The following is a 72,089-nucleotide window of genomic DNA, read 5'->3' as shown; positions in this document are numbered from 1 at the left end:
CCATGGTCTCAAACTTCCCCATGACAGGGTTGGCAGGAGACGATATTAAAGTTGCAGTGCTTCCTCAGGGCTAAGGGGGACAGTAAGTTGAAGGGCTGCATTTGCTGAAAAGACCAAGAATTCTCAGAATTGGATAGCCATTGGAAAAGCTTTTGACACTCTTCCTGATTCCTTCAATTGGGCATTTCAGAACCAGTCTATTCTCCCTTTGAGCCTCCATGACCCTATTCTGTCTGGGAAAGGATGACCTGGGAAATTATTCTCTGGTGGGCCCTCCCAGAACTTTCCTTCTAGGTAAAAAAAGAGACAATGAAATGAGTGCAAGACACAACAGAGGCAGATAATCCAGGGCAAAGGCCTGAAGGCTTCAACCATCCAGGAGAGAAAAGTCAACTCCAGGTAATCTGAGAGAACAACCAAACTCCATTAAATAGCAGAACTCCAAAGCAACTAACAAGAAAAAGCCCAAGATAAGACAGTCCTAGAAAAACAAGGTAAAATTTGCACTATGTTATTGACTTGGACAGTCCTCCTTGATAGAAGGTTGAAATTCTGAATAATTTTCTTTTATCACTAACTAGATAAAACATCAAGAAACAGATATCTCTGGAAATAAATACTAGAGTTATTTTTACTTTATTTATTGAAGTGTATCATTCATACATGAACATGCATAAACACTACAAGTGTATAGTAAAGATTGTAAACTTATAAACTAAACATACATAATATCACACAGGAGTCTCATATAACAGCACTCCACCAACACTTTGCATTGTTACAAACAATTCAAGAGCATTGTCAAAATATTTTGATATATTAAAATGTAATTGGACAATGAACAGCAAAAGAACACAAGATAAATAAAGAAACAGGAAATAGCAGCCCATTGAAGGAAGTGGATAAAATCCAGAAAACACACATGAAGAAGAAAAGGATGTGAACACAGTGAACCAAGCCCTTAAAAACATTCTTAAAAATGCTTAAGGAGAGGAAGCAAAATACAGAGAAAAAGTTAAAGGACATCATGTCCACAAAACATGTCTTTATAAATACAAAAATTTTGTAACTATGCAATTTCTATTCTCTGACCAAAAAGGAAAATTCACAAATATGTGGAAATTAAACAACATATTCTTAAACAGCTAATGAGTAAAGAAGGAAAGAGAAGAATTATCAGGAAATATTTTGAGGCAAATCAAAATGAAACACAGTATACAAAAAATTATGAAACAGTGAAAATTTCTGTGCTAACAGATAAATTTATATCTCTAAATGCTTATGTTCAATAAAAAGGCAAAAAGAGGACATAACCTCAAAACTGGAAGAACTAGAGAAAGAAGAAGGAACTCACCTCAAGTGTGAAAAAGGAAGGAATAAACAAATATTAGAGCAAATAAAATGAAATTTTAAAAACCAACAGAAAACATCAACAAAAGTAAAAGTTGATCTTTGAAAAAATTAAAAAATGACAGAACTTTAGATAAATTGAAAAATAATAAAGAAGATACAAATATAAAAAATCAGAAATGAATAGAGAGGCATTTCTACTAAACTCACTGAAATAAAAATGACAAAAAAGGATAATATGGACAACTGTACAGCTATAAATTAGACAACATAGATGAAATGGACAAATGCTTAGAAACACAGAAACTGTCTAAACTGAATCAAGAAAAACTAGAAGATCTCAGCAAGTTAATTACTAATAAGGAGATTGAGTCAGTAATCAAACATTACCCAATGAAGAAAAGCCCAATTCTAACAAACATCCAAAGAAAATGCAATTCCAATTCTGCGCAAACTCTTCTAAAAATGAATACAAGAGAACACACCCTATTTCATTCTAAAAAGCCAAAATGTCCCTCCTATCAATGCTAGAAAAGATATCACAAGAAAACAAAAACCTACAAACCAATATCTCTTATAAATACAGATGCAAAAATTCTGAACAAAATATGAATAAACAGAATAAACAATATATTAAAGTAATTATGCATTGTCATCAAATGGGGTTCATTCCTGGTACACAACATTGGTTCAACAAAAGAATCCATTAATGGAATATACTAGATTAACACAAGAATAACAAACACATGACCATATGAACTTATGCAGAAAATACATTTGAGAAAACCCAGCACCCATTCTTGATAAAAACACTTCAAACTCTAGAAATAAAAGGAAATTTCCATAGCATGATAATGGGCACATATGAAAATCTCACTGTTACCCTACCTAAGGTGGAAAGATATTATATTTTCCCTCTAAAATCAGAAACAAGACAAGGATAGGCACAATCCTCAGTCTTTTTCAACAATGTCCTCAAGGTCCTTGACAGAAGAATTAAGCAAGATAAAGAATTAAAAGGCACACTAAACGAAAATGAAAATGTAAACTTTTTCCTACTTGCAGAAGACATGATCCTATATAGAGAAAATCCTGGAAAAATCACAACATAGATCATGAAACTAATACATTAATTCAGCTATCCAGGGGCTAAATGATCAATACCCAAAACCTAAAGATTTCTATACACAATCAATAACAATGGGATAAGGAAATCAGGAAATATATCCCATACAGAATAGCGACTAAAAGTATTTCATATCTAGAAATAAATCTATCCAAGGATGTCAAAGCCTTGTACACAGAAAACTATGAAATTTTGATTAAAATAATCAAGGAAAACCTAAAGAAATGGAAGAACATTCTGTGTTCATATTCTGGAAGACTAAATATTGTTATGATGCTGACTCTTTCCAAAGGTATAAAGATTCAATGCAGTCCAAAGTAAAATTTGAACAGCTTTCTTTGCAGAAATGGAAAATTGATCATACAATTTATTTGAAAAGGTAGGTGATTCTGAATAGCTAAAGCCATTCTGAAAAAGAAGAATGAAGTCAGAGGACTCATATTTCTTTATCTTAAAAATTATTACAAAACCCACAGTAATCAAAACAGCATGGTACTGACACAATGACAGTTATGTAAACCAATGGAATTGAATTTGTTCATAAATCAAACCTCGCATTTATCATCAATTGATTTTTAACAAAGGGCCAAAAACAAATCAATTGGGAAGAATAATGTCATCAGCAAATGGAGTTTACAGAACTGGAGAAATCAGAAAGAGGGCCCCTACCTCATACCATATATAAAAATCAAGTCAATATTGATCAAATACATAATTGTAAATCCTAGAGCTATCAAACTTTCAGAAAAAAAAATAAGGAAGAATTCTAAGGAATTTGACTTAGTAATGTTTTCTTAGATATTATACACAAAACTAAAGCAAGAAAAGAAAAAAAATAGATAAATGGAATGTAATCAGAACAAACAAATTTTTTTTGTGTCTCAAAGAAATTTATCAGGAAAGTTAAAGGACAATCTATCCAAAGGGAGAAAATATTTGGAAACTACATATCTGATAAAGATTTTGTATCAGGAATTTATAAAGAAATTCTTCTACTTAAAAAGAAAAAGAAAAAACAAAAATGGGCAAAAGGTTTGAATAGACATCTCTCTAAAATATGTATACAAAAGGCCTGAAAGCACATGAAAAAACAATAAACTTCCCTAGCCACCAGAGAACTGTGAAACTAAACCCCAATGACATACAATTTTACACCCAATATAATGGTTGCCATTAATAAAATGGAAAACAACAAGCGGAGAGGATGTAGATAAATGAAACACTCATTCATTCTTGCTGACACTGTACAAAACAATGGAGCAGCCACTGTGCAAGACAGTGCTGTGGATTCTCAGAAAACTAAGTGTAGAAATACCATTAAGCCTGGCAATCCCATTACTCAGTATATACCCAAAGATTTGAAAGCAGGGACTCAGATATTAGCACTCCAATGATCTTCAGTGGTATTATTTATAATTGTCAAAACTTGGATATAAATCAAGTGTTCATCAACCAAGTAATAGATACATAAAATGTAATATATAAGTGTAATGGGATATTATACAGCAAAAAATAATAAATTCCTATACATACAACATGGATGAACTTAGAAGATATCACATTGAGTGAAAAAAGCCAAATCCAAAAGGAAAAAGATTGTATGATCACACTGATTTGAAACAAAGAGTAAGCAAAATCATAGTATCAGAACCTAGAATAAAAGTGAGGGAGTAGGGTATGAGAAGTTAAGTCTTTAAAGGCACAGACTTCTTATTTTAATGGTTGAAATGTTTGCTACTGGACTGTGGCAATGATAGCACATTGTGAACGCAATTAATAGCATTAAAATTATATTCCAATGTGATTAAGAGAGGAATTATTAGACTTGTTATAGGGTAAAAGAATACATTTTTAAAAACATCTATGGAATTTACTATACCATAAGTGAATCCTAAACTTAACCATGAATTTTAGTTAATAGAAAAATTATAAATTATGCTAACATCAATTGTAACAAAAGTTACAAACCAATACAAGATTTTAGTGGTCAGGTGGCATACAGAAATACTGCATTTTATGCATGATTTTTTGGTTCCCACAAGTTTTCTAATCAAAGAAAATGAATAAAGAACACAAGGAGTAGATTCTGGTCCAGCTGCTGTCCCCTCCCCTGGCCCCCACCAGTGCAGTGTGGCACCAGCATGTTTACTCATTGTAGAAATCTGTCACTGTGCTAGGAGAGAGGTGTAACCTGAACACACTCAAGTGTAACTATATGTCATTGCCAGTCAATCAGGTGGCACATTAAAGAATGGACCAGGAAACTCTTTTCTAGATCACCCTCTCAGATTTTACCCTGCAGACAGAAAGATCTTACATTTAAAACACTATTGGAAAGAATTAAATTAATTTGGACAGAGACAAAGAAATTCCGTCCTTAGGACTTTACCACAGTAAATTACCATAGAGGTTGAGGTTATATATATATATATATATATATATATATATATATATATATATATATATATATAAAACTCTTATTGGAAAAAGATTGTCAAATATTTTCTCTCATTGAGTCTGCTGCCTTTTCACCCATTTGACAAAGTCCTTTGAGGTGCAATAGTGTTTAATTTTGAGGAGGTCCCATTTATCTATTTTCTTTTTCTTCTTTTGTTGCTCATCCTTTGGAAGTAAATTTTTAAAAACTTCTGCCAATCACAAAATCTTGAAGATGTTTTCTGACATTTTGTCCTAAGAATTTTATGGTTGTCACTTTAATATTTAGGTCCTTGATCCATTTTGATTTAATATTTGTATAAGTTGTGAGGTACAGGTCTTCTTTATTTCTTTTGCATATAAATATCCAGTTCTTCCATCACCATTTGTTAAATAGACTGCTCTGGCTGAGCTGGGAGGGCATGACAGCTTTGTCAAAAATCACTTGAGTGTGATAGGTGTTACCCTGTGTGTACAGAGGGAAGGCGATCTCTTCCATTTCTTTCTCAGTGTCTACATACTTTTTTAATGTTTATCTTCAAAAATGTTTAGGCCAAAGTCAAGTCACATATGGAATATAGGAAACTCCCATATACTCAACATCAAACCGTTTTCACCCTTACTCAACAATTATCTTTTTACATGTGGATGTTACATTTGCTGCAACTGATTATAGATGTTGAAACATAGCTACTAACCATGGTTCCATTAGGGTTTACATCTTAGACTGTACATTTTAGAAATGTTACATTATGGTTTTACATTTTAGACTATATACCTTTATAAATTTTTGGTAATATTTAACATGGCCTGTATCCATAATTGCAGGATCATGTAGAACACTTCCATTACTCCCCAGTGACTCCCTCTTCCAACTATTATATTCCTCTTTCCCCAAACCTCGGCGCCTACAGTGACAACCAATCTTCACTGCTTAAAGGACAAGATTCATAGATAATTGCAACAATGCTGAGCGCTTGCCACACTGGTCTGTCCTCTCCCATTTGTGTGCCACCCATGATCTCCAAAGACACCATCCCTTCTGTCTGAGAACTTCAGGCTTCCCCAGGATGGAAACATAACACCTTCTTCCTCATTGTATGGGTCTCCACCCACTGATATAACACACCATGATGTGATGAGCACTTACACAGTCCCTAAAAGCCTGTCCCATGTGCACCCTGTGCCAGATGCCCCCTGCAAACACCTTAAACCCATTACCCTTCCTTATTATATTTTCAAAAGAGTTTTCTCAACATTATAGCTTGAACCACATACCTGAAAACCTCCTGTGTTCATTTGCTTCTCCCAAAACCTCTCTCCAATTTCTTGGACCATCTGACCCATTCTCTCAACCTTACCCTCCTCAAGCTTGCAAAGGCCAACCCAATAGTATCTCCATGCCCTCATCTTATCCCTTCACTGTAGATGTGAGGGTCTATGTCTGAGTTCTTGACACAGTTCCACTAGTCAATATGTTTGCATTTATGCCAGTATCACGCTTGTTTTTATCACTGTGACTAAGTAATATGATTTCAAGTCTGGAAGTGAGAGTTCTCCAAATTTTTTTTTTTTTTACTTTTTTTTAATTGACTTTGTAATAATATTACATTAAAAATATATATGTGAGGTCCCATTCAACCCCACCCCCCCACCCCCCCTTTCCCCCCCAAAAAACACTCGTTCCCATCATCATGACACATCCATTGGATTTGGTAAGTACATCTTTGGGCACCTCTGCACCTCATAGACAATGGTCCACATCATGGCCCATACTCTCCTCCATTCCATCCAGTGGGCCCTGTGAGGATTTACAATGTCCGGTGATTACCTCTGAAGCACCATCCAGGGCAGCTCCATGTCCCAAAGACGCCTCCACCTCTCATCTCTTCCTGCCTTTCCCCATACCCATCAGCCACCATGTCCACTTTTCCCAATCCAATGCCACCTCTTCTATGTGGACATTGGATTGGTTGTGTCCATTGCACCTCTATGTCAAGAGGAGGCTCAGATTCCACATGGATGCTGGATGCAATCCTCCCATTTTCATTTGTAATCACTCTAGGCTCCATGGTGTGGTGGTTGTCCTTCTTCAACTCCATCTTAGCTGAGTGTGGTAAGTCCAATAAATCAGATTGTAGGTGCTGGAGTCTGTTGAGGCTCAGGACCTGGCTATCACATTGTCAGTCCAGAGATTCAAATCCCCTAAATATATCTTAAACCCCAACATTAACTGCACCTCCAGCACATTAGCATGAAAGTCTTATGAGGGGAGATCCCATCTGAGTCCAGATTCATCACACATAAACACCATTTCCAAAGAGGGGCCATCTGCCCTGGTAGTTAACCCCATCGGCCATGACCATAACTCCCATGGGTCTCTTTAGCCCTCAAAGGAACCAATATCTGGGGGTTGTATCTGCTTTATCTGTCTCTCTGACTCTGCTCAGTTGTGCATGAGGGCAATCCTTCTGCCAGCCTCCAGACTCTTTTTTAGAAATTCGTAGTCATATAAACTCATTTCTCCTTTCCATTTCCCCCTTACTTTAGGTCAAACAGCATTTTAAAGTCATGTTATTTTATGTAGACAGGGATATTCTGCTGATCCGCATTGAACCTTCCATATAAGGTCATTTTCCAGTTGCATCATCAGTTGGTAGTTGATAATGGTCCCTTGTTGCCAGGGAGGCTCATCCCCGGGTGTCATGTCCCACGCTGGGGGGAAGGCATTGCATTTACATGCTGAGTTTAGCTTCGAGACTGGCCACATTTGAGTAACATGAAGGCTGACAGGAGGAATCCAAATTGTTTTTTAAAAGTTCTTCCGTGATTTCTGATGAGAAATTCAGTCTTAGTAGGCATGCTTTGTATGGGAAGGTTTGCTTTTCTCTTTGCTGCTTTCAGAATTTTCTCATTATCTTTGATGTGTGACATTCTGAGTAGCATGTGTCTTGGAGTAGGTATATTCAGATTTATTCTCATTGCTGTATGCTGTGCTTCTGGGACATATAGTTCATTTCTTTTATGAAAGTTGGGAAATTTTCTGCTATTATTTCCTCAAATATTTTTCCTGCCCCTTTTCCCTTATTTTCTCCTGTAACTCCTATGGCACATAGCTGTTGTGCTTTGTGTTATCTTTCAAATCTCTGAGACCCTGCTCAATTTTTTCCATTCTTGTTTTCCTATGTCATTTTCTTTCTTCAATTTCAGCTGTTTTGTCTCTGACATCACTTATTCTTCTTCTATCATTTCAAATCTGCTGTTGTATGCTTCTAAAGTGTTATTTTTTAAGATTTATTTTTATTTATTTCTCTCCCCTCCCCCCACCCTGCCCCAGTTGTCTGTTCTCTGTGTCAATTTGCTGTGTATTCTTCTGTGTCCACTTCTATTCTTGTCAGTGGCACCAGGAATCTGTGTCTCTTTTTGTTACATCATATTACTGCATCAGCTCTCTACATATGTGACACCACTCCTGGGCAGGCTGAACTTTCTTTCACACTGGGCAGTTCTCTTTATGGGGCACACTTCTTGGGCATGGAGCTGCCCTTTGCGGGGGACACCCCTGCATGGCATGGCACTCCTTGGTGCATCAGCACTGCACGTGGGCCAGCTCCACACAGGTCAAGGAGACCCTGGGTTTGAAATGTGGACCTCCCATGTGGTAGGTGAACACTCTAACCATTGAGCCAAGTCTGCTTCCCTAATGTGCTTTCAATCTCGCCTATCATATCTTTCATTCCCATGAGCTCTGTTACTTTTCAAGTTTTCAAATTCTTCTTTGTGCTTGCCCAATGTCTTCTTAATGTTGTTTATCTGTTTAGCCATATTATCCTTCAACTCATTAATTTGATTTTGGAAATTTGTGTTCATCTCATTGATTACTTACCTCAAACCCTCCGTCTCTTTTGCGAATTTGATATATTCCTTTTCTTGGGCCATGCCTTTCATTTTCTTAGCATGGCCTGTAATTTTGTCTTATGTCTAGGCATTTCATTAGAATGGTGAGTTTACTCAGATTCTCAATTTCTCTCTTTTAAAAGGGATTTAGTGGTGCGTGTATGTTACTGTTTTTTTTTTGTTTGTTTGTTTGTTTGTTGCTGTTTTCTTTTGATTCTCAGTTTGCCCTGCTCTGGTTATTTAGGATTGCCCCTGATAGTTGCTCAAAACTGGGACCTGAACCTACTAATGTATTGCAGTCTTGCTTCCTTGCACCTTGGGGAAGGATGCTGCAAAAGGAAAGGCTTATACACTGTACTTACAGTATTACCTATTCTTTTTTAAATTTTTATTTTTTTATTAAATTGTCTTTTTTTAAAAGATACATAGATCATAAAAAGCCAGGCATTGAAGGACAAATATTACATGAACTCTCTGATATGAAAGAAGCCAACCAAGCTCTCTCAGCGAGCTAGAGACTGGATGATAGGTTTACGGGGGTATGTGGGAACCTCTTATTTACTTTTAATTACTTCATGTGCACTTCCTTCATAAGTGGAAGAAACTCTTTGTTTGACAGTCCTCTCAGTTCAATGCATAGTCGTAATGTGTTTGCTGCCACGTGGGCCAGATCAATGTAATAGAGATTTCTTCCTACAGCCTAAGAACCTTGTATTAAAAACTTTCTCAGAGGCAGTTCTCCAAACTTTTCTGGCAGCCCCCTCCCTTTTGGTGGGTAGCAAATAATTCTATTCCCTTCTGCATCCTCAACAACCAGCTCCAGTCTGTAGAGAGGGAGACTGAGAGGGTGAGATCTTTATTTTGAGTAGTGTTCATCATTACTATCATCAATATCAAGAGCCTGATGCAATGGTCCATCCTTCTTCACTAAGCACTGCCCCTGTACTCAGAGACTGAATGTAGGTGAAATCACCAGGATGGGAATTTGATGTTCTTTCAGTTATTGCATGGATCACCACCTAGTGTGACAATGCCTCATGAACACTTGAACACATTCATATGCCTTAGAGTCATTCGCCAGTTGAACCCCCTCCCATAAATCCCTCCCCAACACCAACACCCTAAAAGTTCTTAATAGTTTTCATTGCAAAGGAAATGTTGAGGCATGTTATGTTTCCCACAAATTCTCAGTGATTTTGAGATTATCATAGTAGTTACATGTGCAATATTGTGATTTTACTTGCATCCTTAATTTCCCTGTCACTATCTCACTCCTTCCTGGCATGTCCTGAGTTGATCATCTAAATAAACTACTTGTAGTAGGGTAGTTTATGAAGAAAGTCAACCTATGGTAATTTGTACAGAAGTGGTCCTAGGAATCTGACCCTCTAGATATGAATTTATAATTGTACCTTTTGCTGGGCAGCAAAAAGTGAGGAGTATGGGAGCTCTTGTTGTGCTGCAGCATCACAATTATTGAGACTCTCATGTAGTGTAAACAGTGAACTGATCTGAAACAATGGCAATTATATGGGCTGTATAATATTTTGACCCTAACTGCAAGTAGTACTTTGAAAGAAGAGAGGTCCATCAGTACCATGAATTTGGTACCTTTAACTACTGCAAGGAAAGGACAGTCTCCTGATATATTCAGGCACAAATATTGACTGTAAGAGTACTGCAATTGCAAATGAGTCTGGATTCACAGCATCAGCAAGTATCCTATAATTAGCTTAGGGCCATAATAGAGTGCAACACTGATTGAAATCTCTTGGCTAGCAGAAGAATTCAATCACCTCACAGAAGGAAATTTTCCTTAAATCTGGAATTAGCTTCCAGTCAAGGACTTCTGGAGGTGGTTCTAATATGATACTGGGGTGGCTTTTTGAAGTCTTGAGAAAATGACAGCCTTCAGTATATAAGATAGCAATGCCTGATGAGTCATGGAACACCATTCAATGTGATGTTAGAAAGCTAAGAGTAAAGGGTGAGTTGGAGCTGATTTAATGTGCAAGGTGAGCTAACCACAATCCAAGGAGAGCCAAGAGTGTAATGGAAAACACCATCAAGAAAATTCCTCACATCGCTGAGATGTTCATACATGATTGCACATTTTGGATTAGAGTGGATTTACTGGTATTCTGCTGGGGAACTATTGTGATTAGTAAGGGAAGAAATTGTAGTATTGATGTGGAGAAAGTGGCCATGGTAGCTGCTGATGGTAGGGAGAGGGAAGAAGAGATAAGATGTGGGGACATTTTCAGGACTTGGATTTGTCCTGGGTCGTACTGCAGGGGCAGATGCTGGACATTGTGTGTCCCATCATGGCCCACTGGGTGGACTGGGGGAGAGTGTAGACTACAATGTAGACCACTGTCCATGTGGTGCAGCAGTGTTCCAAAATGTATTCACCAGGTTCAGTGAATGTGCCACGATGATGGAAGGGGCTGTTGATGTGGGAGGAGTGGGGTAAGTGGGGTGGGGGGTATATGGGGACCTCATATATTTTTAATGTAACATTCAAAAAGAAAATAAAGACCAAAAAAATGCTGCTCTGTAACCAGAGCTCCATATATAAGTGTGGGTAAAAATATTCCATAATAACAGGTAATACGCAGTGTCAATGCACTTCAAAGGCAAGGTGAACATATTTTTAAATGATCAGTGTTTTTTTTTTTAATATTGTCTCTTCTCTGTGTCTTTTTTAAAATTTTTATTGCATCATCTAGCTGTGTCAGCTCTCTGTGTGGGTGGCACCACTCTTTGGCATGCTGCACTCCTGTGAAGGGCTACACTCCTTGTGTGGGGGGTACCCCTTGTGTGGAATAGCACCCCTTGCATGTGGCAGCACTCCACATGGGCCAGCTCACCACAGGCCAGGAGGCCCTGAGTATCAGACCCTAGACCTCCTTTATGGTAGGTAGAAGCTCTATCCAATGAGCCACATCTGCTTCCCATGATCAGTGGGGTTTTAACCAATAGGAACAGAGCTAGTGTATACTGGAACTCCAAGGGTAAGGTACACACACACACTCTCACATATATATAGATATAGATATAGATATAGATATATAGATATATAGGGATTTGTGCATTACATCACAACTTAAATCTATTTTGATTGAGTTCTGGGTTTTTATTTCGGGTAAATGGTTGTATGGGAACATAGTAAGCATTCCTTTAAACAAAGTCTAGGGCTGCTACCAACCATGTTGAGCTAGTCATGCCAACTTTATCTTTGTGAACAACTTCTGAAAAACCTTGCACATTTCTATTTGAAATGTAATTTCTAAAATAAATATTTATAATGAATTGTTCATTTATAATAAATGTTTATAATGAATTGATCTTCTGTGTGCCCCCAAAATATGCTCCACCATGTTGCAATTATAAGAGACCAATCCATGTTTGAATTTTTTTTGACTTCTGGTTCATGGAGTATACTGTATTTTATTCTGTGCTTTGCAGATTTATTTTACCATTTCAGAACTGAAGAATCTATTACCTCAGCAGTTAGGTTTATTAGTACGTGGCAGCTCTAATGTAAAGATCTCTCAAAAAATTGTAGTGAAATGAAGAAAACTGCCTAGACAAAGTTCATGATCCCTTTCTAGGGGCATTCCAGAGCCAGTGAATACTCCATGTCAGTCCACAAAATTGTCTCAATGTGGGACAACTCTGCAGGGTCTCCCTAGCTCCAGAAATCCTCAAAGGAGCAACTGAGCCCTCAGTTGTGACTGCACTGCAGTTCAGCTCAATGCATCTAATTTTGCTTTCTTTGTTTCTAGTTGTGTTGAACTTGAGCATTCCCATAAAATTTACTGTACATGAATCTCTATCTCAGTGCTTATTTCCCAAGAAAATCCTAGTGTGCTTCTGGGTATGGGGAGAGGGGGAAGGTAACCATATAGAGAGAACAATTTCCTTTGCTTTCTGTGATGTGGTTTACGCGATTTTTTAGTCCTGTACTCTGGCCAGGTTCACAACATTCACAACAACTGTGTGATGACCTTCTCCACACAGTCATGTGTATGAAGTCTAACAACTCTCTTTTTATGCACCTTCAGGAGTAGGTGTGGCAAAATCCTGCTCTTGCATCTTGGGGTACTGCACAAGCTCTCTTTGGTTTCCCTCAATATTTCCCCCAAATTATCAATAGTTCTTTATTTTTTTTTTCATTTAGGTTTTTTTTTTAAATTGACTTTGTAATAATATTACATTAAAAATATATATGTGAGGTCCCATTCAACCCCACCCCCCCACCCCCCCTCTCCCCCCCCAACAACACTCGTTCTTTATTAATCTCAAATCAGTCTTCAAACTTTACTGAACTTTCTCTTTCAGGACATATTTCTGACCAAGCAATTCTTTTACAGTACAAATAAAAGCTTTGCTGGCCTTCCTTCATATGTCCTCTGAAATCCTACACAGGATTTGATATATATCAGGCAAATGCTAGAGAATCACAGGACTATACTATGAAATACAGCAATCAGAACAAGAAATGGAGGTAACTTTACTATAAATGAAAATCCCTTCAGTGAAAGTTTTCTTTCAGACCTAGTATATTACTTATATATGATCTAATACTTGCTTTTACCAAAAGGTCTGGGATTCTGTACTTGAAACTAGATCATTTGTCTTTAAATATAGACTGCAACTATGTTAGCAAGCATGTCTTAAAATAGAGTATTGTTTGCTACTCGGGTAAGATTCAATATCCAATATCAGTAACAAAACTGCCATCTAAATAATATTCTCTCCTCTAAACACTAAATGATAATTATTACAGTCAATCTGGATAACCTCCTCTGTTTTCTTCCAGTAAATTTGTACATCAGTTATTCTGTGAGGGAAATTTTGTTTCATTTCTCCTACAGTTGAAGAAACTGAGATTTATATACGAATGGAAAAGTCTGAGGTCACAGAAGTAGTCAAAGATGGAACAAAGATCCAAGGAGGTCTGGGAAAAAGCATCAAACATTAATGATACCAAAATTATTAACTATAACCCCAGACTGAGTAAAACTGAGAAACGCTTGACTCAATGGACACAATGTGCTGTTACTGTAACTGTAATTATGATTACTGCTATTATTATTTCATTAAAAACTTAAAAACTTAAATATATTACTATTACACAGATGTCAACAAAGTGATACTTATAATGTCTCCATGATTCTTTCAAATTAATTTATGGGGGGAAATCAGCTGAATTCTACCATGGGCTACTTTTCATTTTAAGTACTATCTTTGTCAATATTTGATTTCTCAACTTCACACCATTCCTCATTATGAAGGTTTAGACAGGTAAATTCAGAATCACATTAAGACAAAGACTTTTAAATCATCTTACCTTTTCAAATCTGTTCATTTAAATTTTACTTTTGGTCTTAAATGATTTTTTTTTTGACTTCAGTTAATAAGCTTTCTGCAGGCATGCAAGGAAATATTTTTAAGTTCTGGAAATATTTCAAATGTTTCTGAAAATTAAAATATTTGGCATCCCTAGTATCAGCCTTATGTAACATTGGCATAGTAATTAACAAGACAGTATTTTTAGCAAAAAGTGATGAAAGGCCACACCCCCTCCCTCTCCACATGAAAAAACATAGGCAGTGATATAAGTAAGTCAGATGCAGTCAAAATTGAAGCTTCTTCAATCACCTGAATTGATGCATTAAGGTAATGCTGCTATGGAAGGATGGAAATCTAACCTTTTGGGGGTGACCATCCTTATCTTATGTGAGTAGAACATGCTGATCCCTTTTTATTTAGCATTTTGCTTGTGTGTTTTTAAATCCAGAAAATATGTGGTTATACCACTTCTTCCATACAGTTTTCAAAATAAAATTATCTTTATTATCCATTTTATAATCTGAAGAAATATAACATATGGTAGTTGATAAACTTATCCAGACAAAACTTTTGTCATTTTAGTGAAATAAATGACTAGGCTACTATACTTTATTTTATACAGGAAAATAATGATTAAACATATCAATAACACAGGGATAAGGATTTAAACTTTCAGTCTCAGATTTGGGGAGGAGAAGTGGGAATATACACAAAAGAAGATGCTTGATACTGTTCTGAATTTTGTGATTACTCACAGAACAAATAATGGGAAAATGGTGGGTCTTTGTGCTTTCTGGTAGCATTTTAAAGATGTGTTCATGATTGAAAATAAAAATAAAATTCTAAGTAAAGAATATAGTAAAAGCATAAAATATGTCTGTGAAATATCTAGTTTTCTGAAGTAGGGAGAAGGTAATAGAAAAAAATATTTTCTGCAAGTCTGTTTTCCTTCTTCTATACTAGTAGACTTGGATTTTCTTCTGTTTAAAACAATTATAGATACTTTATTTGCAAGACTTATTTCCTCAGGTTAAAGTGATCCCCATGCTATGTCTCCCAGTCGATTCTGTTAAGTTTTATTCCAGAAAATTCATTTTTAGATATACATGCCTTTTAATTAGTGGAAAATTATCTCACTTGTATGTATGAAAATTGAGTCAAATATTTAAAAACAAAGTTAACAACAACACAGTTTAGAGAAATATAATTACATAGTATTCCTTTTACTTAGTTGATGATTGAACTGATTGTTCCATTAAATAATCTAAACAATATACCTTTCTTACATCCATAATGATCAATTAGTTTTATATGTTTTTGTCTTATAAAAATATAATGCATAGATACATTGCCTGTATCCATTTAAAAGTTAAGATGTAACAGCTTCAATTTTTTATAAAGTTTTTATTAGTAATTAGAGAACTCATAGTAAGAAGTCAATTAAATAAACTGAAATGATTTCTAAGTAGTAAAAATTACTAGATATCTTTTTCACCGTTTTTCAGGTTAGCTCATTTTTTAAATTTTTAATGCAATGTCTGCGTCCTTTATCAAAACAAGAAAAAATTACAATCTAAATCAAATAGCCATTACATTGACATTTAATTATACACCTATGTGAAGTAATGTATGAAAAAAAAGTTGAACTTGCCACTTATTACAAAGCACCTTCTCATAATATGTTCTATTTTTCTAACAATTATAAAGTAAGTTTATTTAAAGTTTCAGTTATTAATTAGTAAAATTTAAGAAAATTTCCCACAAACATAAATGATAATTTTAAAAAAACATAATAAAATTCTATTGGCTTTCAAAAATAAGGCTGGTAGTAATAAGAGAAAAACAAAAATTCCTAAATCAATTAAAAGAGCTAAGACTCCTTTGGTTTTCATCACAAAAATTACAATAAGGGTCTTAAGTGGGGATTTCATAAAGTTATTGGTGTAAAGAGATGTGACAGTGTGCAGATCTTAAAGTCTTGCAATATACATGAAATTATTTAGCAATGTGGAAGTGTATTTCCATGATATCTCATTTTTAAATAACCAACTAAACTCTTCAAATAGTGTGCTGTCAGTACAAGATTAATGCTTGAGTAAAATAGTTATAAAATTAATGATCCTTTTTCCCTGAATTTCCCAGTCACAAAGTCCATTTGAGCTTAAGATGGTAGTGTAGTGGGTTTGTTCTCCCATATTACTTCATTGAATAAGAATATTTACAAGATCATATCCTTAAGAATGAATTAGCATCCCCATTTCTGCTGATCTGGCCATGTTTATTCAACACACTAGAATATTTGCAGTCCCAGAATATCAGAGATGAAAACATTTTAAAGGATTTAGACTGTCTTGGAACTGAAGAAATAATTAAGTCTATGGTCAGTTGAATAAATAAAGAACTTTCACTTTACTTTTCCCTGTAAAATGTTTGTGTGACTGTGAAGGTAATCATTATATACTAAAAAAGTGTCTTTGTACAGTTAATGAAAGTATGTGTTAATAGGTTTTCATAATGGGAGAAAATGTTGTTGAAAATTGTTTTTGCTTTCTGTATTAACTTTGTAAGTTCAGACTAACATAATCATTTCCAAATTAAATTATCTTTTCATATGCAGCCTCGATCTTTCCAGTTCCTATATCATGGGAAATAACTCGTAATGGTTGGAACAAAAAAATGCTTCCCAGGAATTATCCCTATACATCTTTTCCTATGCCACTGTGTTATATTATGAAAGTATTACCATCATTATCACCTATTAGTTTTACATAATTTACAATTTTTTGCCTGTGTGCAATGTAAGTTAAGCAAGAATATAAATAAATTTTTGTACCATTTTTCCCTGTCCCATTTTTTGGCCTTCTTTTAAATATAATTATTTATTAAAGGAATTACATTATGCATGTGAACTGACAAAACAGTCATGCATAATGTGCAGAATTCTCATTCATTTTGCATTATTAGGGAACATTTCTTATTGATTATGAAAGAACATCATCTAAATATTGCTGCTAACTATGGTCCATAGCTTACATCTGGTGGATTTTTTCCATAAATTCCCTATTATTTTATTAGTTTTGTAAAATTGTTATATATCTTGAGAGAACAATCACATATTTGTATTGTTAAACACAGTCCATCATCTATCACATGGGTAACTGTGTTACACATTTCCGTGCCTTGTTCCATCCATCCAAAATGTTCTCTCAGTTTCATCAGAGTTGTGCTATCACCTCAGTAAATTTTAGGACATTTTCCTTAGCCCAATAGAAAAAAAGATCCCTTATCTCCCTATTATTGACCCTTGCCATTGAAATAGAACCTTCTTTGACTTTGGTGCAAGAGTAATGCATTGCTGTTAAATATGTATGTTTTTATCAGATACAACAAAACAAGACTTATATAGTAAATGGAGTTTTAAATTCATTACAGCATTTAATTAACACTCACCTAAAAGTACTTTTCATGTAAACCTTGAAAGGAGAAAATGTTGATGGTAATTCTGGTTTTATTTTTTAAATTTTATTGTGCTCATTATCAAGTATACACAGAAGAAACAGAAAATTCTTCTGAACACCTATGTCATCATAAAGCATATCTAATGATTTTTATCCTTCTGCCTCTCTTGTTTTATCTGTCATATTTTCATTCTCTCTTTTTCTTTAACTTTTTAAAGAAAATCAGTTATCATACCAACTCACTTATAAATACTTCAGTAAGCATCTCTAACAAATAAGATTTTTGTGTTTTAATATAACCATAATGGTGTTATCATACTTTTTACAAAGGTGCTTATCTTTTGCTTTATATAATCTCAAATGAAAATAATGGTCAATATCATAAATTTTGTGAAAATATTTTCTTTTCATTTTAGTAAAATATATGCACCTATATATGCACTTTTTAACCACTTTCAAGTACACATTTCAAATTATTATGTTCATAACATATTAACATTGTATTACCATACCCAATATATATTTTTCTTCTTTATTTTATTTTAAATGTTACATTAAAAAATGTGAGGTCCCCATATACTCCCCACCACCCTCACCCCACTCCTCCCACATCAACAATCTCTTCCATCACACCCTCTGTACCTGGTGAATACATTTTGGAGCACTCTTTCATCACCTGAAACAGAAGCTTCACTTACATAATAACTGCCCCCACCACCCAAGGTAATCTATACTTTTCACCTCTGTTGATATCACTTGCATGATATCATTCAGTTTTATCCAGTTTGTGCATGAATCATCACTTCATGCCTATTTATGACTGAAAAATAATGTATCAGTGTGTTTATAAATCACATTCTGTTTACCCATTTATCTGTTGATGGACAATTGGTTTGCATCCACCTTTTAGTAATTATGATTAATTCTGCTGTAAGCACTGGTATAAAATATCTCTTAAGAGATATTTTTTTGTCTTCTTTGTGGTATACATCAAAAATTGGGATTTATGGTCACATGATAATTCTATTTTCAACTTCCCAAGGAAATATCGAACTTATTTCCACAGTGGGTGCATCATTTTACAGTGTCACCCGCAATTCACAAGAGTTCCCACTTCTTTGTCTATTCATCAACACATTCATTTCTGCTATTTTTTTTTTAACAATAGCCATGCTTAGGTGTGATGTAGTATCTCATTGTGGTCTTTATTTTTTTCTGATGTTCAATGATGTTGAGCATCATTTCATGAACATTTGGCCATTTGCAAACCTTCTTTGGAAAAAAGGTTTGTCCAAGTGTTAAAATTTTTTTCAGTTATTTGTCTTTTTATTGTTTTGCTTTGGCAGCATTTTGTAAATTCTGGATAGGAAATGCTCTTCAGAAGTATGGCAAGCAAATAGTTTCTCCTATAATGTTATGTCATCTTTTCACCTTTGGATAGCATCTTTTTTTTTTTTTAAGAAACCTTAGATTACATAAATATTACATTGAAAATAAAGGGGCTACCCATATGTCCCAACTATTTCCTCTCCAAAACTTTCCCCTTTAACAAAATCAGTAGTGTGTTGCATTTGTTACAATTGATGAACACATATTGAAAGATTGCTAGTAATCTTTTCGATAGTTTACATTATGGGTTATACTTTGCACTGCACAATTGTATAAGTTTTCACGAAATATATAATGGTCTGTATCCATCATTGTGATGTCATGCAGAACAATTCCAATGTCCAAAAAAATGCCCCATGATCCACCTATTCTTCCCTTTTCTTCCCCTCAAAGCTTCTGGTGACCACTGCCTTTACTGGATGAGTCGAATGAACTGGAAAGTCAGTGTTGGCTGTAACTCTTCTGAGATTCAGGGCTCTACCAGCATATGATTAGACAGATTTAAACCTTTCAAACCATGAACATGGAATATTCTTCCACTTATTTTGTTTTTCTTTAATTTCCTTTAAAAATGTTGAGTATTTTTCTGCTTGCAAGTCCTTTACATCCTTCAAGTTTTTATATTTTCTTTTTTTAAAAGATACATAGATCACACAAAATATTACATTAAAAAATATAAGAGGTTCCCATATATCCTACTCCCCACACCTCTTCCCCACTCCTCCCACATCAACAACTTCTTTTATTTTTATGGTGCATTAATTGTATTTGATGAATATCGTTTGAAACAGTGCTACACAGCAGGGATTATAGTTTACATTGTACTTTACTCCCTTTCCTAGTCCATTCAATGGGATATGGCAGGATATATGTCCTGCATCTGTCCCTGCAATACCATTCAGGACAGCTCTAAGTCCCAAAAATGTTTTAATCTCAGAGAATTGATTACATAAATTGCTATTTGTAATGGCATTTTTTCTTGATTTCCTCTTCAGATTGCTCATTAATGGTGTACAGAAATGCTATTTATTTTTTCTTGTTGATCTTATATCTTGCCATGTTACTGAACACATTTATCACCTCTAGAAACTTGGTTGTAGAATTTTCAGGGCTTTCAACATATAGGCTCTTGTCATTTGCAAATAGTGAAAGTTTTACTTCTTTCTTTTCCATTTGTATTCTTTTAATTACTTTTTAAATTATTTTATTTTATTTTTAAGGAAGACATAAATTATATAAATGTTACATCAAAAATATTATGGATTCTCATATACCCCATCCACTCCCCCTTCCATACTATTTCCCATTAATAATATCTTTCATTAGTGCGGTGCATTTATTCCACTTAATGAACACACATTGAAGCATTGTTATTAACCATTGTCTAGAGTTTGCATTATGGATTACACTGTGCATTGTGCAATTTTATAAGTTTTAACAAATGTATAATAGCCTGTGTCCATAATCACCATATCATACAAAACAATTCCAATGTCCCCAAAACACCCCAATGTTACACCTATTGTTCCTTCTTCCTCCACTCAGAACCTCTGGACAGACCAACACAACAGGCCCTTGGTCTGGTGACCACTGTCTTTATATCAATGTTAAAATTTCTTCCATTGTTAGAATAATAAGTTTAATTTAGTTCATAGTTGCAGTCCCAATTTATGTTTGTTTGTTCCTCTGCTTGAAGATTTTGGGAAGGTGATGTCCACTTTGATTTGAACGATAGAGGGTTTAAATCCCAGGGAAACAATGGATGAAACTTGTCTTGATTTCTGTTGTAGATATTCTTCTTTTTGTCCTGGGCATTGTCCATCATCATACTTTTGTTAGTTGTCCTGGGTGAGTCTGAATAACCAGAGACTATAGGTGTTGGCTGCACATCTGCAGATATTCAGAGCTCAACTGACATATGAACAGTTGGAAGATTTTAGTCTCTGGGATTTAAGTATCATTTCAAAAGGGAGTAAGAGCCATATGCAGGAAAATTATAAATGAGTTTAACTTCAAAACATTGGGGCTATAGGTTATCACATATTCCAAGGTAAATCTCACTGACATGGTCCTGAATTCCTGAGATTGTCTCCCCTGCTAATAGTTTCTGGATGTCTCTAGATCTAGAGTCCCCATGCTTGAGGCACTGTTTGTTGTGGCATTCAGTGGGATTCTCCTGAGAAGTGCATGAGTATAACCCCTGGAATTACCTCCTGACTCACCTTGAAATTTCTCAGCAATAAAAAACTCATGTCGAGGAGAGGGGGCAAGATGGCGGCTGAGTGAACATCCCTGTTAGAGTCTTCTGCAGGGAATCGGCTGGGCGGCGTTGGAGACTCTTTGGGACCGGATTGTTTCGGGATTTTTGCTGGTCCGGAGGTGTCTGGACATCGATTTGGAGGGAAGTATACAATAGGTGCTACAGGGAACACCTCACATTTGCTGGGTTTTCCCATCCTCCACTGCCTCATTTCTGTGTGAACTGATTTAGGCTACCTACACTATCCCCCTTCCCCTGCATCTTGATATCCACTATCATCTACTGTCTCTCCTATATTCCACCCCCCACCTCCCGTTCTTTGATCCACAAAATGTCTAACTCTTAATTTCTAATACCTTTGTTCTGTTTTCTGTCTATTATCCACTCTTGAAACTATTACCTTTCTTTTCTTTTTCCCTCTCTCATGAAAACAATAGCTGTGTAGTTCATACCATATTCCTCCCAAATTCAGTCATCAACTTCATAAAAGGTACTCTACCTACAGCTATAACTCTATACAATCTACATGAATCTAACCTCCATCCTTCCAGATCTCATATTCCTGCTTTATTAACATACATCACCAATACAACTTTACACTTTTCCCTTGCTTACACAATTGCCTTTCCCCAACACTAATACTTTCCTCTAAAGTGAACTTAACCAACAACAAGTAACTAGAATAAGAAGAAAAAAGTGACAAAGAGAAGATATAACACCTGTGCAAAAATAACAACTAATTAACCTCCAAGAGCAGACAAAGAAGCTAAGGAACTGATTAAATTCGTCAAAATAAAGAGATGACCAGGAAGCAACAAAAATCTACGAACCAAACCAATAATCAGGAAAACATGGCTGAATCCAATCAACAAACCAATAATCACGAAGGGGAGCAAAACTTGGCACAAGCAATGAAAGATCTCAGAACATTTATCACCGACAAATTTGATGCAGTAATGAAAGAGGTTAACAACATGAAGACATCACTTGGAGGGGAAATTGCAGACATACGCAAAAACATAACAGATATGATGGGAATGAACACCACAGTTCAAGAAATCAAAAATACACTTGCAGCAAATATCAGCAGACTAGAAGAGACAGAGCAGAGAATTAGTGATGTGGAAGACAGTACATCAGAAATCAAACAGATAGTAGAAGGGGTCAATAAGAAGATAGAAAAAATCCAATTAGGATTTAGGGACCTGAATGACAATGCAAAACGCTCAAACATACGTATTATAGGCATTCCAGAAGGTGAAGAGAAGGGAAAGGGGTCAGAAAGAGTGTTGCAGGAAATAATGGCTGAAAACTTCCCAAATCTACTGAAAGAGACAGATGTACATATCCAAGAAGTACAGCGCACTCCACAAGTCATAAACCCCAACAGGCCCACCCCAAGACATATACTTGTCAAATTATCCAATGCTCAAGACAAAGAGAAAATCCTAAAAGCAGCAAGAGAAAAGAAAACCATCACATACAAGGGAAGCTCAATTAGATTAAGTGCTGATTTCTCTTCTGAAACCATGGAGGCAAGAAGACAGTGGTATGATATAGTCAAGGTACTAAAGGAAAAAAATTTCCAACCAAGAATACTCTATCCAGCTAAACTAGCATTCAAACATGATGGAGAGTTCAAAATATTCGCAGACAAACAGAAACTGAAAGAGTATACCAACAAGAAACCTCCCCTTCAAGAAATTCTAAAGGGAGTTCTGCAGGAAGAAAGGAAAAAACAGGAAAGGCAAAGTTGGAGGAGAGTATAAGACCAACAACAACAACAAAAAAGACAAAAAAAAAATATACAAACAAAATATGACAAACACAAATCCAATCAAAATATGGCTAACACAAATAATTCCTTGATAGTAATAACACTGAATGTCAATGGATTAAACTCACCTATCAAAAGATTCAGACTGGGACACTGGATAAGGAAATATGACCCATCCATATGCTGTCTACAAGAGACACATCTTAGACCCAGAGACGCATGGAGATTGAAAGTGAAAGGCTGGAAAACAATCATACAAGCTAACAATAACCAAAAAAAGGCAGGAGTAGCTATATTAATATCAGACAAAATAGACTTTAAATGTGAAACAATTGTGAGAGACAAAGAAGGATACTACATTTTAGTCAAAGGGAAAATCTGTCAAGAAGATCGAACAATCATAAATATCTATGCCCCTAACAAGGGTGCCTCTAAATACGTCAGGCAAACGCTGGAAAAACTAAGTGAAAGAATAGATACATCTACAATTATAGTGGGGGATTTTAATACACCACTATCAACTCTGGACAGAACATCTCAAAAGAGAATCACCAAAGAAACAAAACATCTGAATAGTATATTAGAGGAGCTCGATCTAATAGACATATATAGATCGCTACACCCAAACACAGCAGGATATACATTTTTCTCAAGCGCACATGGATCATTCTCCAAGATAGATCATATGCTAGGCCACAAAGAAAGGCTGAATGAATTCAGAAAGATTGAAATCATACAAAACATTATCTCTGACCACAGTGGAGTCAAGCTGGAGATTTGCAAGGGAAAGAAGCCCAGATTTCACACCACGATTTGGAAATTAAACAACACACTCTTAGAAAAACAGTGGGTCAAAGAGGAAATCTCAAAAGAAATCAATGACTACCTTGAAACAAATGATAATGACAACACAACATACCAAAATTTATGGGATGCAGCAAAAGCAGTACTGAGAGGGAAGTTTATAGCCATAAATTCATATATCAAAAAAGAAGAAAGAGCAAAAATTGAAGAACTAACTGCACATTTGAAGGAATTAGAAAAACAACAACAAAGTAACCCAACAGGAAGAAGAAGGAAGGAAATAACAAAGATAAGAGCAGAACTAAATGAAATAGAAAATAAGAAAGCACTTGAACACATAAACAAGACCAAGAGCTGGTTTTTTGAGAAGATTAACAAAATTGACAAACCTTTAGCAACACTAACAAAGAAAAAAAGAGAGAAGATGCAAATACACAAAATAAGAAATGAGAAAGGCGATATCACCACTGACCCCACAGAAATAAAGACTATCATAAGAGGATATTTTGAAAAACTATATTCCAACAAAAATGACAATCTAGAGGAAATGGACAAATTCCTAGAAACACATAAACAGCCCATATTGACAAAAGAAGAAATTGATGATCTTAACAAACCAATCACAAGCAGAGAGATAGAATCAGTTATTAAAAATCTCCCAACTAAGAAGAGCCCAGGGCCAGATGGCTTCACAGGTGAATTCTATAAAACATTCCGGAAAGAACTGACACCAATCCTGCTGAAACTATTCCAAACCATCGAAACAGAAAGAACATTACCCAACTCCTTCTATGATGCCAACATTACCCTAGTACCAAAGCCAAACAAAGACATCACAAGAAAGGAAAATTACAGACCAATTTCTCTAATGAACCTAGACGCAAAAATACTTAACAAAATACTTGCTAATCATATTCAACAACACATTAAATGAATTATACACCACGACCAAGTGGGATTCATCCCAGGTATGCAAGGATGGTTCAACATAAGAAAATCAATCAACGTAATACACCATATAAACAGATTGAAGGAAAAAAATCACATGATTATATCTATTGATGCAGAAAAAGCATTTGACAAAATAGAGCACCCTTTCTTGATAAAAACACTCCAAAAGATTGGAATACAAGGAAATTTTTTGAACATGATAAAGAGTATATATGAAAAACCTAAAGCCAATATTGTTTACAATGGAGAAATCCTAGACTCCTTCCCTCTAAACTCAGGAACAAGACAAGGATGCCCACTGTCACCGCTCCTATTTAACATTGTCTTAGAAGTACTTGCTCGAGCACTGAGGCAAGAACCAGAAATAAAAGGCATTCAAATTGGAAAGGAAGAAGTCAAAATTTCATTATTTGCAGATGACATGATCCTATACATAGAAAACCCTGAGAGATCTACAACGAAGATTCTAGAACTCATAAATGAGTTTAGTAAAGTCGCAGGTTATAAGATCAATGCGCAAAAATCAGTAGCATTTCTGTACACCAATAATGAGCAAGATCAGGAGGAAATCAAGAAACAAATACCATTCACAATAGTAAATAAAAAAATCAAATACTTAGGAATAAATTTAACTAAAGAGGTAAAGAACTTATACACTGAGAACTATACAAGATTGTTCAAGGAAATCAAAGAAGACCTAAATAAATGGAAGACTATTCCTTGTTCATGGATAGGAAGACTGAACATTATTAAGATGTCTATCCTACCAAAATTGATCTACACATTCAATGCAATCCCAATAAAAATCAATGCAGCCTTCTTTAAGGAACTAGAAAAACTAACTATGAAATTTATTTGGAAAGGAAAGAGACCCCGAATAGCCAAAGACATACTGAAAAAGAAAAACGAAATTGGAGGAATCACACTACCTGAATTCAAAACATACTATAAAGCTACGGTGGTGAAAACAGCATGGTATTGGCATAAGGAGAGACATATAGACCAATGGAATCGAATTGAAAGCTCTGATATAGAACCTCACATATACAACCACATAATATTCGATAAAGCCACCAAACCCTCTCAACTGGGAGAGAGTGGCCTATTCAACAAATGGTGTCTGGAGAACTGGATAGCCATATGTAGAAGAATGAAAGAGGATTACCATCTCACACCTTATACAAAGATCAACTCAAGATGGATCAAAGACCTAAATATAAGAGCCAAGACCATAAAAACCTTAGAAAGCAGTGTAGGGAAACATCTACAGGACCTTGTAATAGGTAATGGATTTATGAATATCTCACCAAAAGCACGAGCAGCAAAAGAACTAATAGATAAATGGGACTTCCTCAAAATTAAAGCCTTCTGCACCTCAAAGGAGTTTGTCAAGAAAGTAAAAAGGGAGCCCACACAGTGGGAGAAAATATTTGGCAATCATATATCTGATAAGAAACTTATAACTTGCATATATAAAGAACTCCTACATCTTGAAAATAAAAAGATAAACAATCCATTTAAAAAATGGGAAAAAGACTTAAACAGACACTTCTCCAAAGAAGAAATACAAATGGCAAGAAAGCACATGAAAAAATGTTCCAAATCTCTAGCTCTCAGGGAAATGCAAATCAAAACCACAATGAGATACCATCTTACACCCATAAGATTGGCAGCTATGAAAAAAACAGAAGAATACAAGTGCTGGAGAGGATGTGAAGGAAGGGGAACACTCATCCACTGCTGGTGGGAATGCAGAAGGATCCAACCATTCTGGAGAACAGTATGGCGGTTTCTCAAAAAACTAGCCATAGATTTGCCATATGACCCAGCCATACCACTGCTGGGAATATACCCAGCAGAACTGAAAACAAGAACACAAACCAATATATGTACACCAATGTTCATAGCAGCATTGTTCACTACTGCCAAAAGTTGGAATCAACCCAAATGCCCATCAACAGACGAGTGGATCAATAAAATGTGGTATATACACACAATGGAATACTACTCGGCTGTAAGAACAAACACACTACAAACACATGTGATAACATGGATGAATCTTGAGAACCTTATGTTGAGTGAAGCAACCCAGACATTGAAGGACAAATACTACATGACCTCAATGATATGAAATAAACAAGCTGCCCTAGATAGCAAGAGACTGAACGATAGGCTTGCAGGAAATCGGAGGGTGGAGGAAGGATATGAGCCGATGTCTGCAGGGGTGGAATTTAAGACGAGATGGTGGTAAGTATGAACACATAGAAGAGATAAAAGGGGGGCAAGGGGTTGCCTTTGCTTGGGGCTTTGCGGGTTTGAGGGTGGCTGGGGAGGGACGGGTGGGTAACGTTGCCCAAAAGTGGGGGGAGGGAGGGGTAGCATACAAACCAGGAGAGGGTCAGGTGTTGGTGGAGAGTATAATGCCGAGAAAATCATATCAAAATATAATAAAGAGGGTTACCTGTTTAGAATGCTCGGAGGGGAGGGTCTGATGCAGGACGGGCTCCTGGGGAATGTCTAAATGCTCATTCTGCCAGAGTGGGTGACACCATGGGGTAGAAACCCAAGTAGTGAGAGTGGGGGTGGACCCACATCCTGGGGAGGACTAATGCCATCCAATAGAGGGAACTGTATCCGTCGAGAGAAAGGGTGGCCCCCAGGGCATTGGGGCAGTTGAGCAAGTTAGGCCCTGAACACTATTCCATCTATCTCTGGAAGTGGCTCCTCAGGAAACGGAGGTTGGCTATCACTGAGGGCACCAAGGTGGAAGGGAAAATGGACGTTAAATGTGTGGAACCAAAGTAAATGGGGGGTAAGAGAGGAGTTTCTTGAGAGTACACAAGGATGGATATAAAACATGTAATATTACACCATAACATATAGGAGATGACAGACTGATAATGTAAACCATAATGTAAAACATAGGATAACTAAAAATGTAAAGAACTGTGTATCCTAAAGTATGCACCATAATGTAAACACAGATGTCACCTTGTTAGAAAGCTAATGTCTCAGACTCTGTACATCACTTTAAGTAAATATGATATGAATAGGGCGTAAGAGTATCACTGTGGAAGGGAAAAGGTTTTCTGGTGGATGTGTGGGAGTGCTGTATATTATATATATACATTGCTGTGGTCTAGGACTCCTGTGAAGAAAAGCTGAATAATTAGGGGGGGGGAAAAAAAAAAAAAAAAAAAAGAAAAAAATAGGATGTGGAATTTTTTCAAGTCAACATTCTTTATCTAAGTTCTTTATCTAACTTTATCCAAGTTCTTTATCTATCCTTTAAGCTCATCGCTATATGCCATTCCCTAGTACGGGACCATGACATTATATTGGGCTTCAAATTTTGGGGAGTTCTGGATCACAGAGTGTTTCAACAATGGCAATGGAGGGATACTGGTATGGGATACCAATGACAGATGATATATGACTGACAGGGAGCTGTACAGAACATATGTCCAGGGTGCATGGTAATGTGTGGATATACTCATAGTGGCAACAATTAAAAACCACAGTAGGGGGGGTACTGGGTTCCTGGCCAGTGGTGCTCTGTCGTGGTCCCTAGGGGAGCAGCGACAGTCTCCCAGGTACAGTAGTGGGGACCGGGAGGGAGTGAGGGTTCAACAGTGAGCCCCTGATACTAATGACTATGCTTGTGAGCTGATAAACCCAAAATAATAACAAGGCCTAGAGCAACTTTGTGCCTGGGAATTTCCTTCTGTCAGCCTTCATGTTACTCAAATGTGGCCAGTCTCGAAGCCAAACTCAACATGTAAATGCAATGCCTTCCCCCCAGCGTGGGACATGACACCCGGGGATGAGCCTCCCTGGCAACGAGGGACCACTATCAACTACCAACTGATGATGCAACTGGAAAATGACCTTATACGGAAGGTTCAATGCGGATCAGCAGAATATCCATGTCTACATAAAATACCATGACTTTAAAATGCTGTTTGACCTAAAGTAAGGGGGAAATGGAAAGGAGAAATGAGTTTATATGGCTACGAGTTTCTAAAAAAGAGTCTGGAGGCTGGCAGAAGGTTTGCCCTCATGCACAACTGAGCAGAGTCAGAGAGACAGATAAAGCAGATACAACCCCCAGATATTGGTTCCTTTGAGGGCTAAAGAGACCCATGGGAGTTATGGTCATGGCCGATGGGGTTAACTACCAGGGCAGATGGCCCCTCTTTGGAAATGGTGTTTATGTGTGATGAATCTGGACTCAGATGGGATCTCCCTTCATAAGACTTTCATGCTAATGTGCTGGAGGTGCAGTTAATGTTGGGGTTTAAGATATATTTAGGGGATTTGAATCTCTGGACTGACAATGTAATAGCCAGATCCTGAGCCTCAACAGACTCCAGCACCTACAATCTGATTTATTGGACTTACCACACTCAGCTAAGATGGAGGTGAAGAAGGACAACCACCACACCATGGAGCCTAGAGTGATTACAACTGAAAATGGGAGGATTGCATCCAGCATCCAGGTGGAATCTGAGCCTCCTCTTGACATAAAGGTGCAATGGACACAACCAATCCAGTGTCCACATAGAAGAGGTGGCATTGGATTGGGAAAAGTGGACATAATGGACAAAGGGTATGGGGAAAGGCAGGAAGAGATGAGAGGTGGAGGCGTCTTCGGGACATGGAGCTGCCCTGGATGGTGCTTCAGAGGTAATCACCGGACATTGTAAATCCTCACAGGGCCTACATGATGGAATAGAGGAGAGTATGGGCCATGATGTGAACCAATGTATATGAGGTGCAGAGGTGCCCAAAGATGTACTTACCAAATCCAATGGATGTGTCATGATGATGGGAACGAGTGTTGTTGGGGGGGGGGGAGAGGGGGGGTGGGGGTGTGGGGTTGAATGGGACCTCACATATATATTTTTAATGTAATATTATTACAAAGTCAATAAAAAATAAAAAAATTAAAAAAAAAAAAAAAACTCATGTCATATATGTATTTACTATTCCCCCATTTGGGAGTAGATCTTTTTACAAATGCGTTGCTAGTTAGCACTTGGTAATAATCCCTCAGTGCCAGGGAGGTTTATCTTCTGGAATCATGGCTCAGCATAGGGAGAGGTACAGAATTTATATACTGAGTTTAACTTAGTAGAAACCACATTTGAGAAACAATGAGGCTTTCAAGATGTAATACCTAGGCAATATATAATAATAAGCTAAGTTTCGATTTCACAAGAATGAGGTCCCTGTATACAATAATTACTATCGATGGCCTGGTATATTGGTCTGCCCTCCTTCACTAGCCACTAGCCATGTTCTTGGGGGATTCTTGCTGTACTATTAGGGAATATAATAGGACTCCCCAGGTTGTGAATTCAATATTCTTTGGGTTATTGTGTGGGTCTCCATCAACCAAGGCAATGTCCCATGAACACTTGAACATATTCATATTCCATAGAGGAATGCCCCTGAAGTACCCCTCTCCATAAATCCCCAATCACTGACACCCCACACCAGCAATCTTACCCTGCTACAGTTATGATCCCCCTATAATCTAAAACCTCCCTCAATATGAAGCCAAAATAAAAAAATAATAATAAATTAAAAAACAACAAAAGTAAATAAAATATAAAAATGTTTCATTGTGTCTTTCAGCTCCATAAAATCTTTTATCTTTTCCTACAGTAAAAATTTCTTTCTGTATGTTCTTCAGTGTGGTTTTCTTTTCACTTTATTTTCAAAGATGCTTTAGGTTACAGAACAGTTACAATGAAAATGAAGGGGATTCCTACATACTCCACCACCTTCTCACCTCACATTTTCCCCTATTAATAACAATTTTCATATGTATAGTACATTTGTTACAATTGATCAACAAATATTGAATCATTGATCTAACCATGGTCAGTGGTGGACAATATGTTTGTGCTTGTACCATGCACTTACATAGTTTTTGATAAAATGTGTAATGGTCTGTATCTGTCTTTGTAAAATCATGCAGAACAATTCCAATGCCCTAAAAATGCCTTGTGTTCCATCTATTCTTCCTTCTCCCTTCCCTTTGAATTGACAGTAGCCACTAATTTAAAATTTTTGAAGAATCAGGTTCATATTTACATGAATTAATATTTATGGCTTCACATATTGGTCTGTTTCCTTCTATTAAGCACTGCCTATTTTCTCAATAGATTCTTATCCGTCTAATTAAGAACATATCAGAACTTCCCAGGATGGTTATTTAATATTTTCTTGCTTATTCTGTGGGTCTCCACCCACTCATATAACAGACTATGATAAGATGAAAATTTTCATATTCCATAGAAGCATACCCCAAGTGCACCCTTTCCCACTATCCACCACCTTTGTCCCACTAACCCTCCCTCTCATATTTGCCAAAAACACATTCCCAACAATGTAGTATTAGCCACAAACATGCAAATCCCCAGAGTTCACCTGTCCCTTCCTCCAGCCTTCCATCCAATATCATGGATATTCCAACTCAACACCCCACCTCTATTCACCCTCACATTCCAGCACTGTCCACTGCCAACCCCATCCCCTGCTGAACCACTACCTTTCACCTTATCATCAGTTTTGCCCATATTGGGCATTGACTCTCCACTTTCTGTCTCCTAATAACACTATCTACCAGGCGCATTCTCTGTAAGTCTGCTCAATTTGTTTAGGTCACATCAGTGATTGACTTACTTCATTTACCCTAAGGTCATTCAGATTTATTCTTTTATGATACTCTTTATTTATGCGGGATCAGTGGTTATACCTCTCTCTTATTTTTTTTTTTTAATATTGTTTGCTTCTCTTTCCTTTTTTCCTTGTTAGTCTGTTTATTGATTTGTCAGTTTCATGAATCTTCTCAAAGAACCAACTTTTGGTTTTGTTAATTTTTTCTAGTTTTATACTCTATTTCAATAAGTTCTGCTCTAATCTTTGTTATTTCCTTCTTTCTGCTTGCTTTGCTATTACTTCTGTTGTTCTTTTGCTTATTGTGCGTGGTGTGCAGTTTGGTCTTTTATTTTTTGTGTTTCTTTTTAATATAAACATTTATGGCTATAAATTTCACTCTCAGCATTCCTTTAGTTGCATCCCATAAATTTTGATATGTTTGATAATTTGTGTTCTCATTTGCATTCATTTTAATGTAGTTACTGATTTTTTTTGCAATTTCCTACTTGACCCACAGATTATTTATGATTCTGTTGTTTAACTTCCATGTATTTGTGCCTATTCTGGTTCTCTGACCCTTATTAAGTTCCAGTTTTATTACACTGTTGTCAGATGAATTAATTTATATAATTTCAATCTTTCTAAAATTTTCGAGACTTGTTACCATGTGGTCTATCCTGGAGAATGATTCTTGTTGCTTGAGAAGAATGTATATTCTGGAGTATTTGGGTGTACTGTTCTGTATATAACTATTAAGTCTAGTTCCTCTTATGTATTATACAAAATCTCTCTTTACTCTCTTTTGACAGGTTCTGTCTACTGGTTATAATGGCATATTAAATTCCCCCACTATAATTTTAGAGACATCTATTTCTTCCTTTAGTTTTTCCATTTTTTGCAACCTGTCTGGGTGCACAAATATTTATAATTGTTTTTTCTTCTTGATAGATTACCCCTTTTATTAATAATAGTGTCCTTTGCCTCTTACAAGAGTTTTGCATTTAAAGTCTAATTTGTCCTAAATTAATATTCTCACCAATTTTTTGGTTATCATTTGCATGCTAAATTATTTTCCAAAGTTCATTTGCACCATCCTTGCATTCCCAGGTCCAAGGTGAATCTTTTGGACAGCATATAGTTGAGTTGTCTTTTCTTATCAATTCTGCCAATCATCTGTGTCTTTAGATTGGAGAGTTTATTCCTTTTACACTCAATGTTGTTACAGGTTACTTACATTAGCCATTTTATCTTTATATATCATTTCTATATTTATTTCTAATTTTATCCTTTAAGTTACTTACAAATAATCTATATGTCTAAACTTTACTTCAGCCCTCATTTTCTTCTTTTTTCCTTTCAACCTACAGCACTCCCTTAAATATTTCTTTGAGGACAGGATTCTTATTGAAAAACTCTCTCAATTTCTGTTTATCTGCGAATATTTAAAACTATCCCCCATTTTTGATTACCAGCTTTTTTGGAAACAGAAATCTTGCCTGGCAGTTGTTTTTTTTTTTTTTTTTTTCTTTTTTTCTTTTTTTCTTTTAGCACCTTAACTATATCATATCATGCTTTTTTGCCTCCTTGGTTTCCTATGAGATGCTAGTGCTTAATCTTATCCAGCTTCCTTTATATGTGATGGATATCTTTTCTCTTCCTGCTTACAGAAATCTCTCTTTGTCTTGAGTGTTTGATAATCTGATAAGTATGTTTCTTGACAGAGATCTGTTAGGATTTATACTATTTGGAGTGGGCTATGCTTCCTGGATATGTACTTCCATATCCCTCATAAGAGTTGGTTAATTTTCTGCCAATATTTTCTTCAAGATTCTTCTGCCCCTTTTACATTCTCTGCACGTTCTAGGACACCTATGTTTATGTTTGTGACTTTCATGTTGACTTTTAGTCTTCCAGGCTGAACTTTATCTCTCTTTTTACCTATATGATGTACTTGATGTCAGTTGTTCTATCTTCAACAACACATCTTCAACAACACTAATTCTTTCCTCTGCCTGCTCAAATCTGCTGTCATGTGTTTCCATTGTATTTTCAATTAATTTCATTATGTCTTTCATCGCTATGAGAGCTATTATATTTTTATGTATGTTTATGAAGTATTCTATATGTTCTAGTGTCTTCTTTATATATTTTTTTCATCCTTCACTTGATTAAGTTGATTTCTGATATTTGTTTGTCATCCTATATTAGTTTTTCCATGTTCTGCATCTCCTCATGTTTTTTGTTTTTGTTTTTTTCAGTTTGTTTAATAGACCATGCCATGTCTTCCCATTTCTAAGTGTAGCTAGTAACTTTCTGCTGGAGAGTAGCCATCTGTTTCTCTAGAAAGACTTACTTTTTTGTGTTAAGTTTCTTCTTTCATACTTAGTGCCACTTATTCTATATTCTTGTACTTGTCCATGTTTCCCTCAAAATTATTAAGATCATAAAAAAGAAAAGAAAGAGAAAGAGAATAATGATGACGATGATGATGATGATGATGATGATAATAATAATAATGGAAAATGAACCATAAAGGGGTCAAGGAAAAATAAGTAATAACATTGAAATATCACAAAAAATAAAAATGAACTAGATTTTTAAATGGTTGAAGGAAAAAATAAACATAAGAAAGATGAGAAGAGAATAAATGAAGTGAATAGCAAACAAGAGTATGTGGAACAGAAGAAGGCCAAAGAATAAAGGAACAAAGAAAGAAAATAAATAAATAAAGGAGAAAAAAGAAAGAAAATAAAATAAAAAGAAACAAAGGGAGAAAATAGAAAACATGACTTCCTTTTATGCCACTAGCAACTGTCTCTGACTGCCAGTATTCACCAATCACCCTGTGGCCTGCGCTCTGCAGTTAAGTTACCTGGTTGTAGAGAAATAAAGAAGAAAAATAAGAAAATTTAAAAAAAATAAGAATACTAAAAATAATTTCAGTCTAAGTTCCCTGTCGCAAGGCTGCTGTTCCCATATCTCCTCCCTTCCCCTGTGAGTCAGCTGGGTTCCTGACAACCTGCCGGATTACTCTCTGAATCAAATCTCTTCAAGGCTGCTAGGCACCTGACAGTCACCAGCTGCTTTTCATCCCTTTCACTCAGGCCAATTAAGCCTCTGACTGCTTGCCTTCTGTCTCTCCTTGCTCCCCTTTCCCTCAGGTAGAATGGGCATCTGACAGCTCACTGGCTGCATCTCCTAGCTCCCCATCTCACCCATGCTCTTATTCACCTGCCAGCCAATCTCCTCATTGTACCAGTACCTCTCTCTTCCAGGATGTGTCGGTGTGACAGACCACCTGTTCAGGTAAGACCTGCCCTTTCCCTAGAGCCACTACAGTGCTGGCTAGGTCTTTCATTTTTCTGGAACCAGCTGTGATCTGCTCCACTTGCCCTATCTCCCTTCTACCCCATTTCTCTCTCCCACTCTGATGGCCGAGTGCCAGTGCCTACACCTGTTTGTTCCAAAGCTCTCCCAGCTCAAGAGCCTGCTGGGCACTGGAATGTGTTCTTGTTTACCCTGTGGCTTTTTACATTCTTGGAGCCATCTAAACACTGCTCTTCTAGCCAAATATCTTCCCCTGCTCCCCTCTCCCTCTTAGACTGCTGTGTGCTGGGTTACCTGCTGAACCTCCCATGGCTTTATTCTCCTTTGAACAACAGGGCCCCTCTTCAACTACCTGCTCCAATTGTTCCTGTGGTCCCATGACTTCCCTTCTGTCAGTTTAACATACGTACTTTCCCAAGTTTCTAGGGGAGGAGTGTAGGCTTCCATTCCCTACTCCACCATACTATAGTAAGTTTTAACACTGGAAAATGTTGGATCTACGAGAATGTTCCTCTTTTATAGTAATGGTCTGCCTCTTCAGAGCCTCTTGAAATTTCACAAGAATTTGAGGATCTACTTTTCCATGACTACAAAAATAGTTTTTCAGATTTAGATCGGTATTATATTCCAACTATAGATGTTTATGTTAGTATTAGTATCAAATTTAATTAAGTTCTCATATACAGAACCAGTTGGACTCTTTGCATAAAGATAACTAATATTTTCATTTAGTTCACAAGTAATTAGTGCCCAGGTTCCCACATTGGAAATTCATACTGGCCACACAGGCAACTGACATGGGGAAATTGTGTGTTAGTTAGTAGCACTGAGTGTGAGCGAGTCACCTAGAAATCACCATAGGTGAGGTTTCAGGGACCAACGATTGAACAAGTACAGGTCCCAAAGTCACAGGCATAGTTTAATCAGGCATAGTCTATGCAAAATGCTGCAATGATCCAAGTATGAGTAGGCGCCTGAAGAGGAGAATTGAAAAATTTCCCCCTATGCTATGCTGCCATTTTAAGTGGGTTTTTGTTTGTTTGTTTGTTTTCTTTACAGAATCAGCTCTCATTGACTTGATATTTACTCTTTATCACTGCTGGAGTTTCAAGAAAGTTGATTTTGCTCATATTTATTTTTTTCCTACCAAGTGAGGACCGTCACCAGCACATTTTACACTGCCATCTTGATAATGTCACTCTTCCTTGAAGTAAAGTTATTGAACTAATTAAAACATTAACATATGGCATATGAAGGATTTCTTATAGGTATCTTCATACCCACTCAAGCAATTTTAATAAGATGTAACTCAAAAGGAGCATTTTGAGGTATGAAAATTTCTTTGCTTTATCTATTATTTTTTTCTTTGAAGTCTGTATGTAATTCAAAATGCCCTACTTTAACCATCACCATTGACACATATAAATAACATTAATTACATTAACTATTTAGTGCTACCTTAAGTACCATCTACTATTAAAAAGTTTTCATCACTCTAAATCAAAATTATATACATATTAAGCAATAAATCCCATTCCATGTCATAACTTACCTCAACTAACCTCTCAGTTGTTTTGCTATTTGCAGTGTCACTGCAGTTTGAAATCATGCAAAACAGAAATAATACCACAGATTTCATTCTGCTAGGACTCTTTAACCACACAAGAGTCCATTTTTTCCTCTTTGTGATGATGCTTGCAATTGTCTTCATCTCCCTCCTGGTCAATGCCCTCATGATTCTCCTGATTCACCAGGACCACCGGCTTCACATCCCCATGTACTTTCTTCTGAGCCAGCTCTCCCTTATGGATCTGATGCTGGTTTGCACTATTGTGCCCAAAATGGCTGCTGACTATTTGACTGGCAACAAGTTCATCTCCCTTGCTGGCTGTGGATTACAGATATTCCTGTTCCTCACAATGGATGGTGGAGAGTCCTTTCTCCTGGCAGCCATGTCCTATGATCGCTATGTGGCTGTCTGTCACCCATTGCGATATCCTGTCCTTATGAGCTGGCAATTATGCCTGAGGATGATTTTGGGGTGTTGGTTTCTGGGAGCAATTGATGGACTAATGCAAGCTCTTGCTACCCTCAGTTTCCCATTTTGCAAATCACGTGAAATTGATCATTTTTTCTGTGAACCCCCCACACTCTTGCGCTTGGCTTGTGCTGACTCATCTGTCTTTGAGTACGCCATGTATATCTGTTGTGTGTTGATGATCCTGGTACCCTTCTCCCTCATCCTGACTTCTTATGGTCTCATCCTTGCTGCTGTTCTTCACATGCGATCCACAGAAGCACGGAAGAAGGCTTTTGCCACCTGTTCATCACATTTTGCTGTGGTAGGACTCTTTTATGGAGCTACTACTTTTATTTATATGAGACCAAAATCCTACCGGTCAGCTAACCATGACAAGATTGTGTCTACTTTTTATACTATCTTCACACCTGTACTGAATCCCCTCATCTATAGTCTGAGGAACAATGATGTGAAGGGAGCCTGGACAAAGTGTATGGGTCATTGTCTTCCTTAAACCATATCTAAGATTACTTTGATTTACCCTAATCTTTAAAGCTATCTAACATTGTAATGTACTATTTTCCTGGGTGAAGTTAAAAGCTTCTTCATATTTAAATACACATAAATAGGTCCATATATATTTGTCTATTTTACTTTGAAATGTGAACCTATCTCCATACTTCTGTTTCAATTGCCATATTATGATCACTGAATAAAAGCATGCATTGTTAAACATCTGTGAATCAGAAACTCTTAGTAAGGTACTTCTACACTATATATCACAGTATATATTTGTTGCAAAACTGAATTAATAAGTACTGAAGAAACATCGAGGATTTATTGCTGACAGTTTTTTTAATATGGATATATAATTTATGCACAATAAAATTCTCAAGTCTGAGCCATATATTTAACCAGTTTTGACAAGAACAATTACTCATGTAATTCACCTCCACTTTCAAGAGTCACAATATCTGCCACCACCAATATGACCTTCATGCTTTCAATGAAAATTCCAACCATATTATACTACTGATAAAATTTTTGTCAGCATGTCTTAGTTCAGTCTTTTCTAGAATTTCCTTTATATGGACACTTTATTTTTTGTTTCTGGTTTCTCTCACTCAGAATTATGTATCCATAGATAGGTGTGTGTATGTGTGTTTATATTTGTAAATAGCCAGAAATATAATTCTATACATTATGCAACATATACATAATATATAAAAATACTCTCCTTATTTTTGCATTTATCATTCTATTTATTTTTGTTTTACTTAGTGCTATTCTATTCTATGGATATATCACAATTCTTTAAACATTATTTTTTCTTTGACATGTGTGCCATTTTTTGTTTGAAGCTCTTAGGACTAAACCTGCTATTATCCTTTTATTGGTCACATGTGACTACTAAATGTATGATAAATGCAATCATACATTTAATACCCTTATTAAATATATGACTGTCTTTCAAATAATCTATTTTATAAAAGCAGTTATACAATTTTACATTACTACTAGCAATGCTGGCAAGTTAGACTTAATCCACATTGGCAGCATATTTAGGTATTGTCACTCTTCTTCATTTCAACAATTCTATTAGATGTAGCATCATCTCAGTGGGTACAAAAATTAGTGATTGTTACAAACATTCCCCATATCTCTGAATGTAAATTTGGAACAATCCTTCTGTTCATATGGAGCATAGCACATTTCATTGTGGTTTAAATTTTGTATGCCACGCTTTGGAACTAGCTGGGACTTAAATATAGTTATAGGTATAGAAACAAGATGTTTGGCTTAGGGTTGCTTCAGAAGAGAAGCTATTACAGTTTCTTCAGGATTATGCAGGGTTAACCTCCTCAGGGAGTGGTGGAAGGACTGATTCTTCAAGCAAAATGACTCAGAAGAATTTCAGGGTTCTGGACCGCAGATTAATCAGAAGAAGCCCTAAATTCCCCTTCAGAAAAATTATGCAAATGTACATTTTTCTCATAAGCCCCAACACTTATTACTATCTCTTGTACTAGTTTAGTACCTTTGTTAGAGTTGATGAAAGAATATCTTAATCATCTTATTAACTATAGTCCATACTTTACATTTAGGCAGTTTTTCAATGTACCTCCCTATTATTAACAACTTGCATTAGCATGGTGCACTTGCTGTAAGTCCTGGAAGAAAAATTTAGAATTGTACTATTAATTATAGTCCATCATTTAAAATATAGTTCATTGTGCTTTTCAGTCCTATATTTTATCTCTTAATTTTTATTCCAGTAACATATGTATGACCTAAAATGTCCCCTTTCAACAAAATTCACATAAATGATTGCTGTTAATTACACTCACAATAATGTGACACCATCACCACCATCCATTTCCAAAACTTTACAATGAAACCCAAATAGATAATCTGTAAAAACTAAGTATTAACTCACCATTTCCTCTCATCACTGCCTTCACCACATATTGTGTTCTCATTGTCCTGTGTCTCAATATATTTATAGATTTCTCTTGCAATTTCTTCTTTGACCCACTGAATGTTTAAGAGTGTGTTGTTTAACTTCCATATATTTGAGAGTTTAACAGTTCTCCACATTCTATTGATTCCCACTTTTATGCTATTATGGTCAGAGAAAGTGCTTTATATAATATCAATGTTATAATACTTACTGAGATTTTTGTGTAACACAACATGTAATCTATCTTGAACAGTGATTCATCTGCACTTGGGAAATAGGTATATCCTGCTGTTTGGAATAGAAATGTTCTGTATATGTTTATTAAGTCTAGTTTATTTATCATATAACTTAATTTCTCTCTTTCTTTACTGATTTTCTGTATTGATATTCTATGATGAGAGCAGTGTATTATATTTGTGACAATTATTGTAGACATTATTATTTCTCCTTTCAGTTTTGCAAATGTTTGCTTCATGTATTTTGGAGCACCAAATATTTAGTACATAAATATTTATTGTTATTTCTTCTTGGATGATTGGTACTTTATTAATATATAGGACCCTTCCTCATCTCATTTAGCAGCTTTTGATTTAAAGTCTATTTTGTCTGATACTAATATATCTACCTATGATCTATTTTGATGATTTTATATGTAATACATTTTCCATTCTTTCACTTTCAATCTATTTACTTCTCTGGGTCTAAGGTGAATTTCTTGTAAGCAATATATAATTGAATCCTGATTTTTATCCCTTCTACCACTTTGTGTCTTTAGAGAATTTAATCTATTAATATTCAATATCATTATTTTAAAGACAGCATTTTCTTAAGCTATGTTTTGCATAGTTTTTATGTATCATATATTTTTGTCTTTCTTTCCCTTTATTGCAGGTTGCTCTTCTGTGTACTTGATATTTTGTGATGTATACTTCCTTTGTATTTTGTCTGGGGTTTGTATTACACAATCTATGAATAAAAGCTACTAATTTGAAAGGATACCAATTTACCTTCAAGGCATACATGTTCCCTGCTTCCATAATCCAGTTTCCCCTCTTCAGGTTGTTTTGTACCAACCTGCCTCTTTATATATTGCATACCGCTTATTAGAAAATATACCTTTCTCTTGTTCAGTGGTATTCTGACTCTTACATTAATTAAAGAGTATAGTTATATATTGAGGATATAGTTCTATTGGGATTTGCATTTGCCCTTTTAGTTACCTTTACTAATAATCTTCATTTCTTCACACTATTCCAAGCCACTCATTCCTGTCTTTTCTTTCTGCTTGCAGAATTCCCTTTAGTAATCCTTGTAGGTTAGGTCTCTTGTTCACACTCTCAATTTCTATTTTTCTGTTAATATTTTAAGCTGTTCCTCATTTTTTTAGGTATCATAAAGTATGTTTATTAGGACTTACTCTGTTTGGAGGATGTCGAACTACTTGGACATGTATATTTATGTTTTTCACAAGAGTTGGGATTTTTTTTCAGCAATTATTTCCTCAAATATTTGTTCTGCCACCTTTCCCCTCATTTTGCCTTCTGAGATAGAATTGATGCATATGTTTGGATGCTTCAAACTATCACTCAAATCCTGAATTCCCTGCTTAATTTTTTAATCTTTTTTCTTTCTGTTCTTTGAACTGTATGATTTTTATTTCCTTGGCTTCTAGTTCACTGATTCTTCCTTCCACCTGTTCAAATTTGCTTTCTATGCCTCTCTTATCTCATTGTTGTTTTCATTCCCATGATCTTTTGTGTTTCTTTTTTGACTTTCATATGATTCCTTATGTCCACAGATTATCTTCTTAATATCCTTTACCTTTTTATCCATATTTTCTTTCATTTTCTTAAATTTTTTCAGAGATTTATTTGAATTTCCTTTGATTAGGTGTTCAAATTCTGTTTCTATCTTGAAGTTTTCACAAAATTTCCATTGGGTGCACCATGTCTTTCTTTTTTATTAGTAAGGCTTTCAACTTTTGCTGATGTCTAGGCTTCTGATTATTTTGAAGTGTTAACTCAGGTCAGTTTCATCCTCTTCTCTAAGGGTTTTTGGTGATTGGCTAATTAAGGCTCTTCTCTGATGCTTGGTCCAATTTATTCTGGATATTTAGCATAGCCAGTTTTAAACTCTTCACATTTTCTCTGTTCTTCTTCATTTCTTTCATGTTCTGGATAAGCTACACAATTTTTATGATTGCATTTTTATGCTATTTTTCCACCTCCAGGAGAACATCCTTTCCTCTCTTCTTTTTTCATGAATCTTAATCTGTTCTGCTTGTTTTCATGACAGGTTTACTTCCCATCTTCTATGATTTGTTTAAATTCTCTCACTCAATTTCCCTTTTTCCTTGCACTTTTCAGTTTTGGAGCTTGTTCTGTATTACAGCAAACTTGTTATCCTCTCCTTTTGTCATCTGAGGCTTTTTTGTCTCTGGTTCTCTCCACTTTAGTGTACCTTTCCCCAGAGACCCAGATAGGATTAGTCCAGAAAGTTGGAGCAATTCCAAAAGGACTTTTTGCATATAGATTTTCCAGTTAACTGAATTTAGATTGAATGTATGCACCTGCTGTCAACATTTCTGCCACAATCCATTTCTCTTTTATTCGCCTGGGATCCCTATTGTATCTGATATTCCTCAGTATTATGTGTTCTGCTTAAGATCTCTGAAGTGTTGGGACCATGTTCCTGGCAATGCATCGGCTTCTAACTCATTGCTATGGTGGCTCTCTGTATAGTCCTCATCCACATCAGTAGAGACCCAGGCTGTGCTGTGTCTTTGCAACTCCTTATATATTTGGGACTGAGTTAGGTGCAGGGTCCCAGAACAACAGGTCTGTGAATAAAATCTCCTGCCTGAAGTTGGAGACTATTTTTCTTTAATTAAGCATTTGTAGAGTCCTACTCTAGACTCTATCATCCTACAGAGTACTAAACTCATCATCTTTGTCCTTTTATCTCCTGATACTTAGAGGACACTATTCCATGGGATCTTTTACAACACTCTTTTGATGAAATCACCTCTCTCATTTTTAATAGTATCAAATATTATTTTTTTAAATTTCATACATTTACCATATGCACAATCTAACATTTCCCCTTTTAATTTCATTCAGATATGTATTTCGCACTATTAATTACATTCTCAATATTGTATTACAGGAACCACCATCTATTTCCAAAACATTTTATTTATACTAAATTGGAACCCTGAACCTTTTAAGACTTAACTCCATATTTTCCCACCTCACACTCCTCCTTGGAAATAATTACTTTAGAATCTGAATTTATGAGTTTGCTTATTCAAATTATTTCAAGCCAGTGAGATCATACAATATTTGTCCTTTTACATCTGGCTTATTTCACTCAAAATATTGTCTTTAAGGTTCATCCAAGTTATTGCATGTATCAGAACTTCATTTTTATGGCTGAATAATATTCCACTATACCTATATACATATATACACACATACATGTATATATATATATATATATATATATATATATGTCTCACACACACACACACACACATATATATATCACATTTTATTTATCCATTCTTGAATTGATGGACACTTGAGTTGCTTCGTCTTTTAGCAATTGTGAATATTGGAATATTGATGTGCAAATATTTATTTGAGTTTCTGCTTTTAATTATCTTGGGTATATACCTAGAAGCAAGATTGCTGGGTAATACAGTATTTCTATACTTAGCTTTCTGAAGAACTGCCAGCCTGTCTTCCACATAGTCACATCATTTTCTTGCCACCATCAATGACTGAGTGTTCCTATTTCTCCAGAAACTCTCCAACATTTATTTTCCTTTTTTTTTTTTTTTTAAAGCAGCCATTCTAATGAGTGTGAAATTGTGTCACATTGTGATTTGGATTTGGATTTCCCTAATGGTTAATGATCTTGTGTATCTTTTCATGTACTTCTTGGCCATTTGCACCTTTCTTTGGAGATTTATATTCAATACTTCTGCCCATTTATTAATTGACTAGTTTGTGTTTTGTTTGTTAAGTTGAAGTCATTTCATTACATATTCTGGATACTAAACCTTTATCAGATACATAGTATTTATATACTCTCTTCTCATTTTGTAGGTTATTGTGTACTTCCATGAAAAATTCTATTAAGGCATATATTTTTTACATTTTTATGAGGTTCATTTATCTGTTTTTTTCTTTTATGGCTTGTGTTTTGGGTGTAAAGTCTAAGAACCCATTGCTTAACACAAGGTCATGAAGAATGATTCTGTTTGTTTTTATCCAGATTTTTTATTGCTCTGGCTCTTATATTTAGATTTTGTTCCATTTTGAGATTTTGCAATGATTTTTGTATTGATTATGAGGTATGCATTCTACTTTTATTTTTCTTCTTTTAAGCAAATGGAGATCCAGTTTCCCCAAATTATTTGAAAAGACTATTCTTTCTTTCCCAGTTGAATAGTCTTTGCCACCTTGGTAAAAATCATTTGGCCATAAAAAAGGAGGGGTTATTTATGAGCTATTAATTATATAACATTAGTATATGTATGCTTTGTGCCAATAGCATGCTATTTTGATTACTGTGGCTTTTTTAATGAGTTTAAGATAGCACAGTGTGAGTCTTCCAACCTTATTCTTCTTTTAAAAGATGGTTTTAGTTATTTGAATAACTACCACATAAATATGATAATTAGCTTTTCAATCATCATATTTATATGGAAGGTTATTGGAGTTAATATTATGTTTGTCTAGAATCTATACATTGTTTTTGGTAGTATTGATATCTTAATAATATTTGGTCTTCCAATATGTAAACATAAAATATACTTCAATTTGTTTAAATTTCCTTTGATTTCATTAAACAGTGTTTTATAGTTTTCTTTGTTCAAGTCCACTACATCTTTGGTTAGATTTATTTCCAGGTATATGATTATTTTGTTGTTATTGTGAGTAGGACTTTTTTTCTTAATTTCTTTTTCTGATTGTTCATTGCTTATGTATATAAATATTCATTTTTTGTCTTTTCCACATCACTTTACTGAATTCATTTATTAGCTCTAGAAAATTTTGTGTGGATTTTTATGGACTTTTTGCGTACAGAGGAATGTTTTGTTTCTTCCTAATCAATTTGGACACCTTTTTAAAAATAATTTTTCTTTTAGAAAAGTTTTAGAATACAGAAAAGTTACATTGAAACTATAAGACATTCCCAAAACCCATCCCATCTAACTCCCACATTTTCTTCTAAAAATAACATTTTACGTTATTGTATTAGTCAGATTCTTTTGGGAAACAGATTCATCAGGAGATATCTGTAAATAATGTGAGATTTATAAGGGGCTCTCAGGTGACCACAAGATTCACAAGTCCAGGTTCCAAAGGAAGGCTGCAAACCAGGGACCCTGATGAAAGTCCAATGAAGGTAATTGATGAAATTCTAAGAGTTGAAGGCTACCTAAAGATGAACTGTGAAACTCTCTCTGAATCTAAAATCACTTCCACCTTTAAGGCATTCAGATGATAAGATAAAACATCAGTCATTGCTTACAGCAATGTTCCAGGATGATTATTGATGTAATCAGTCATCTATGTAGTAAGCTCACAGTTACTTGGGTGAGTTGACAAATTAACCATTACAAATATTGTGGTAAATTTGTTAGAATTGGTGAACCGATATGGAAGAATTATTACTAATCAAGGTCTATACTAAATATAAAGTATATACAATATGGTAAATACTTTGTGTATCTTACAGTTTTATAAATTTTGACAAAATATATAATGGTCTATATCGCTTTTGAAATGTCATGCAGAACAATTTCATTATCCTAAAAATACCCTATATTCCACCCATTCTACCCTCCACCTCCCCTCAGAACTTCTGGTAACCACAATCCAATCTTTATATCAATGCTGCAATTAGTTCAGTTACTACAATAATAATAAATCTAATTGGGTCAGTTGTTTTAATTCTCCATTATGTTTATTTCTCAGTTTTGAGATTTTTGGATGATATTGCTTGCTGTACTTCAGATTGGGAAGAGGCTTAGAACTTATTGGATAGACAGAAGGAACTGTTTTGCTTGAAGGTATAGATACACTGCATTTTGGGGGATATGAATTGTTCACCATTATCATTTCATTATTTTTCCTTGGTGAATCTTGTGGACTGGAGAGTAGTTATTGCCTGCAACTTTGTTGATATTCAAGGCTCAACTGGCTTTGAACAGACTGAAGTTGTAATTCTCTGGCATATACATGTAATGTGTATAGTGCTAAATTATCTGCTCAAATAAAAGGGGCAGAAGAATCATGAATAGATAAATTATAAATGAGTCTATCACTGTTATACTGGGGAAACAGATTTTCATATATTCCAGGATAAGAACCTCTGATGGTGTGCTATTTTCATGAGATTCTGTGCCTGGTATATCATGTCTGAAAATTTCTGTGGCCCTTGGGAGTACTACTGTTTGAGGTTTTGTTTACTGTGTCAGTTAGAGAAACTTGCTTGAGATGTGCATAAACATAACCTCTGAAATTAAATTCCAACTCACTTTGAAATCTCTTAACTGTAAAAACTCTTTTGTATGTAATTTCCCTCCCCTCCCCCAATTTGGTCAAGGTCTTTTTCAAAATGCAACATTGCTTACACTTGGTAGTAATCCCACAATGTCAGAGAGACTCATCCCTAGTGAGTCATGTCCCACATCAGGAGGAAGGTAGAGAGTTAATTTGCTAAGTTTGACTTAAAGAGAGGTCACATTTGAGTAACGAAGTTCTCATGAGGTAACTCTTAGGCATTAGTTGTTAGGCTATTTCACTTTTACAAGAATAAAGTTCATAAGTACAAGCATTAATATTGAAAACTTGGTATATTGGTCTGTTTTATTTTATTAGACACTCACAATATACTCTAGAAATATTTGCCCCTCTATTTGAGAAAGTTTCAGGACTCCCCAAGGTGGGAGTTAAATATTTTGTTGATTATTGTATGTGGGTCTCCATCCACAGAGAATGCACCCTATGGAAAACTAAGCGTGTTCATTTTCCATAGTCGCATGCCCCAGGTGCATGCCTCCACCTACATGCAAGTACCATGATCCATACTCCAATGACTATCCCCTGTCATGGATCCCACAAAACATTCCTACCATTGTCTTCTCAACCCAGTCTTCAACCTACCCAGATTTCGGCAAGCTATGCAGCTACCTGTTCCATCATCCAGCCCTCCCCAAGTTCCATGGATTACCTAACCTGATTAAAATTCCCACTCACATTCACACTTCAGCAATATCATACCCTCTCATATGATTGCACCACCTTCAACCCAATCCACTCCCAAACTGCCACCATCTACCTTATCATGGATTTTGCCCAGTTTGAACATTGGCATACTACTCTCTACTCCCTTTCTATTTCTTTTTAATCTATATTCTAAACTCTACCATTGTGAGTCTGCTCAATATTCTTAGTTCAGATCATTGAGATCATGCACTATATATCATTTAGTGAATAGCTCGCTTCACTCAACATCAGGTATTTGAGATTTATCTATGTTGTTGCATTTGTTCAATATCTCATTCTTTCTTAGAGCTGAGTCATATTTAATGCTTATATACCACAATTTCCTTATCAATTTATCCTTTGATGGACACCTGGGTTCTTCCAACTTTTGGCAATTGTGAATAATGCTGTGATGAATATTATTATTGTGCACATTATTATTGTGCATATATCTGTTCATGACCTTTCTTTCAATTCTTCTGGTTATATTCCTAATAGTGGGATTGTTCAAATAGTATTTTTAAAATTATTTTTGCAACTCCACATTATTGCATTCACTCTCAGTGTCCTATTTACCAATACAAGAGTCATTTTTGCCTTTAAGCTAAATTATTTTAGAGAATCAATTTTACATGCACTAAAGCATTTCAGAAAACTCATCCTTAATATTCTGTCTTCCACAACTACTCTTTGTACATAAGTCTATACATCAGCCTTCTTCAAACAAACAGAGCTAAAGTAAATATACACATGTTTAAATATATTTATATAGAGTATTGCCACTGGCAATTCTGTGAGCTGGCAAGTTAGATATCCATAGGGTATGCAGGCAGATGTAAACTCAAGCAGAATATAATGCTATTTTATTTTATTTTATTTTTATTTTATTTTTTTAATTGAATTTGTAATAATATTACATTAAAAATATATATATATGAGGTCCCATTGAACCCTACCACCCCCACCCCACCTCTCCCCCCCCCAGCAACACTCCCTCCCATCATCATGACACATCCATTGCATTTGGCAAGTACATCTCTGGGCACCCCCGCACCCCATGGTCAACGGTCCACACCATGGCCCACACTCTCCCCCATTCCATCCAGTGGGCCCTGTGAGGATTTACAATGTCCGGTGATTGCCCCTGAAACACCATCCAGGGCAGCTCCATGTCCCAAAGACGCCTCCACCTCTCATCTCTTCCTGCCTTTCCCCATACCCATCAGCCATCATGTCCACTTTTCTCAATCCAATGCCACCTTTTCTATGTGGACATTGGATTGGTTGTGTCCATTGCACCTCTATGTCAAGAGGAGGCTCAGATTCCACCTGGATGCTGGATGCAATCCTCCCATTTTCAGTTGTAATCACTCTAGGCTCCATGGTGTGGTGGTTGTCCTTCTTCAACTCCATCTTAGCTGAGTGTGGTGAGCCCAATAAGTCAGATTGTAGGTGCTGGAGTCTGTTGAGGCTCAGGACCTGGCTATCACATTGTCAGTCCAGAGATTCAAATCCCCTAAATATATCTTAAACCCCGACACTAACTGCACCTCCAGCACATTAGCATGAAAGTCTTATGAAGAGAGATCCCATCTGAGTCCAGATTCGTCACACATAAACACCAGTTCCAAAGAGGGGCCATCTGACCTGGTAGTTAACCCCATTGGCCATGACCATAACTCCCATGGGTCTCTTTAGCCCTCGAAGGAACCGATATCTGGGGGTTGTATCTGCTTTATCTGTCTCTCAGACTCTGCTCAGTTGTGCATAAGGGCAATCCTTCTGACAGCCTCCAGACTCTTTTTTAGAGACTCGTAGTCATATAAACTCATTTCTCCTTTCCATTTCCCCCTTACATTAGGTCAAACAGCATTTTAAAGTCATGCTATTTTATTTTAAAAGAATTTCATTGTCTCTGGGAAACATCAGTAGTTACTCTTTGGTCTTCAATTTATTGGATTAGAGCCACCTAAATCATTAAAGGTAACTTCCCTTGCTTAAAGTCAATTGCTTATAGATACTAATCACAGACACAAAGTACCTTCTCCGCAACATCTAGACAAGAGTTTGACTAAGCAGTTTGGTTTTAACCTACCCAAACTGACGTTTAAAACTAATCTTCATAAACAACAACACTAGATAGGATAGAACTGCTAGACCTGCCACAGGAAATGTTGCATAAGAGGTAAAAAAAAAACACAAAAACCCACAAATATTAATGGAAAGATATCAACCATTTTATTATTTAAGACAATCTTTACCTAACCTTAAGAAAAGCCCAGAATTTTGGAAATCACACTTGAAGACATTACTGGCATCATTGAGATATTTATAGTTGGCTGCCCATTTTGACTAAGATCTATGGTAAAAGATGCTGTTCTATATCCAGATTTCCACATATAAGTGGGGACAAAATAATTCAAGAATTCTAGGAACCATCTGGTGCCATGTATACTTCAAAGTCAAGGTGAATACATAATTACATAATTTCAACTTAGGCAAAGTGGCCTTAGCCAATAGAAATAAAGCTAGTGGGTCTTTGAAATTCTAGGGTAAGAAATATAAGAGCAGCCATCAATTGAGTTACTTGATTTATAAAACAGCATTTCTTACAGTGAGATATTTATATGTAATCTGAATCCAAGGTCATATTAAAATAATTATATTACAGGATAAAGTGATATTTTCCACGTATTCAATCTAATGTAGTCAATCAATATTGTGTACCACATTAAGAGAGTAAAGTAACAAAACAACATAATCATCTTGACACAGAAAAGGCATTTTACGAATTCAGCAGAATTTATTGATAAATAAACACATAGAGCTAGCCATAGAAGAAATATTTCACAACATGATAAATATTTTAAATGAAGAACTCACAGCTAACATCACACTCAACAATGAAAGACCAAGTTTTCCCTAAAATTCAAATCAGGAAAAAGAAAAGTTACACATGATCAACACTGTTGTGCATTACCATAATTAAAATTCTAGCCAGAGAAATTAGGCAAAAAATAGTTATCATCCAAGTAATAATGGAGCAGTAAATTTATCTCTATTTGTGGATGAAATGTTCCTATGTATAGAAATCCCCTGGAATACACAAGAAACCTATGACATCTTCTGAACTAATTTACAAATATGCAGGGTACATTATCAACATGCAAAAATCATTTGTGTTTCTATACATCAGCAACAGTCTATAAGTTAAATAATGAAAATATTTCCAGTGTTAATACTATTATGAATATAATGAATATATGAAGATGCATATAATCAAGCATGTAAAAGACTTTCACAGTAAATACAACAAAATGTTTATGAAGGATATAAAGGAAGATTTCAATAAAGTCAAAGATATGCTGTGTTCATAGCTTGGAAGATTTAAATAATCTTAAAATGTCAATACTACCCAAAGGAATTTCCAGATTCAATGTAAGCTGCAATACAATTAATTTGGAATCCTACCTCTCAATATGTATAAAAATCAAAACAAAAAGGATTAATAGCATTCAATAAGACCAAAAATCAACTCATTTTTAGGAAAAAACAAAGGGAAAATATCTATGTTCCATTATATTACCCAATGGATGATTAGTTATGAGATCAAAAGCATGAACAACAAGTTTTAAAAGTACGTTTTTGAGCTTAATCAATATTAAGAACTTTTATGCAAAAAATGACAAGATGACATAACAGAATGGGTATATATTTGGGAAATAATATATCTTATGTGGTTTTGATAATCAGAATATATTAAAACTCCAATAACTCAGCAATGAGAAAATAATTGAATTAAACATAAAAACATGTCTTGTATAGACATTTCATCAAAGAAATTATATAAATGGCCAGAAAGCATATGAAAAGATGTTCAAAAAACATTATTCATTAGAAAAATGTAAATTAAAACCTTCATGAGATACTACTGCCCTCTTCACATTACAAATTTCACAATAACGAGATAGCTAGTATTAACAAAGCATCAAAATAATGAGCTTTCAAGTGCGCGTAAGTATTAGCACCCTTGTACATCATATGGTTTCATGTAAAATTGGGAACTCACTTTAGAGAATATCATGGTACTCCCTTCATATGTTAAATATAGAATGAGCATATCCCTTTTCTCATTTCTACCTACATATTCAAAATAATTGAAAATAAGTTTAAAAGATAATTATGTATCAAAGTTAACAGAACCATTTTCCATAATAGCTAATAGGTGGAAGCTTCGTAAGTGCCATCGTGTTCCTGGGTAATATTCTATCTTCTCCTGGAATTTGAACTTCCAGAAAATGATATTTTTAATATAAATATATAATATATATTTCCTATATCCATTGCAAAATTAAGGGCTTCTGGGTTCAAAATTTAAAGTGCCTAGTCTTACTTATAAAACTCATAATAAGAAAATGTATAAACTGAAAAGACATGTAGGTATTTAAATAATTATTGAAAAACACCTAAACTCTTGTATTATTAATTCAGATGATCGCATCTTTTGATATTTTAAATATTACACCTGCTTCAGTTAACAAAATATAAAACAATATCTCTATTAAAAAATCTCCTTTCATTGAGCATAAATATAAAATTATATATTTTAATCTATGCATGGAAGAGTAGGACTTGAAAGTCATCACAAAACATTCTCATCCACAATAATTTCTATTTTTTCTAGCAACTACCGAATAAGTTTTATTATTTTCAATTTGATATATTAATTAACAAAAAAAATCTAAGAAAAATCTCAAGCAAACCTACAAATACTAATTTATTTTTAAATAGGTTAAAAGGCCTCTCACATTTCAACAATAAGGCAGGTGGAAATAGTAGAAAAACAGACGTCCTTATAACAAAAAGCAAATTAGGGGACCTTTAAGGTTTTCAGGAAAATGATACTAAGACATAATCGATGCTTTCATAAAATTACCATGTGTTGAGAATGCATAATAGAGACATGAGGGTGTGCAAATGTGAAAGTGTTGGAAAATATGTGAATATATTAAGCAAATAGAAATTTATTTCCATACTGTCTAATTGTTAAGCAACAAACTTCATCCCTCTAAAAAAGTGCTGTCTGGAGAATAATGATGCTGAAGTAGTATAGTTATTGATGTAAATAACTGTTTTCATAATCTTTTCCAGTCATGATGTCCATTTGAGTTTGTTTGTTGTGCTTAGTGGGTTCAAAAACATACCTATGAAAAAGACGGGTATGTTCTGTCATTTACCTTGATTAAATTAGATTATTTACAAGATCAAATCCTTAAGATTGAAAAAGCATCAAAATTCCTACAGCTGTGGTCAACACACTAGAACTCTTCACAACCTGGAAGATGAAAGATGAAAATGGTTTTAAGGAATTAGACTTTCTTGGGACTGAAGAAAGAATTAATTTATGTGGTCAGAGAAATAATGATTAGTCACTCTTTTTACAATACAGTAATTTTTTGTGACATGTAATTATTACTATGAAGGTAATCATTACAATAAAGTACATTTGTGCATTAAATGGAAATGTGCTTTACGATCTTGCTCTGGTGGGAAGTTTTTGAGAAAGTCAGTTTTCCTTACTGTATTTAACTCTGTGCATTCAAAGTAACATAAGCATATTTCCAAATTGTTATGTCTCCTAAGCAGGCTCATGCCATAAATCTCAGAAATAAAGAATTTAACTGTTACAAAATATTTTTCATAGAACAGATTGATAAATCATCTCACTATCATGAGAATAAGAATTTACAGTTTAAATCTTAGTTTTTAAGAGCAGAATAAAAAAAATACACAAAAGAAGAAATGAGGCTTGTCATGATATTCAAATTTTGTCTTAAAGATTTGATTAAAAAGTTGGGTATGTATTTTTGCCTTCTGGTAGTATCACAAAGACATGAGTTTGCTATTTAAAGTAAAGACATAAGAAATTTAGTTCAATATTGATAAAGGACTATGGATAAGAAGGTAACTGAGAAATCTCTAGCATTCTGAATTCATGAAGGAGAACATTAAAAAAAGTCCAAATTTTTTCTGACAAGTCAGATTTCCATCTTATGTATAAGTCAAATTTTTGTTTCCATGCTTCTTTTTAATACCATTTTAGATATATAATTTCTTCATGAATTATTCCCTAACTTTTGATTTGATCCATGTTATCTCCATAGTATATTCTGACAGGTTTTATCTGCTTCCTTTAGACACACATGCCTTTCAATTAGTGGCAAATTATCTCACTTGTATACATGAAATTATAGAAAAAAATTCTAAGGAAGACAAATTAAATAAAACAGTTTAGAGAAATTAAACTGCGAACTATTCATTTTATTTAATTTTTGATATATTAAAAGGTCTATCCACTAATTGATTTAAACACTATGGCATGCTGACTAGAAAAGTATATCCATAACTATCAATAATTTTTATGCATTTATTTCTACTAAAATATAATGTATGCATATATCACAGTGCTTAGCCTAAGTATAAAACTCATAGTAAGAAAATGTATTGTATAAACCTCATAATAAGAAAATGTGTTGAAAAGATATATAGTCTTTGAAATAATTATCCAAACATACCTAAACAACCCTTGTATAATTAAAACAGATTATCACAAATTTTGATATTTTAAATATTATGCCTGCTTCTGCTATCAAAATAAGAAAAATCTTTTTAATATCAAATGCTATGCTTAATTGATTCTTAAATATACACCTATGAATATAATCTTTGAATAAAGAATTGGGCTTTAAAGTTATTACCAAACATATCCTCATCCACATTTTCTATGTATTTCTGGTAACTCTCAAGTAAGTTTTATTTTCAATTTCATATATTAATTAACAAATATAATTTAAGAAAATTCTCAAACAATGGCAAACACTAATTGATTTTCGAACAGTTTAAAATGTCTATCATATTTCAAAATTAAGTCACATGATAATAGCAGGAAATCAGAAGTCCCTACCTCAAAAACTGTGCTAGGGAGTTAGGAAAATGATACTAAGGGCCATAACTGAGGTATTCATAAAGTTACCGGGTGTAGGGAATGCATTTTAGAGACATGAGGGTGGGCAGATGTCAAATTATAGGAAAATATTTGAATATATTAAGCAAGTAAAAGTTTATTTCTATGTCTAATTTTTTAAAAAAACATATTTAAGCCCTCTAATGGAGTGCTGTCAGGAAACTAATGATGCTAAAGTAGTAGTTATGATGTAATGAGCCTTTTTGCACTGCCTTTCCTGGCCACATTAACTATTTGAGTTTAAATTGACTGTGTAAATTATGTGGAAAAAGCATACCCATGATAAACATAGGTGTGTTCTGCATTTACCTCAATTAAATTAGATTATTTACATGATCAAGTCCTTAAGATTGAAAAAGCACCACCATCTCTACAGCTGTGCTCCTATTTACTCAACCCTCTAGAACAGTTCCAGACTCAGTAGATCAGAAATGAAAATGAATTTAATAATTTAAACTCTGTTAGGATTGAATAAATAAATGTACTCTATGACCAGGTGAATAAATAAGGAGATTTCATTCTCCTTTACCCAAATATGTACTTGTTGTTTTTTTTTTTTCAATTCTGAAGGCAAACATTACAACAAAGTACATTTATACATTTAATGGAAGTATACATTAAGAGTAAAGTCTTTTGGTGGGGACAATTATTTGAGAATGTCAGTTTTGCTTACTCTGTATAACTCAATAAATTCAAACTACCTTATAAATATTTCCAAATTAAATTACTTCTCTTTTGAAGGCTCAATCTAACCAATTTCTATATCTGAGAAATTATCTCTTAATGCTTTAAAAGGAAAAAATAAACCTTCTAGTAATATTCCTTATTCAAGAAATAGTTTTCTATTTAATTTTGATATTTTATAAACATATAACTTCATGATCAACAACCTAGATTTCTGTAATTAAAAATTAATTGCATTTTAAATATATGGACTGAAAACTATGTAAGCTATGCATAAATATAAAACAAATTATTTGAATCATTTTTCCCCTCCATTTATTTTGATATCAGATACAAAAACCAGACTTATGATATTGATGGAGTTTAAAAAGAGCTTTGAAGGAGGGTGGGGCAAGATGGCATCTGAGTGAGTGCACCTTATAATCTCTCCTGCAAAGAAGTGACTGAGTAGTGTTGGAGTCCTACTGGACTGGGCTGTTTTGGGTGTTTGCAGGGCAGGAGGTGTCTGGATATCGATTTAGTGGGATGGTGACAAAGGAGATTCTTGTAAGAGGTAGAATTTTGGGTCTCTTTCATGGAGATCGGGGTTGCACGTGGGACCCTTCCCCTGGGGCTGACAACCCGGCAGTGGCAGTTCCTGGAGGCTTTGCTGCACTGGAGAGTTCCGAAGCCCTGAGCAGGCTGCTTTTGGGGCTTTCAGGGCGGGAGGTGTCTGGAAGTCTATTTGTTGAGACAATGATGGAGGAGAGTCCTGTGAGAGGTCTAATTTTGGGTTTCTGACATGGAGATCAGAGCTTCTGCCTAGAGTCCCTCCCCCGAGGGCTGGCGGCCCATCTGCAGCGGTTCCTGAACTGTCTGTAGTGCAGCAGTGCCCCCAGCAGGCTACTTGAGGGGTTTGCAAGGTGGGAGGTGTCTGGAAGTCAATTTGGTGAGACAGTGATGGAGGAGATTCTTGCAAGAGGTGGAATTTTGGGGTTCTGACATGGAGATCAGAGTTTGCAGGTGTGACTCCTCCCCCTAGGACTGGTGCCCAGCTGCGGGGATCCCTGAAGATTGTGTTACGCTGCGATGCTTCCAGGCTCCCTGTTAACCAGATGCGTGGTTCCCAGGTCTGTGTCCCCTAAACCCTGCTGGACCACACTCCAGAGACTCATACACCTTGAGACTGCAATAGCACAGACATCCATCCCTGAATCCACTGTGCCCTGAGGTCCATCTAGGGTCCTTGATTATCCTAGTCCTTGGCGTTTGTGTTTTTTTCTTCTTTTTTTCTCTCTCTTTTCTTTTTTTCATTGTCTTGGGTGCTAATATTACATTATCTCCTGGTCTTTTCTCCCATTTTATTCCCCAAGGTAGTTTTTTCTTTATTTAGGTTTTTGTTCTTCTTTTCATTTTCTTGCTTGTTTCCCTCCCTTTTATTTGCCCACCCCCTTTTTTCTTCTTATTTTATTTTATTTTATTTATATAATAGGTGCTGCAGGGTGTGCTTCACAATTGCTGTGTTTCCTCATCCTCCATTTCCTCATTTCCATGTGAATTGATTTTTGCCCCCTACACTATCCCCTTTCCCCGTCATCTTGCTATTCTCCATCATCTGCAGTCTCTCTTACATTCCAACTCCCTTTCTTTGGTCCCCAAATAGTCTAACTTTTAATTTCTAATACCTTTGTTCTGTGTTCTCTCTTTTATCCACTTTTGATATTATTGCCTTTCTTTTCTCTTTCTCTCTCTCATGAAAATACTGGCTTTTTAATTCATACTATATTCCCCCCCATATTCAGTTGACTATCTCATTATAGGTACTCTATATACTGCTATAACTCTACACAACTTACGTGAGTCTAATATCCATTCTTCCAGATCTCACACTGTTGCTCTGTTAACATTTATTACCAACATTACTTTACACATTTTCTTTTCTTACATATTTTCCTTTCCCTGGCCCTAATATTTTCCTTCAAATTGAATTTAGACAGCAACAAGAAATTAGAGTAAGAAGAACAAAGTGACAAAGAGAAGACATAACATTACACAAGAACAACAACTAATTAATCCCCAAGACTAGACAAAGAAGCTAAGGAACTGATTAAATCCATCAAGATAAAATGATGACCAGACAGCAACAAAAATCTACAAACAAAACTAATAATCAGGAAAACATGGTGGAATCCAATGAACAAACTAAAAACCAGGAAGGGGAGCAGAACATCGGGCAAGTAATTAAAGATCTCAAAACATATATTAGAGACCAACTTAATGAAGTAAAGGAAAAGATTAACAATATGAAGAAAACACTTAGGAAATTTCAGACATAGGCAAAAAGATAACAGATATGATGGAGATGAACAACACAGTTCAAGAAATCAAAAATACAGTCGCAGCAAATAGTAGCAGATTAGAAGAGGCAGAGGAGAGAATTAGTGACGTGGAAGACAATACATCTGAAATCAAACAGAGTAGAATTGATCAATAAAAAGATGGAAAAAATCCAGCTAGGACTTAGGGACCTGAATGATAATGCAAAATGCACAAACATACATATTATATGCATCCCAGAAGGAGAAGAGAAGGGAAAGGGTCAGAAGGGGTGCTGGAGGAACTAATGGCTGAAAACATCCCAAATCTACTGAGAGAAATGAATGTACATGTCCAGGAAGCACAACAAACCCCAAACATCATAAATTCCAACAGGCCCACACCAAGACATATACTTGTCAAATTATCCAATGCTCAAGACAAAGAGAAAATTCCAAAAACAGCAAGAGAAAAGAAAACCATCACCTACAAGGGAGGCTCCATAAGAGTAAGTGCTGATTTCTCATCTGAAACCATGGAGGCAAGAAGGCAATGGTATGATATACTCAAGTACTAAAGGGAAAACATTTCCAACCAAGAATTCTCTACCCAGTTAAACTAGCATTCAAAAACGACGGAGAGTTGAAAATATTCACAGATAGACAGAAATTGAAAGAGTATGCCAACAAGAAACCTCCACTTCAAGAAATACTAAAGGGAATTCTGCAGGAAGAAAGGAAAAAACAGGACAGTCAGAGTTGGAAGAGAGTGTAAGAGCAACAAAAAAGACACAAAGGGAAGGAAAACAAACAAACGAAATATGACAAATGCAAGTCCAATCAAAATATGGCTAACATAAATAATTCCTTGAAAGTAATAACACTGAGTGTGAATGGATTAAACTCACCTATCAAAAGATTCAGACTGGGAGATTCAATAAGGAAATATGACCCATCTATATGCTGTCTACACGAAACACAACTTAGACCCAGGGATTCATGGAGGCTGAAAGTGAATGGTTGGAAAACAATCTTACAAGCAAACAATAACCCAAAAAGGCAGGAGTAGCTCTATTAATATCAGAAAAAATAGACTTTAAATTCAAAACCATTGTGAGAGACAAAGAAGGGTTCTACTTATTAGTGAAAGGGAAAATCTCTCAAGAAGAACTAACAATCATAAATATTTATGCTCCTAACAAGGGCACCTCCAAATATGAGAGGCAAACACTGGAAAAACTAAGTGAAAGAATAGATGCCTCTACAATTATAATGGGAGATTTTTAACACACCTCTATCAACTTTGGACAGAACATTTCGAAAGAGAATCAGTAAGAAACAAAATATTTGAACACTATATTAGAGGACCTGTATCTAATAGACATATACAAATCATTACACCTGAATACAGCAGGATATATATTTTTCCCAAGTTCACATGAATCATTCTCCAAGATAGACCATATGCTAAGTCACAAAGAAAGGTTTAATGAATACAGAAAGATCAAAATCATACAAAATAATATCTTTGACCACAGTGGAGTGAAACTGGAAATCTGCAAGGGCCAGAGGTCCAGATTTCACACCAAAATATGGAAATTAAACAGCACACTCTTAGAAAAACAGTGGGTCAAAGAGGAAATCTTAAAAGAAATTAAAAACGACATTGAAACTAATAATAATGACAACACAACATACCAAAACTTATGGGATGCAGCAAAAGCATCTGAGAGGGAAATTTATAGCCATAAATTCATACATCAAAAAAGAAGAAAGAGCAAAAATTGAAGAACTAACTGCACATTTGGAGGAATTAGAAAAATAACAACAAAGTAACACCACAGGAAGAAGAAAAAAAGAAATAACAATGATAAGAGCAGAACTAAATAAATTAGAAAATAAGAAAGCACTTGAAAAGATAAACAAGACTAAGAGCTGGTTTTTTGAGAAGATCAATAAAATTGACAAATCCTTAGCAAGACTAAAAAAGAAAATAAGAGAGAAGATGCAAATACACAAAAGAAGAAATGAGAAAGGAGATATCACCACTGACCCCACAGAAATAAAAACTATCATAAGAGGATACTTTGAAAAACTATATTCCAACAAAAATGACAGTTCAGAGGAAATGGACAAATTCCTAGAAACACATAAGCAGCCTATATTGATGAAAGAAGAAATTGATTATCTCCACAAACCAATCACAAGTAAAGAGATAAAATCAGTCATTAAAAACCTCCCAACTAAGAAGAGCCCAGTGCCAGACAGTTTCACAGGTGAATTCTACAAAACATTCCAGAAAGAACTAACACCAATCCTGCTGAAACTCTTCCAAAAAATCAAAACAGAAGGAACATTACCAAACTCATTGTATGATGCCAATATTACCATAGTACCAAAGCCAAACGAAGACACCACAAGACAGAAAAATTACAGACCAATTTCTCTAATGAACCTAGATGCAAAAATCCTCAACAAAATACTTGCTAACCATATTCAACAAAACATTAAACAAATTATACACCATGACCAAGCAGGATTCATTCCAGATATGCAAAGATGGTTCAACATAAGAAAATCAATCAATGTAATACACCATATAAACAGATTGAAGGGAAAAAAATCACACGATTTTTTCTACAGATGCAGAAAAAGCATTTGACAAAATACAGCACACTTTCTTGATAACAACACTCCAAAAGATTGGAATACAAGGAAATTTTTTGAACATGATAAAGATTATATATGAAAAACCCACAGCAAACATCGTTTACAATGGTGAAATCCTAAAATCTTTCCCTTTAAGATCAGGAACAAGACAAAGATGCCCACTCTCTACCCTTCTATTTAACATTGTCTTAGACGTACTTGCTCGAACACTGAGGCCAGAATCAGATATAAAAGGTATTCAAATTGGAAAGGAAGAAGTCAAAATTTCATTATTTGCAGATGACATGATCCTATACATAGAAAACCCTGAGAGATCTACAACAAAGCGTCTAGAACTCATAAAAGAGTTTAGTAAAGTCACAGGTTATAAGATCAATGCGCAAAAATCAGTAGCATTTCTGTATACCAATAATGAGCAAGCTCAGGAGGAAATCAAGAAACAAATACCATTTACAATAGTCAATAAAAAAATCAAATACCTAGGAATAAATTTAAAGATGTAAAAAACTTATGCACAGAGAACTGCACAACACTTTCCAAAGAAATCAAAGAAGACCTAAATAAATGAAAGATTATTCCCTGTTCATGGATAGGAGGACTAAATATTATTAAGATGTCTATCCTACTGAAACTGATCTACACATTCAATGCAATCCCAATAAAAATCAACACAGCCTTCTTTAAGGAACTAGAAAAATTAGCTATGAAATTTATTTGGAAAGGAAAGAGGCCTCAAATAGCCAAAGACATTGAAAAACAAAAATGAAATTGGAGGAATCACACTACCTGACTTAAAAACATACCACAAAGCTACAGTAATGAAAACAGCATGGTATTGGCACAAGGAGAGACACACCCACCAATGGAACTGAATTGAGAGTTCGGAAATAGATCCTCATATAAATAGCTGTATAATATTTGATAAAGCCACCAAACCCTCTCAACTGAGAGAGAATGGCCTTTCAACAAATGGTGCCTGGGGAACTGAATATCCATATGTAAAAGAACGAAAGAGGATTACCAACTCACACCTTATACAAAAATCAACTCAAGATGGATCAGAGACCTAAATGTAATAACCAAGACCATAAAGACTTTGGAAAGAAGTGTAGAGAAGCATATGCAAGACCTTGTAATAGGAAATGGCTTCATGAACTTCACACCCAAAGTACAAGCATCAAAAGAACAAATAGATAAATGGGACCTCCTGAAAATTAAAGCCTTCTGCATCTCAAAGGAGTTTGTCAATAAAGTAAAAAGAGAGCCTACACAATGGGAGCAAATATTTGGTAACTATATATCGGATAGGAAACTTAAAACTTGCATATACAAAGAACTTCTATATCTTGAAAATAAAAAGACAAACAATCCATTTAAAAAATGGAAAAAAATTTTAAACAGACACTTCTCCAAAGAAGAAATATAATGGCTAAAATGCACATGACAAAATGCTGCAAATCTCTAGCTATCATGAAAATGCAAATCAAAACTACAGTGAGATACCATCTTACTCCCATAAGATTGGCAGCTATGAAAAAAACAGAAGACTTCAAATGCTGGAGAGGATGTGGAGGAATGGGAACACTCATCCACTGCTGGTGGGAATGCAGAAGGATCCAACCATTCTGGAGGACAACCTGGCAGTTTCTCAAAAATCTAACCATAGATTTGCCATATGACTCAGCAGTTCCACTGCTGGCTATATACCTAGTAGAACTGAAAACAAGGACACAAACCGATATATGCACACCAATGTTCATAGCAGCATTGTTCACTATCATCAAAAGTTGGAATCAACCTAAATGCCCATCAAAAAATGAATGGATAAATAGAATGTGGTATATACATCCAATGGAATACTACTCAGCTTTAAGAACAAATACACTACAAACAAACCTGATAACATGGAAGAATCTTGAGAATCTTATGTTGAGTGAAGCAACCCAGGCATTGACTGACAAATACTACATGACCTCAATGGTATGAAATAAGTAAACCAAGCTGCCTCAGAGAGCTAGAGACTGGATCATAGGCTTACAGGAAATTAGGGGGTAGAGGAAGGATGTAAGCTGGCACCTACATGGGTGAAATCTATAATCTGCTGGAGGTAAGTATTTGTACAAGGAAGAGATAAAATGGGGGCGTAGGGTTACCTTTGGGTGGGGCATTGCAGGCTTGAGGGGGCTAGGGATGGGAGGATGGGTAATATTGCCCAAGAAATTGGGAGGAGGCTTGGGCAACATATGATCATAGGAGATTGTCAGGTATTTGGTTGAGAGTATAATGCTGAGAATACCTTTTCAAAAATATAATAGGGAAAGATACCTGTTTAGGATGTTAAAAGGAGATAATCTGATGCAGGACAGGCTCCTAGGGAATATGTGAATGCTCATTTTGCCATAGTGGGTTATACCATTGGATAGAGACCCATATAATTAGAGTGAATTTATACCCACATTCTGAGGAGGACTGATGCCATCAAATAGAGGGAACTGTATCTCTCAAGAGAAATGGTGGCTCCTAGGGCATTAGGGCAGTTGAGCATATCAAGCTCTCAACACTGTTGCAAGTATCTCTGAACATGGCCCTTCAAGCAATGAAGAATGACTGTCACTGTGAACCCTAAGGGGAGAGGGAAAGAGGTATTGAATAGATGGAACCAGTGTAACTGTGTGGGCAATTGAAGTGTTTCACAATAGTATGCAAGGATGGATATAAGACATGTAAAATTACACCAAAAATATATAGGGGCTGATAGGCTAAAATGTAAATCATAATGAAAAACATAAGATAACTAAAAATTTAGAAAATTGTATATTCTAAAATATAAACCACAATGTAAACATAAATGTTACCTTGTTTGAAAGGTATTGTCTCAATATCTGTACATCAGTTTCAGTAAATACAGTATGAATATTTAAAAAGATTATTGCTGTGGAAGGGAAAAGGTTTTATGTTTGATATGTGGGAGTACTGTATTGTATATATAAATTATTGTGATCTAAAACTCTTGTGAAAATAAGCTTAACAATTAGAAAAAAGAAAAGAAAAAGATAGGACATAGACACTGAGGAAACGACGGAAGTAGTTGCTTGCCAATTTGCATACAGGGCAACACTTATTGCAGTGATGGAAGGCAAAATATCAAAACCAAAGCTTTAGCATTTTTTAATTTTTTGATACCCCAATTTATTTTTACTTTAATTTTTCCAAGTTAATATGTATTCTATATCTAAAATGTAAACTCATTGCTATATTCTATTTTACTAATAAAGGAACCTGGCAATATATTGGGCTTCACTTTTCAGGAAGTTTTGGATCACAGAGAGTTTCAACAGTGGCAGCACAGGAATACCTGTGTGGGATGTTATTGACAGGGGACACATGGTTGGCAGGGAGTTCTATAGGGCATACATCCAGGGTACATAAAAATGTATGGATATTTTCATAGTGGATACAAAACAACAAAACAACAACGGAGGGAGTGCTGAGTTCCTAGCCAGGGGAGCTCTATCACAGTCCCTAAAGGAAAAGCAACAATCCCCCAAGTGCAACGGCAAAGACCAAAAAAGAATGAAAGTCCAACAATGAGCCCTTGATACTAATGAATATGCTTGTGAGCGTGTGCCCCTGAAATAAGAACAAAGCCTAGAGCTGCAGGGTGCCTAAGAGTTACCTCCTGAGCACCTCCCGGTTGCTCAAATGTGGCCAGTCTCAAAGCCAAACTCAGCATGTAAATGCATTACCTTCCCCCCAGCATGGGACATGACTCCTGAGGATGAGCTTCCCTGGAGCCAAGGGACTACTACCAAGTATGAGCTGATGAAGTAACTAGAAGATGACCTTGAATACAAGGGTCAAGTTGGACCAGCAGAATATTTCAGTCTACATATAATACCAGGAGTTAAAAAAGCTTTTTGACCTGAATCAAGGGGGAAATGGAAAGGACAAATGAGTTTATATGGCTATGAGTCTCCCAAAAAGAGTCATGAAGTTATTAGAGGGGTCAACCTTACGCACACCTCAGCAGAGTCTCAGAGACAGATAAAGTAGATACAACCCCAGGTATTGGTTCTTCTGAGGGCTACAGAGACCCACAGCTTCTATGGACATGGCAGATGGAGTTCAGGCCATGCCAGTTGGCCCTTCTTTGGAGTTTGTGTTTCTGTGTGATGGAGCTGGATTCAGATGTGTTCTTTTTTCACAAGCCTCTCCTGTTACATTTACCAGAACTGAAGTTGGTGCTGGGGTTTAATATATACCCAGAGGATCTGAATCTCTGTACTGACCATATGATAACCAGACCCTGAGCCTCAACAGACTTCAGCTCCTACACTCTGGTTTATTGGACTTCCCCCACTCAGCCAACATGCAGTTGAAGAAAGTCAACTACCACACCATGGAGCCAAGAGTGCCTACAACTGAAAGCAGGTGGATTACATCCAGCATCCATGTGTAATCTAAGCCCCCTCTTGATACAGATGTGGAATGGACACAACCAATCCAAGGTCCACAGGATGGAGGAATAGAACATGGATTAGAGTGGACTTACTGATATTCTATTCATGAACTATTGTGATTAGTAATCAAAGAAAATGTGCCATTGGTGTGGAGAAAGTGGCCATGGTGGCTGCTGGGTGTGGGGAATGGGAGGAAGTGATGAGATATGGAGGTGTTTTTGGGACTTGGAGTTGTCCTGGGTGGTGCTGCAGGGACAATTACCGGACACTGTATGTCCTCCCATGGCCCACTGGATGGAACGTGGTAGAGTGTGGGCTATGATGTGGACCATTGACCATGAGGTGCAGCAGTGCTCAGAGATGTATTCACCAAATGCAATAAATGTCTCATGATGATGGAGGAGATTGTTGCTATGGGGGGAGGAGTGGGGTGAGGGGGGTGGGCATATATGGGAACCTCATATTTTCTGAATGTAATAAAATAAATTAATTAATTTAAAAAAAGAATTTGACTCATTATATCATTTAATCAACACTCACCTGTCAAGTACTTTTCATGGAAATCTTGGGAGGAGAAACCATTGAAGGTAATTCAGTGTTTCTTTTTAAATTTTTTTGATTGCACATATTTTCTCATATATACAAATATAAAGAGCAAAGTCGACTGAATCCCTATGTCATCATATAATGTTTCTAAGATTTTTATCAATTTGGCTATGTTGTTTTGTCTCTTTCCCATTTTTTCATCTCTTTTTATTTTAGAATTTTCAATATAATTCATATATCATATTACCTAACCTGTAAATACTTCAGTAAGCATCTCATAAAATTGATCTTTGTTTTTTAGTATAAACCACAATTGCACTAAAATACCTTAAAAAGTAATAATTCAATTATATTGTCTGATTTGAAAATTATTCAATATCCCCAGTCATTTGAGAAACATGTTTTTGAAATTGTTATAGCATACATACAACCCAAAATTACTAATTTTAATCACTTTGAAGGGCACAGTTTAATGGTACCAAATACATTGCCAGTATTATAATAATTCACTACCACTGCTGATATCCTTTCCTCTAAATTTTTGTTATCTCATACAGAAACTATGGACCCGTTGAACAATAACTCTCCTTTTCCCTACCCTGAGGTAATCTATCATCTACGCTATATCTCTATAAAATGTATTTCTACTATGATTTTCATATAAATGAGATAATACTATATTTCTTTTTGTGTCTAGCTTATTTCACTCAGCATGGTGTCTTTAAGTTTCAACCATGTTGAGTATGCATCAGAATTTCATTGTCTTTTTACAACTGCATAACATTTCACTGAATGTATATAAGACATTTTTTATTCTTTTCCATGTTGATGGATACTTGGATTGTAACCAATTTTGACTCTTGTGAATAATGCTGATAAAAGCATTATTGTTAAAAATCTCTTAGAATTCTTGCTTTCCATTCTTTTGAATATATACCAAGCAATGGGATTGACAGGTCAAATGACAATCTTATCAATTTTTCAATGAACCACCAAATTTATTTCTACATATATATATATATATATATATTAGGCAAACTCACATATATTACATCTGCAGAGGTAAGAAGCCAAACTCCCCGTGCTGCAGTTTCACTCTTGCTTAAATATCCAAGTTACTACTTAGCATTTGTTTTGATTATACATTAGTTTTTATACATATGGATGAACACACATAGCTGGTTATATAACTGTATAATTAGCATGTTCAGGAAATCACACTTGCACATACATTGCATGATCATAAAAGGGGTGGATAACTCCACCCCTGGGTGGGAATTTTACTATGTTAATTAAGCAAGTTGAAGTGAGGACAGCAAGGGGCTGCTTCTGTGCAGGTCCGGCCAACTTGTTGAAGCTGGTTTTCATACTTCATTGCTTCAACAGGATATTCTTGACCACCAAAAGCGGAATTTGGCCCACAGAGAGGGTTGCATTTCATTACCTTCTTATTTACATCCAATTCTTTTCTTTATATTCTAGCAACTCAACACCATCGATAACTCCCAGATGAACCCATTCCCCGGGCACTGCGAGGCGCAGGCTGATGCTAAGGCCTCCCAGAGAAGTCCCAATGTCCAGCAGCTGCTGCAAGAAAACAGGCTGGGTAGCCTGGCACCTGCGCCCTGTCTCTGCACTCTCGGAACTCTGCACGTGAGGGAGCCGTGATTTTATATTTTATCACGACACTACCAATGTATAAAATTTCCTATTTCTCCATTCCTTCTTCAGAATTTTTATCTTCTTTTCTTTTCTTTTTTTAATAATAGGCTTCTTATTACGTGTATTTGTGATTTTGATTTCCATTTTCCTGGTCAGCAGAGATGTTAAGAACCTCTTCATGTGCTTATTGGCCATTTGCATGTATTCTTTGTAGAAATGTTTATTCAAGTCTTTTTCTGCATTTTAATTGAGTTGTTTGGAAGTTTGTTGTTGAGTTGTTTCAATATTTTATAAATCATGGATAGTAAACACTCTTCAGATATGGCTAGCAATTACTTTCTCCCATTAAGTTAGATAATCTTTTTTACCTACTTGATAGTGTCCTTTAATGTACAAAAGTTTTTAACTTTGATGAAATCCACTTTACCTATTTTTTTCTTTTGTTGTTTGAGCTTTCAGTTTAATGTTTAGAAATTAGTATCAAATCTAAGGTTCTGAGGTACCCCCTTATGTTTTTCTCTACAAGTTTTATGGTTTTACCACTTGCATATAGGTCCTCGATACATTTAGAGTTAATTGTTCAATGTGTTGTGAAGTAGGAGCCCAGTCAAGATTTCTCAGCACCATTTGCTTAAGAGATTTTTCCTGCCCCCAATATTATACTTAATACTCTTGTCAAAAATCACGTGGCCCTAGATGTATGGGATGATATCCTTTGTGGGCAGTACATCTATTGTTTTACCAGTAACAAGCATTTTTCTTACTGTAACTCTAAAATATGTTTTGCAATTTGTAAGTTTGCAAACTACAATGTGAATCTCCCTTTGCAATATTGATTTGGCTTTACAGGGTCCCTTACAATTCCACATTCTAAAATGAATGCTAGGGAATTGAAATGTGTTGCTTTTAATATGTAGATTACATTTGGCAGTATTGATATCTTAAATAAAGTAAATATTCACATGGATGAGCATGATATGTGTTGTGATTTATTTACAGGTTCTTTAATTTCTTTCAGCTGTCTTCCATATTTTTTTTCAGTGAAAAACCTTTCACCTCCTTAGTAAGATTTATTCCTAGTTAATTTTATTCTTTTAGTAGGTATTTTGAATGAAACTTTTATTAATTTCGTTGACTTACTTTTAAAATTTTCTTTTTTAGAATATATTTTATGTATGAAAACACACCTGCTTTTTTATGACACTCTTACAATGTACACTTTTGCTAAATATGTTGACTGGTTCTAAAACTTTTCTTATGTATCCTGTGATTTTTCATATAAAGATTATTGCATCTGTGAATATATACTGTTTTATTCCTTCTTTTCCAATTTAAATACCTTTAATCTCTTTTTCTTACTTAATTGCTATACAAAGGACTTCCAATACAACATTCAATATCTATAGTGATAGCAAGTATTTTTATCTTCTTCTTGATGTCAGGGGAAATGTTTTCAGTATTTCAGTATTTTAATATTGTTTGTAAGTACTACTATGCATTTTTCATACACACACTATATTGTACACACACTGTATAATCTTGAGTAAGTTACATTTTGTCCCTATTTTTCTGAGTGATTTTATCATGAATGTGTATTGGTTTTGTCAAATGCCTTCTGCATCAGTTGAGATGATCATGCAATTTTTTTTTCTGTCATTCTGTTCATGTAAATTATACTGGTTGATTTTTCTTAGGTCACACCACCCTTGCATTCATGTAGTAAAACAGAATTGGTTGTGGTATATAATATTTTTATATGATGTTGGATTCAATTTGTTAGTGTTCTATTGAGGATATTTGTCTCTGTCCTCATAAGAAATTCTGCTTTGTAGCTTTCTTTTCTCATGATATGCTGTGGTTTCTATTCATCTCAACTATTTCCTGCAATACCAAGTGATTTCTTCTCTTACCCATTTGTTTTTGTAAGAATGTGTTATTTAATTTCCACATATTTGTGAAATTTCCATTTTTCCCATTGTTATTAACTTTTGGCTTCATTAATTTTGGTCACAGAAAGCAGTTTTTATAACAGCAACCCTTTTAAATTTCTAAGACTTGTCTGCTAACTTACCATGTGGCTTATTGTTGAGAATGGCTCAAGCTCACTTGATAACAAAATGTATTCTTCTGTGGTAGGGGTGTGTATCTGTTGGTTAGTCCTAGTTCTTTCTCATGCTGTTCAAGTACTTTGTTACCTTATTAATCTTCTGTCAATATTTTCTAGCCATTATTGAAAGCTTTGTCGTGAAGTCTCTAAATATTATTGTAAACTTTCTATGTCTCCTTTCAGTTAAGTAAATTTATTTTGGGACTCAGTGATAAAGTGTGTAAAGTTTATAATAGTTATAACTGCTTGGTGCAACACCTGTGGATTATTATCTAGCATTCTTATCTTCTCTGTAACTGTTTTGGCTCAGTCTGTTTTGTCTGATATTATACTGACTTCAGCTCTCTTTTAGTTATTTTTTCCATTCTTTTACTTTCTTCCTATATGTGTTTTTAGATCTAGAGTGAGTCTCCTATAAAAAAATAAAATCTGATTAGGCTTTCCAATGTAGTCTGTCAATCTGTAGCTTTTCCCTGGAGAGCTTGATTCATTTACATTTAGAGAAATTGCTGATAAGACAGGACTAACTTTGGACATTTTGTCTTTTGTTTCTTTTATGTCTTGGACTTCTATTACACTGTATTTCCTCCATTGAAGTCTTCTTTTGTATATGTTTGACAATTGTGATGAAGAGGATTGATCTCTTTCTCATTTCTGCTTCTGCATGTATCTGAACCATTTTCTTCTTGGTTACAATAGGGTTTGTATTTAACATCCTTGGAAACTTAGAGAGTTAATTGGAAATTATTAAAACTTAGCTTCGATAGCATGCACATTCACTTTTTCTATACCCACTCTTTCTCAATTTTTACAGATTTTGGTCACATATTATCTCTTTATATTATGTTTGGCCATAATATAGAATTATGAGGATTTTCATATCTTATAAGTTCTAAATCTTATAAGGAAGGAAAATGTAGAATTACATACTGAGAAGACATTATTTTGTACGTACCCATCTAGTTAATTTACCAGAGATATCTATTTCTTCATATAGCTCCAAGCTAATATATATGTTACTGTATTGTGCTTCACTTTATTGCAAATTGCAGCTATCTTTTTTTTTTTTTTTACAAATTGTAAATTTTTGACAACCTGTGTCAAATAAGTCTATCAGTGTCATTTTTCCCACAGCCTGGGTTCACTCCATGAATCGGTGTCACATTTTAATGAAGACATGTACATTGTTTTCTTAGACATAATGATATTGAACACATAGTAGACTATAGTGTAAACAACTTTCATAAGCATTAGTAAATCACAAAAAAGTCATGTGACTCACTTTATTTCAATATTTATTTAATTGCAGTAGTATAGAACTGAATGCATAATATCTCCAAGATAGGCCTGGCTTGCCTTTTTCTTTAAACCTGAAGAACACCCATTAGTGTTTCGGTAAGAAAGATCTTGTGTTGAAGAAAACCTCCAGCTTTTGTAGACCTTGGAAAGTATTAACCTCCCCCTCAAAATTGAAGGACAATTTTGTCAGATATAGAAATCATGCAAAATAGAAGCTATAACTCACACTTCATTCTTCTAGGACTCCTTAATGACACAGGCGCCAATGTATTCCTTTTTGCAATGATGCTGACAATTGTCTTCATCTCCCTGCTGGTCAATATTCTCTTGATTTTCCTGATTCAACAGAACCACCAGCTTCACACACCCATGTACTTTCTACTGAGTCAACTTTCCCTTATGGACATGATGCTAGTTTGCACCATTGTTCCCCAAATGGCTGCAGGGTACTTAACTGGCAAGAAATTCATCTCCCCTACTGGCTGTGGATTACAGATCTCCTTCTTGCTCACTCTGGGTGTTGGAGAGTGCTTTCTCCTGGCAGCGATGACCTATGACTGTTTTGTCGCTGTATGTCACCCATTGTGGTATCCCATCCTTATGAGCTGGCAAATATGCCTGACAATGACATTGGTGTCTTGGATTTTGGGAGCTGCTGATGGGTTTTTACAGGTTGTTGCTACTCAAAGCTTCCCATTTTGCAAAACGTGTAAGATTGATCACTTTTTCTGTGAGGTTCCCATGCTGTTGCACTTGGTTTGTGGTGACACATCTGTCTTTGAGTATGCCATGTATATTTGCTGTGTGTTAATGACCCTGGTCCCCTTTTCCTTTATCCTGACTTCCTATAATCTCATCCTAGCTGCTTTTCTGCACACGAAATCCACAGAAGCATGCAAGAAAGCTTTTACCACCTGCTCATCACATTTGACTGTGGTAGGTCTATTTTATGGAGCTGCCATTTTTATTTACATGAGACCCAAATCCTACAGGTCAGCTAACAATGACAAGATTGTGTCAGCTTTTTATACTGTCCTCACCCCTGCATTGAAGCCCCTCATCTACAGTCTGAGGAACAATGCACTGAAGGGAACCTTGAAAAAGTGTAGGGGTTATTTTGGTGCTTTTAATCATAACAGACTAGTTTGATTTTCCCTAAGTTTAAAGGTTATCATAAATGGTATTGCATGAATTTCTAGAGTAATAGAATAAACTTCTATATACTTAAGTCCATATTTGTAACTCCAGATTTTTCTACTTTAAATTGAAATGTGTATCAAACTGTATCCTTCTGGTTCATTTACTAAGGTGTCATCCCTCCAGTAACTGTATATTGTTAATCATGTGTGAAATAGACAGATATTTCTATGCAATAAATCACAGTAAATATCTGTTTAAAAAATGAATTTATACAATATCACACAATTTTGAGGATTAATTTGTGTCCATTTGTTTGGTATTGAGGTATAACATACATGGAAAAAATTATCATATTTGAATCATATAACTTAACCTGTTTTGACAAATACAAACACTCATGTAACTCATCCACTTTCTAAATTTCTGAAACTGCATTCATTACTATGACCCTTTTATACAATAAAATTTCCAACCACATATACTAACCGTGGTATAATTTATAACATGATAATTTAGCTCCATCTATTCTAGAATTTAATATAAATGGACATTTTCTGTGCTCACTTTCTGAGAGCTTTCTATTTATATATATCTTTTTTAGCTATATCTATCTATCATTTATCTATCTATATGTAAAGAAGCTAGAAACAGCTACAATATGTAAAAATGTTTATATAGCGTGTATATTAGATATGTATATCTCCATAAGTTTCCCTTTATTCCCTGTAGCTGTATCGTTAAATGAATGTATCATAGTTTGTTTACATATTTCTTTATTGATAGACTTCTAAGAAATTTTGTTTGAGGTTCTTAAGAGCAAAGCTAATATTAACCTGCTTTTGATAATCATATATTACTTCTCTTTCTAAAGTTGTGATTAGGTTTTCAATAATTTGTATTTTAAAGTCGTTTACAATTTATAACCACATCAAAAATTTTGGAAAGTTCTATTTGCTCCACATTGCTAACTATACTCTATATTGTCAACATTGTTCATTTTAGCTATTCTAGTGGATGTGGCAGCATCAAAAGGTATCTATAAATTAGTCCTGGCTGACTTTATATCCCTTTTATTATTATTCCCCATTCTTAATACTCATTTCCCTCATGCATTTATCACATGTCTGCCTGTAAATTGGGAAAAACCATGCAGTTCATAAGGAGTGTAGCACACTTCATTATGGCTTATAGTTTGTATGCCACTCTTTGGAATGAACTGGGATTTAAATTAATTATAGGTCTATGAACAAGAATTGTAGTGTGAAATAGTTCCTGAAAAGAATCAACAGAGCTTTTCCAGGTATTGCCCTCAAGGGAACCTATTACAGTTTCTCCAGGACTAAGGAAGTTTAACCTCCTTAGGCAGGGGTGGAAGAATCAAGTCAAAGAACAAAAAGTCCAAGCAGAATTTTAGGGTTCTAAGCCCCACTATTTTATGGATCTCACTTAGGTCTCCATTCAAACATTTTGGATGCCATTACTTCTCTAACAATGCCCTCACTTAAATAGTAGATACCTGCAAGTTTACCTTTCATTTTTCTGCAAGTGAGTCATCAGCCAGTTCCTTATGAGTGTCTGAGTTGTTTTTTTTTTGGAATTATGACCACTGTGCCTACATGATGTAGGGTTTCTTTCAAGGG

At 35.2% G+C, this 72,089-nt stretch overlaps 2 protein-coding genes across 2 annotated transcripts; both read left to right on the top strand.

Annotated features, from left to right (window-relative positions):
- The first annotated feature begins 28,488 nt into the window (after positions 1–28,488).
- LOC101439223 (olfactory receptor 2T8-like) lies at positions 28,489–37,336 on the top strand. Its single transcript, XM_058277866.2, has 2 exons — positions 28,489–29,415; positions 36,421–37,336. The coding sequence occupies exons 1-2, from the start codon at positions 29,222–29,224 to the stop codon at positions 37,334–37,336; spliced, it is 1,110 nt and encodes a 369-aa protein (XP_058133849.1). The 5' UTR covers positions 28,489–29,221.
- A 32,174-nt stretch (positions 37,337–69,510) lies between these two features.
- LOC131273703 (olfactory receptor 2T8-like) lies at positions 69,511–70,458 on the top strand. Its single transcript, XM_058277865.1, has one exon. It carries the CDS (start codon positions 69,511–69,513, stop codon positions 70,456–70,458), a length of 948 nt encoding a protein of 315 aa, XP_058133848.1.
- The last annotated feature ends 1,631 nt before the right edge of the window (positions 70,459–72,089 follow it).

This window comes from Dasypus novemcinctus, chromosome 16 (genome assembly GCF_030445035.2).
Source record: "Dasypus novemcinctus isolate mDasNov1 chromosome 16, mDasNov1.1.hap2, whole genome shotgun sequence".
Lineage (NCBI taxonomy): Eukaryota > Metazoa > Chordata > Mammalia > Cingulata > Dasypodidae > Dasypus > Dasypus novemcinctus.
This window is presented reverse-complemented; position numbering and strand designations above follow the sequence as displayed.

Bases quoted from the DNA above. Each gene is read 5' to 3' on its own strand.
- LOC101439223 (XM_058277866.2), top strand. From the start codon at position 29,222: ATGGAGGTGAAGAAGGACAACCACCACACCATGGAGCCTAGAGTGATT. The intron at 29,416-36,420 runs GTATGGGGAAAG...CATGCAAAACAG, and splicing joins GTGGACATAATGGACAAAGG to AAATAATACCACAGATTTCA.
- LOC131273703 (XM_058277865.1), top strand. From the start codon at position 69,511: ATGCAAAATAGAAGCTATAACTCACACTTCATTCTTCTAGGACTCCTT.